Source organism: Haliotis rubra, unplaced genomic scaffold (assembly GCF_003918875.1).
Source record: "Haliotis rubra isolate DU_JTF1 unplaced genomic scaffold, ASM391887v1 Scf54, whole genome shotgun sequence".
Classification (NCBI taxonomy): Eukaryota; Metazoa; Mollusca; class Gastropoda; order Lepetellida; family Haliotidae; genus Haliotis; species Haliotis rubra.
Window position 1 is genome coordinate 1,133,736 of NW_025767235.1, and position 64,252 is coordinate 1,197,987.

Below are 64,252 nucleotides of genomic sequence, written 5' to 3' on the forward strand. Positions count from 1 at the left end.
CCCCACTGGCCGTATACAGGTAGGCCATACAGCTACTACATCAGCAGCAGCAGAGCACCAAAACTATACACTGCCATGTTGGTACCTACACTGCCCCTGTCGGTGCCTACACTGCCCCTGTCGGTGCCTACACTGCCCCTGTCGGTGCCTACATTACCCTTGTCAGTACCTACAATACATCAATGCCTAAACCGCCTATGTCAGTATCTACAATACATCAATGCCTAAACCGCCTATGTCAGTACCTACAATAAATCAATGCCTAAACCACCTATGTCAGTATCTACAATACATCAATGCCTTAAACCGCCTATGTCAGTACCTACAATACATCAATGCCTTAAACCGCCTATGTCAGTATCTACAATACATCAATGCCTAAACCGCCTATGTCAGTACCTACAATAAATCAATGCCTAAACCGCCTATGTCAGTATCTACAATACATCAATGCCTTAAACCGCCCATGTCAGTACCTACAATACATCAATGCCTTAAACCGCCTATGTCAGTACCTACAATACATCAATGCCTAAACCACCTATGTCAGTACTTACAATACATCAATGCCTAAACCGCCTATGTCAGTATCTACAATGGTAATGCCAATACCTACACCGGTTACGTACTCAAAGGAAAAGGAAATTCATATGCTTATGTCCTTACCTGCGTTTGTGAAGACAACACTTACCTATATCATTTTACACTGTTTATTATAACACCTATACTATCTACGTCAGCGTCTACAATGTCTGTGTCAACAATACACTGCCTATGTTAATACGTATACTGCCTATGTTGATACGTATACTGCCTATGTTGATACGTATACTGCCTATGTTAATACGTATACTGCCTATGTTAATACGTATACTGCCTATGTTGATACGTATACTGCCTATGTTGATACGTATACTGCCTATGTTAATACGTATACTGCCTATATGATACGTATACTGCCTATGTTGATACGTATACTGCCTATGTCAATACGTATACTGCCTATGTTGATACGTATACTGCCTATGTTGATACGTATACTGCCTATGTTGATACGTATACTGCCTATATGTTGATACGTATACTGCCTATGTTGATACGTATACTGCCTATGTTAATACGTATACTGCCTAGGTCAATACGTATACTGCCTATGCTGATTGATACGTATGCTGCCTATGATTGATGCGTATATGTTGATACGTATGCCTATGTTGATACGTATACTGCCTATGTTAATACGTATACTGCCTAATGTTGATACGTATGCGCTACCTATGTTAATGCCGCCTATGTTGATACGCTGCCTATGTTAATGCGTGTATACTGCCTATGTTGATACGTATACTGCCTATGTTGATACGCATATACTGCCTATGTTAATACGTATACTGCCCTATGTTGATATGCCGCCTATGTTGATACGTATACTGCCTATGTTAATACGTATACTGCCTATGTTAATGATACGTATGCCTATGTTGATACGTATACTGCCTGTTGATACGTATTGATGCATGTTAATACGCATACTGCCTATATGATTGATACTGCCTATACTGATACGCATACCGCCCAGGTCACGTATACTGCCCATCTATGTATAATGCCTATGTATAATGCTATATGTTGATACGTATATGCCTATACTGCCTATGTTGATACGTATACTGCCATATGATGCATACCGCCCATATGATACGTATATGCCTATGTTGATACGTATATACCGCCCATGTCAATACGTGTATACTGCCTATGTTGATAACGTATACTGCCTATGTTGATACGTATACGCTGCCTATGTTGATACGTATGCCTATGCTGATACGTTATACTGCCTATATGTCAATACTATGTTATTATGCCCTGATACGTATACTGATACGTATACCGCTATGTTCAATGCTATGTTGATATACTGCCTATGTTGATACGTATACTGCCTATGTTGATACGTATACTGCCTATGTTAATACGTATGCTGCCTATGTTAATGCGTATACTGCCTATGTTGATACGTATACTCCCTATGTTGATACGTATACTGCCTATGCCAATATGTATACTGCCTATGTTGATACGTATACTGCCTATGTTGATACGTATACTGCCTATGCCAATACGTATACTGTCTATGTTAATACTTATACTGTCTATGTTGATACGTATACTGCCTATGCCAATACGTATACTGCCTATGTTGACATGTATACTGCCTATGCCAATACGTATACTGCCTATGTCAATACCTACACAGCCAATATAAATACACTCAGTGCTCCTGTAGATCGCGAGACCAGCTTGACCTAGCAGTAACACACACCACCGATTTAGGTGGAGCTAGTGTTGGTGAGAGCCGATTGGTGGTATCAGAGTGTGCGTAAGTATGTCATTTCACGTGTCATTGCATATGTCATTTCACACGTTAGTTCCCGAGGCAATGACTACAGTGGTGTTGCAGTGGCATGTAGCAAACCTGTTACTAGCATAACCTTATTGGATGAGTGATGGATGCAGCACGATAAATTCGAACATTTCCCGGTTTAGTGGGAAATAAATTTCATAACAGACAAAACTATAATAAGTTTAACTTTAATCATAAAGACACGAATACGAATGAAACGTGTTATTTATATATACTAATTGGAAAGCAAGTGAACTAAATCATCTAAAGATCGCCTGCATGCTATGTATTGATCATCTACACCCATTAGAAACCAGGAGAGTCACTTCACAACATGTTCAGGTAATACTGTATGTTTAACATCTCGAAATACAGAACTGTCGATATCACCATTCACTGTCTGTAATGTGATTATTATTGGCAGCTTCTGATTCTACATTCGTTGGGCTGTACATGTTTTATAACGCTAAAGAAGTGATTTGCAGGCCGCTTCGAAAAGTAAAGTACTTATTCAAAAGACCTCGACTGACTGCCTACAGCATTGTAAAGCAGGTCAGGGCCTGGATTTTCGAAGCTCTCTTAGCACTAAGATAGTCGTAAGTACCATGCATTAACATTAACTTACGACTATCTTAGCGCTAAGAGAGCTTCGAAAATCTAGGCCCTGGTGCACAAGGGCAGCTCATGTCTGATGTAGCGGAATATGAGACATTGATATGAATAACTTGTTGTTTCATCGTTAAGGTGCTTAACAGGAATATAACTAAGTTAGCTCTCAAAAGTGTTGTCAAGTTTAAGTGAAAGAAAATATTAAAAATGGACAACACTATGTACAGACGGGTTTTAACATTCACAATACCATGAATGTAAAGATGTGTATTGACAATTCTGTAAGTAGTAACCAGATAATAAAGCGGTCGCAGTGAGACGGTAATCTTTCGCTGGTACTCGGTTGGGATATACACACTTCAATCATATACCTGTTACTTCTGACAATATATCACAATGATACGAGCCACCGAATGAACCATCATTATGGAGGAAAGTTCATGATCACTGCAATCATTGATATAATAACTAACCTATTTGCATATTTGACTTAGTTTGTACCAAAGAACCTGATGACACCTGAATCTGTCAGAGGTTTTTAAATAGCACTTACTTATCTGCTCCAGTCTGTCCAACATATAGAATAATCACAGGTAGTGTAAAAATGTCTAATTGCATTTTTCGTTATTTGTGTTTGATCTAGTAAACCTCGTGAAAGGTTTAACGGAAAAGTACTTGAAGCGACTTTCCTGAAAAGTCGGACCAAGTAGTTCGATTGTTCTAGAATCCGATGACGGAGGCATCAACAGAACAGAGAGCTGTGGACACAGCTGACCAGACCTGAAGCATGCGGAACACGGACCTAACAAAGTAGAACACAGAACTGAGCAAGCACAACACAGAACTGACAGCAACTACAGAACTGATCAAGCAAAACACAAAGCACAACACAGAACTGATCAAGCACAACACAGAACTGAGCAAGCACAACACAGAACTGAGCAAGCACAACACAGAACTGATCAAGCAACTCACAGAACTGATCAAGCAAAACACAGGACTGATCAAGCAACTCACAGAACTGATCAAGCAAAACACAAAACTGATCAAGCAACTCACAGAACCGAGCAAGCAGAACACAGAACTGAACAGACGCAATACAGAAATGGTCAGGCAGAACTCAGCTGAATACGCGACGCTTAGACTTGACCGAACAGAACACGGAACACAGAACAAGCAGAACACGGAAATGACTCAGCAGAACACAAAGGTCACACAACAGAGCAAGCAGAACATAGAAATAAGCAAACAGATGACATAAGAATGAGCAATAGAACAATATTCGCATATTAATGAGTCCGAGCCGCCCGCAAGTTCCAACCCTCCGTGAAGTCCCCACAAGTCCTTCAAGTGCCCGCAGTACATGGAGTCCTACTTCTCCCAGCTAGTCGTGAAGGGAACCAAGTCAGATCACCCTGTGTAGTCCCCGAGTTCCATTCAACAGTTCCAATAATTCATTTAATTCGAGTCATCTTTCAAAGCTAATCCTACGTACAAACCCACGTCCTTAGTGCAAACCGAACACTCCCCTCAAGCATAGCCATCCTGAAGGATTGCGTAGTGTGATGCGAAGTTTAATAGTTACACTTAATATCACTGAAAAACATGCATTGAAAAAGGAGTAACAACTGAACCACCTGGTTTACAGAATGTGGAGACGCACTATCAGTTGCTAAGTTGCTTTCCTATGTCGATTGCACCCTTGATTCTGTTTCGTTCACCTACCAGTACTAGTAAATCATCACATAACATTTCATCTGTTAACAATATATGTGTTCAATCATTTTAATCTTGCTCATGAACCAGCTTAGTGGTTTACGCGCTCACTCGCCACGCCGAAGTCCCGGGTTCGATTCCCCACATGGGTACAATGTGTGAAACCATTTCTGGTGTTCCCCGCCTTGATATTGCTGGAATATTGCTAAAAGTGCCATACAGTTTACTCACTCACTCATCGCTCATGAAACCATAAAGAAACTACAGTTGATCCAGTTCAGTAATTGTTAAACGTCTCAATACATTCATGCTTGATTTAGTATTTAAACGTTCGAGCTGTTTTTACTAACCCGGGTATGGATGCACTATGGGTAGATGCGGGTGATTGCAGGTTTAGTTGGCGGTTATTTACTTAATTCTTTGGATCATAATTTACATGTTTCGTAACTGTTTTACCTTAGGCCCTGATTGAAATTTTTATTAATATTTTAAAGACACAAGATCAAATAAATTAGACGTAAAAACATATTTAAAATTGTGAACTTCCTGGGCAATTAATCATTATGCAAGGTAAAAATGAATTTGGCGAAAAACATATTTTTTGTTTTAGTCAAGTACTTAATCATGACTAACATCAAGAAAGTTAATTTGACATTGAGTCAATATCTGTGATGTCACCAAATATTGAATCAAAGATTTCAGTAAATGTCACGTTTCTCGCTGGAAACAATAATTAGTCTTCGGCAACTCATTCTTGTTGTTAGAGGCGCTTAAAGTAACTCAGTGAGGGAGTGAGTTTGGTTTTACGCCGCTTTTTAGCAATATTCCAGCAATATCACGGCGGGGGACGCCAGAAATGGGCTCCACACACTGTACCCATGTGGGGAATCGAATCCGGGTCTTCGGCTACCCCACCGCCCAAAGAAACTCAGAGATAAGGCTGGCTGACTTGTTTGATACACGTCACTGTATCCAGTTGATGATTGCTCACACAAACACAGAATAACATTTAATACCAACCAACATAGTCATGGCCTCTCCTTACACTTGCCACATTTGGTACAGTTTATCTGTATGTATTATTTTATGCAAAGTGTACTCTTAAATAATTAAATATTTGTTGGGACAGGTGTGTAATTGGCTCTCCCTGTTCACTAATCCCATTCCGGTCGGGAAATAAATATTAAATCAAATAAACATGGATTAAAATTAAACTGTTACCCAACATCAACATACTAACTGTGGTGCTATCAAACCTATGGTAGGGTCAACATACGCTAAGATAGGATAACCTGAACAAACATTATAGAGCGGATGGGGAAGCCTGTGGTACCCTGGGGAAGACGATGCGGAGGTGAGATTAGTTGGAAATCTTCAAAACTTCACTTTACCTATGGAACCGAAACTATCAACATTGTACATACATACGATTACCTTGGAATTAAATTCCACAGGCCTAATGGACGATTTGTCCAAGCAATTAAAGTACTTACGGAAAGCGCTACCAAAACAATGTATTGCCTTTTAAAGAAATCCAGGAACGTTTATTTAACTTTAGATTGCCTTTTAGATGCATTTGATGTTATGGTTGTTCCAATTATCTTGTATGGCTCAGAGATATGGGGAAACGAGAACTGAGAAATAATAGAAAGAATTCCAGTTTCAGAAATAGCACCCCGAATTATATCCTTACGGTGAATATGGAAGAGAGCCTTTGAGTATCAAAATCTATAAGCGATTTATTTCACGTTGGCATAACGTAGATCAGATATTTGAAGCCATCCCAGATTATATATAACTGTTAACCACATCTGTGACAATACAAATAAAATCCCAAGGTTACCATTTGTGAAACATATCCTTGAAAACTGCGGACTATCCTACGTGTTTCTAAATCCGTCTTTATGCTCGACGCCCTGGCTTGTCTCAATGGTCGCGATCGAAAACACCTACAGAGCCCAGTTTCTCAAAAATTGGAGTGAGTGAGTGAATATTTATCGTCGCATCGGCAATATTTCAGCCATATCGTGACGACTCCAAAATTGGAAGTCTAATGTTGATTCAAAAATTGAACCTTGATGTGCTGGGGATTTGTGAAAGTTTCCTTCGAAGTGAATGTGCTCTGAAAGTAGAAGGCCATATGGATTGGTAACAACAGACGTAAAGAACATAAAAAATCAAAACGAGGCTCGGGTGGAGTCGGGACCTTTTTTTAAGAACACTATTTTAGAAGAATGTGATGTTCACTAACGTCTTTTATTTGGTTCAGGATCGCCTGAGGTCGCATCCAGGAAAAATGATTTGGGTGAAGGAGAGAGATGAGGAGAACCGCCAACTCAAGGAGAAGCTCCAGGATGTTCACAACATCTCCATGACGTCATTCGCTGGTGACGTCTGTCACGAGGAATCTCTCGCTAAACGGCCTCGTCTCGACACAACGTTCCAGAGAAACGCGCAGTAGCTTGTGCTACTGTCGTTTGATCCAGAACAATATCTTCTCGATTGCCGGATAATAGCTCTATTTTTACAGCAGAAGCAAATCCAATACTAACAGCTCTTAAATATTAATAGACACCCCAAATATAAACAATATATAATATTTTCAGACTCTCTTTCTTACCTTCAGATCAGATCCTATATCCGTGATCTGATACAGAAGAAGTGGGACACCCAGGTAGGTATAAATAAATTACATGAAATAATACCATATATTGGTTAAACTTACTTGCGTTGTCAGTTCAGATTTGAGGTCATTATACGACGATGTCGTATTGGCCATTCAAGGTATACACAAGAATACTTATTGAAAGGTGAGGATCCTCCGTTTTTCATCCCTTGTGATGAAAGAATCACGTTCAAGCATGTCCTGCTTGACTGCATTGATTTTTCCATCACAAGGGATAAATATTTCAGCGTCAAAACTGTAAAGGATCTTATTAATTAATCTTCATTTTATTATCGAATGTTTAAAAGAAATAGAATTGATTGATAAATGTTGATTGATATGTTTTGTATACAGATGCATATTTTATTATTGGTATTTTAAGTTAGTAACTAAGATTGTAAGTATCTGTACCCACGAAGGGGGTTGAAGTATTGTAAAATTATTGTCCTCCTGAGAGGGTGCGTAAGTCTCAAAAGTTTAAAGTCAATTTAGCTCTACCAACTTTCTTAATTGTAGAATATTTGTTGTTTTATAATGGCTAAATATCAGTCGATCGCCAGTGGCTGAAGGGATGCTGTAAATCCAGCTAGGGTCCATGCAGGTAGCAAGAGTACTGTAAGTTCCAATGGTCCCTAGTATGGTGATCTACCTTCAGTTGTTAGCGATCTGTAGCCTGTTTTTATATTATGCATTGTTCAAATTGTGCTATTAGTTTTAACTTCACATGCTAGTCTTAAATTCGAACTGTGACAGTCTAGTTGTTTTACTGTCCATTGACGACAGGTTTTATAATATTACATATTCTTTATAAACGTCAAAATTGTTCTCACTCACTCACTCCAGAGAAACAGTGTGTCCAGGCGGTGAGTAGGCCTTCACAAGATTTGCACACAAGGCTTCCAAAATATTTACTTCTGTGTCGTCTGCCCACGAACTGAAAACCTACTTGAAGAACGGTCACTAGTTTAGTCTATGCTAGATGCTGAATCCGAGGTCACCAATGCTTGTTATCAGGTGTGTGTATCGGTGTGTTTGAGCGTGCGCGCATCTGTGTCGTATAAATGAACATGAAATGTCGTGTTATAATGATAAATGAATGTAACGTGAATCCCTTTCTTTGTCTTTATTCAGTTCACACGCTGGACTGACTGGCTTCCACTTGCACGTCAGGAACCAGTACGGTAATGAGTAGCGGTGACCATACAGGAGTACGGAATGCCAAGCAGGTTATAACTGTAACAATTCATAAACATTTTACTCTTCCAAGATACAGCTTGTCACACTCGGTGAACATAATAATAACACAGGTCTTCAGCAACCCATGCTTGCCACAAAAGGCGACTATGTTTGTGGTAAGATTGTTTCACCATCAGTCCTTCGACCAGAGTACGGTTTTAAAGAGGAAAGCCATGCTGGTCAGTCTACACCTTGCCATACATATAACAGTATCAAAAATGTGTATGCAACAGGTACATAATACGTGCACTATAAAGAATATAGCATCCATACTATCTAGGGACTGAAAGCACAAAGAAAAGAAATTTGTAGGACATGATCATAATGGTATTTAATGTGGCTCATCGTTGTTTCTTGTGTACAAACATACATAGAGTTACTCCATTTTATGAAAACTTGAGATACGTCGTTACTGATTTAATCATATTATGTGATACATTTGTATCAATTTGCGTTCCTAATTATTTGCCGTACGTCACGGCCCCCGGGGCTGCTATGGCACGTTGAGTGTGTCAGCTGCGCCATGGTCATCTCTGACGTATGCCGTGAGTGGGCGACCCTGGGGCTGAGGGAGGAACCGGGTCAACGCGCCTCACTGGAGGATATATAAGGACCTGTCACAGTTGTCATATCGTCTTTGTACCTGTCGACTCTTCCTATAGAATATTCACAGACTTGGTAAGTGTAATAATGCTATTACCTAGATATCTACATGTTTTCGAACTTTAACAGGTTTCAAAATCTTGAAAACAAATTGCACTGGTCTACTTGCAGCTAGCCATTATGTAATTGCGACATTAAGTCAGATCCAGGTTTGTGTGTAATTTACGACGACCCCGCAATCCCTTCTCTGTAACGACCAGGTGAACAAGAATTGACATATCACGCCTGGGCTGCTCCATGTGACATACACTTCTGACAGACAGATACCCAGAATCACTTTCAGGAAGAATCTGGGATTCGAACCAGTATTAACATAGCAACTCCACACAACGAAGTGTCGTGCCATAACCACGATGCAACCCATGTCCTGCAACGTCTTGCTACACTCATCTACAGTTGGTGCTCCATGGAACAATTCATGTATTCCTCTCGATTCCAGACCTCTACACAATGAAGACCATCACCACGATTATCTGTATGGCTCTCGCTGTAACATCTGAACCTATCAACAATTACAACACGATAGGTGGTCAAGCATTCCCATACAATGCTGGTTATGGAGTCGGTGGCATTCATGGCGGGTTATATGGCGGCACACATGGGGTTGGCAAGTACACAGGAGGCTACAGAGGACATATGCCAATGTTTGGACTGCTGGGTGTTTACACTGGAGGTCAGAAGGGACTCCATACAGGCTACAACGGAGGTCTGTTAAGTGGCAAAGTCGGCGGTTTCTACGGTGGCAAAACAAATGTATTGTATGGAGGCGGTCTTGGTGGTCTCCACGTGGGAAATGTTGGTGGTTTTAATGCAGGGAAGGTGACTGGGGGTGTCTACCCTGGAACTGTTGGTGGTCTCAGCGCAGGGAAGGTGATTGGGGGTGTCTACCCTGGAACTGTTGGTGGTCTCAGCGCAGGGAATGTGATTGGGGGTGTCTACCCTGGAACTGTTGGTGGTCTCAGCGCAGGGAAGGTGACTGGGGGTGTCTACCCTGGAACTGTTGGTGGTCTCAGCGCAGGGAAGGTGATTGGGGGTGTCTACCCTGGAACTGTTGGCGGTTATAATGCAGGAAAGGTGACTGGGGGTGTCTACCCTGGAACTGTTGGTGGTCTCAGCGCAGGGAAGGTGATTGGGGGTGTCTACCCTGGAACTGTTGGTGGTCTCAGCGCAGGGAAGGTGATTGGGGGTGTCTACCCTGGAACTGTTGCCGGTTTAAATGCAGGAAAGATGGCTGGTGGTCTCTACCCTGGAACTGTTGCCGGTTTAAATGCTGGAAATATACCTGGAGGTCTCTACGGAGGACATGTAGGTGGTTACAAGGCAGGCAACATCGGAGGAGGGATCTACGCTGGCACCATGGGCGGTCTGCATGCTGGCGGTGTGCATGCTGGCAGCTTGCTGGGAGTTAGGAACGGTGTGTATTTTATTTTGAAATGAAATATTAGATAGTTGATATACCTACACTAATAACTATTTTTTTCTATCTAGAATTTGATCTCTACTGGCGTTTAATTGTAAGTTTTCTAAAAAATTCCAATCGCTATGAATATTAGATAAATTCAGAATTACAATGCAATTAACAAACCTAAACATTTCCAAACATGATATAGTCACCATATAATTATTATGTACTGTACAACACACTATATTGTTCTATATTGTCCTTGCAGGTATCGGCCTCTACTAGGAGAATTTACGAGGAGCCAATTGTCAATATATCCACACTATTTATACATATTTATCCAACAAAGAGTGTACGGTGCGAAATAAATAGCTTTTGTATTTTCTACAATGATTGTTATGTTTATGTGTTTTCTTTGTGTGTTCTAATGACAGCCATGTAGATGCCTTGCCAATACAAATCGCAGTCGGAGTGTGTAAGTGAGCTGTGTGTGAGTGAGTGAGTGAGTGAGTTTGGTTTTACGCCGCATTTAGCAATATTTCAGCAATATCACGGCGGGGAATACCAGACAAATGGGCTTCACACATTGAACCCATGTGAGGAATCGAACCCGGGTCTTCAGAGTGACGAGCGGACGCTTTAACCACTAGGCTACCCTACAGCCCCCGAGCTATGTATGCGATTACGTAACATAACAGTATTCCACATCAGGACAGGTCAGCTTGATGTCACCTTCAGATTGTTGACATCTATTGGCACGGGTATCATAAACCAATGATCAGAACCACCTTTGTTTGCACGCCTTAGAACATATTGTGATAGATAGGTCTGTTCCTTCGGAAGTCAGACTGCTGCAACCTCTTCATGACATGACGAGGTGAGAGGTTGGGGTGGGGGTGAGGGGTGTGTGTGTGGTGTGGTGTGGTGTGGTGTGGTGGTTTAGCCTAGTGGTTAAAGCGTTCGCTCGTCACGTCGAAGTTTGATTTCTCACATCGGTACAATGTGTGAAGCCGATTTCTGGTGTCCTCCGCCGTGATATTGCTGGAATATTGCTAATTGTGGCGTAAAACGAAACTCACTGACTCGTTCATGATAGGACGCACACAGAGTGCAATAAAATCCAAGTAAGGACACGTAAACTGAACAGAGACCAGGGCAGTCAGATCACGTCGTGCAATCATATGAAATGCAAATGTCACGTGGCGGTGTATATCATATATGGTGAGTTTCACTACATGCCATCTAGGTGCCTCTTCACAGCAACGCTTACTTTGTATGTCATTGGACGTAGAGGGAAGGCTACTAGAATAATCATAGTTTAACATAGTTAATCAACACAATTCAAATAGCATAGTGCTAAATCATAATCTTAGTATCAGCAGAAACATACACTGGTATTTACTACAAATTCGAACCTGAGCCGCAAGATACATGTATTCATTTGGGATTTGAATATCAAGCACTATGCCCTGAATTGGGATATCGATACGCATGACATACACATATTTCCAGATGTAACTTTTTTATTGCAAAACATACTTGATAACATAAATACATCCTGCTGTCGTCATTTAAGGAAGCTGAAGTCCATCTTATGTATGTCTGATCAATCAGTCAAAAATATAATTTTATGCTTATTCGTTTGAAACACAAATAGACAAAACCTCTCAACTACATTTCTGAATGTATACAGACATATTTCAAATACTGACAAAAACAGTTTCGGTGCAAGATATATAAAAGAGTGGATAGCTTGATTTCTCAGTAATTACGACAATACATTAGCCTTCAGTTGTTACACAATCACCGTGCATGGGCTCACCTGTAAACACTCAAATGTCGCCTGTGAACCTTACATGATATGTGACAAACCGCTGCTTCGCGCGAGTGCAACCAGAAAGATAGAGCCGTGTCTTTGCGGTTCTCACCCGGTGTTCTCATGCTACAGTCACCCATGTGTAGATCTCTACAAACGCGCAGCGAGTGGAACATTACGTCGCTTTTATCTATATTCCAGCAATAACAGGAACGGTGATTATATAAAGTGGTGTAAATGTTGTTTTTGAAAATACCAACATCATATTCGTTATTTCAATGATTCATTGACTAAACCTGGCTCCAGACAGAGGGACACGCCCTAAAAGAGGGGTGGTGTAAAACTCAGTTTACAATGTCAAGATCGTGTGACCAGACAGGAGACGACTGGAAGCACCCAGCGGGGCTGTTGTTGCAAATATCAGCCAAAGGCAGAGCCAACTGATCTAGGGTTGCCTTTTGGTACTGTGTTAGGCGTCGGTCCATCTCATCCAAGAATGCTTTGTGGGGGTTGAGGCCTTGAGAAACGGCAGGTCATGGCAGTGTTATGCTGTCTTTCAAATTCCGTTACAACAAGTGTTGTAATGCGGGCGGGCACTATATCTTCTGTGGTGTGACGTTACGTCATTTGCCCAAAGGGAAAACGTTAAGGGTGTAACGATCCATTAATGATCGATACTATCGCTTTAATTTGTTTAATAAATAACGGTAACTTGAAAACATGTTCTGTCCTACAGTCCTACCCCCGATGGGGATTAATCTCTATTTGCTGTAAGCGACAGCATTTTGCCGTCATATAAGGGGGATGTAGAGTCACACACACACACACACACACACACACACACACACACACACACACACACACACACACACACACACACACACACACACACGCACACGCACACACACACGCACACGCACACGCACACACACGCACACACGCACGCGCACACGCGCACACCACCAAAATGGCAGCTCAAGCAGACAGCGGGGATTTTGCGAATTTTGAAATCGTAAAACAATACGACAGCTAAATCAGCTGTATAGGGACACTTTGGTTTGTAAAAACAGTTAAAGTGGACAATAAGCGAGTTGCATGTCGGAAGTGTGAGCTGATATTGAAGTATTGTGGAAATACAACCAATTTGACTGATCGTGTGCTTCGGAGGCACGGTCTTGTCTCTTGATGCGCTTGCCCCAACCAAGGGTAGGCCTAAAAGACAAACAACCCTGACAGTGCTAAATGACAACACTACTCTACTTTCGTCAAAACGAGCAAGAGACATTTCGGCAGCCATTCTTGAATTTATTGTGAAAGATTTGCGGCAATTCAGTGTTGTCCAAAATGATGGGTTTAGGAACATGTTGAGAGTTTTGGAACCACGTTACACAATCCCCTCGCGACGGTATATCTCAGATTCTGCCTTGACCATGTTGTATGAGACTGTTAAAACTGAGGTCAGGAATGACGTTTCCTGTGCTGAGAATGTTTCACTCACAACTGATGGATGGACTAGCAGACTCTTAAATCTGCACATGTGGACAGACTCTTGTTTCTAAAGAAGAATTGGAAAGTTGGAAACCAAAATAAAAAAATTAACTATTATCTGCCTTCATCACACTATTTGAGAACACTAGTTAATGTGAAATATTGCCATTTGTCACCTATCTTTGAACTTGAGTCACCAAGTTATCTGCTGACAGGTTTATTTGTGAGATTTCTTGATACTTTCATAGTGACAAAAGATTATTGTCTTCTTTAAATCTGTTGAGTCTGTTGAATGTTCAGTGCATTGGATATATTTCATCTTCATGTTGGTTAAACTAAAACATATCTACCTGTGAACTGTTTAATTGTCAACCTTTACACACAGTAAGTGTTTTCTATTGAAACTGAAAGGTGACCATTTGTCAAAAATGTGACAGTGCCACACAGCCAGTATTTATTCTTTATTTTGTATGTTATTTTACATACATAGTTGTGGGGATCAAAGAGTCTGCAAACCACAGTTTTGTAATAAATAGTATTAAATCCTGTGTGAATGTGTTGGCTTGTTGTCGAATGTTTTAATACTAAGTCATGTTCATGAAGAAGAAGTCATCATGACAGCTTGACCAATACGGACCTGAAAGTTATAAGGAATAAACAACTGAACACATTTTATGGTTTAAGTAATTTGAATTCTGTCTGAACTATCGCAATAGTTATCGTAATAGTAGCTTGCAATAGACTTTCGACATCGCAATAGTAGCTTGCAATAGACTATCGACATCGCAATAGTAGCATGCAATAGTCTATCGATATCGCAATAGTTCCTTAGACCTCAATAGTCACCCCTAGAAAACATAGTCTCGAACACGTTTGACCTGGTAGCGTAGACCAATCCATTTGATTTAACAGTGGTGAGCTGTGTACTCCTATGAGCTGTGATGTCACCCCATATCATATCATTCCACTTCCACACAAGAACCGACGGCTTTGAGTAAGGCAAGTGTTGTTAAAACCTTCTGCGCGACTGTAGACCCCGGCACGAACATCAGAGCTGACCAGATCTTGTACTCTGCTCATACCAAGCTAGGCGCGCGTGGTGGTCTGCTCTCTCAGCCTGTTTCAAACGATTCAACCTTTATTTGTCTCAAGCCAGAGATTGACCGAGCTGGCAATGTGGCAGGTTTGGTAACGATGCGCGTTCATGCACCAGCCGAATATGTTTTGTCCTGTTGACGTGACGTGAGGCGCACACTAACGGTCCTGGCAAGTACTGAGTGTTGACGTGTGATGTTTTGCTTCAGTCATGTTTGCAGAATACCCACGGCGCGTAGATGTTGATTTCACATGCCATCGCATTGGGCAGGCGTTTATATTGTAAAACAATAAAGTGTCTCATAAGTACAGGGCAGCCAAACAATCAATGTATGATGTTCATATTCAAAACAAAGCGTGTGTAAGTAACATGTCCAAACCAAACAAACACCCAAACATCCCAATTGTGCCCTGTGATTTAACATACATGTGCAAATTGTGAATCGCGGTCTTAATCGAGGAGACGCCGTCAAGAAAGTGCATTCAGTATTTAGTTCCAGAATTAGTATACATGCACGTTTTACGAACACGTTCTCCTATAACTGTCACTGAAAACAGGATGGTGAACCATTTAACCTATCGCTTGATTATTTCTTTGACTGGGTTATACTTTTCATGTTTCCGAGAATCATGTTTGTTGAAACCCAAACCCAGAGTCTCTGGCATTTGCATAAAATAAATAGTTTGATATACCAGTCGCTTGATCTGCAGGTAAAAGAAATATAGTTTTTAGGATTGCGCATGTCTTTTACGGGATTTGTACATTTCCCAAGTATGTAAAAAAGTATCATCAAATAACACGCGGAATTTGTGTTCAGCCTTCCAGTATGAGGGGGTGCCAAGCTTCGAGCTGGTGTCCAGAAAATGTGCCGGTTTCAAAGATTAATCGTAATCCTTTATAAATTTACAGTGACAGAAAGACGTTCTTTATATTCAAGGAGACAAATGGAATTAATACAATGTGGAGTCTCAACAACTCAAAGGATTTGCTTGTTCAATTTTGTCAACTTCGTACACCACTATAACTCGCAGGAAACTTACGGATAGACTTCATGCCTTGATCCGTGGAGAATGTGTCACTGAACTTGATGACCATATGTGTATATACACGTCTATTTTCAGAGGTTAAGGGCAATTTGCACAAAATGCACATGATTCCGAATTTGGCAAAATCAAAATAAGGGAATGTAGCCAAAAAGTTTAACATAAGCTTCAGATTTATTGATGATCCTGTGTCGTTCAGTAGTGGCCAAATAGTCAATTCCCTTCCACTAGGCTTTGGGGCAGCCATTTTTCTTAAGCGGTCACTCGTCACGACTAAGATGGGTACATTTCGATTCCCCATATGGGTACAATATGTGAAACCCATTTCTGGTGACAAAAACGTTCAACAAGACTGGGGCGGTGGGGTAGCCTAGTGGTTAAAGCGTTCGCTCGTCACGCCGAAGACCCGGGTTCGACTCCCCACATGGGCACAATGTGTGAAGTCCATTTCTGGTGTACCCCGCCGCGATATTGCTGGAATATTGCTAACGGCAGCGTTAAACCATACTCACTCACTCACTCAACAAGGCTGTGCGACAAAAGGAATGACTTCAAAATTCCAATAGTTACGTTTCCGTTTTTTGTAGAGCAGTATTCCAGCAGCTCATTTGGGATAGGGATTAAACATACACGTTTCCAGGAATTTTTTACAGTAGATTCCCAAATTTGACGCATCAGTGACAAAAATGATTTTCATTGTCAAGGCCCTGTATTGTTACTGGAGCCATATGTTCCCTCCATATTTCAGGTCAATGCTTGAGTTCGCTAGTGGACTCGGGTTTGTGAGGGTACACATATCCAGATTGTGTCATCACTATACATATATAATCTTGATACAGTCGGGATGGTACATTGGACTTTAGTAGTATATACCTTTTTATGATAATGTATCATTTGTTGGTCGCTTTTTGTTTCCTCGGGACACCTGTTCATCAACAATACTTTGGACACATTTATAGACACATGTGTTTTGATTTGGATCCAGGGGCTGGTCCAGTGATATTAGGCAGTTATTGTTCATAATCTTTTTAGATGTAAGTTATACACTGCCGTTAGAAATAATACCTAAATTTATTTCTATGTGAATGTCCACAGCCTCCAAACTGTGTTATATGGAATACCTCCAGTTACCAACAGTGTCAATAAGAACACAATAAAGTCCCTGCATCAATACATCTTTAAGACTAAACGATTTGATAAAATTATTCCAGACCAATATATGTACACAATGAATGAAACTCAAGTTTCACAATGCACATATATGATTTAATTTGTCGTTTTTGTGTATCCAGTTCCTGTGTATTTTGTTTAGATGATCTGTGTACTGTTGAGGTATTAATAAAAGCAAAGATTTGCTTGTTTACCAAACCAGATTCTTTGAGAATAAAAATATGTTTTAAGCAGATTAGGCACCCTCATTCTGGAAGAGTTGTGTCTGGAAACGGTAATCGTTGACTCGAATAAGAGATTGCGATCTCTGGTCGGTAAGCGCCATCGTTCTCGCGAGTTTCACCCAAAGATGATGACTGTTTATAACACACGGGGCTTCTGGTTTTCTAACTTTTTATGACCTTGTGTACACGAATTAGACTTTTCAGCTTGATCCATGAGAACTGACGTGCGAATGCGTTGGAAGCGTCGTAAAATACTCCGCTTCACTCGTAATAACGGTGGGTTCTTGAAAATAGAAGCGACTAAACCCATTCCATTTCCATAAGAACCTGCCGGATGCATTACAGCCTTATTATATGTAATTTTCATTGGCATGTTCATGCGTTATTCATTGATGACATAAACACTGATCGAGTACTTTCAAAATCACGGGGCTACTCCCTAGGAGTCTGAAACACAAACACTTTACCGCGTATCCACTTTAGTGAACAAAGCCAAGCAATGCCCAGTCAAACATTGTACACGATCCACGTCTGACAATATGCAGCCTTCTAGTGATGAGAACCCGTGAAGATCATGGTTAGAACCGATCTTCAGTAAGAGGCGACTAACGGGATCGGGTGGTCAGGCTCGCTGAATGGGTTGACACATGTCATCGTATCCCAGTTGCGTAGATCGATGTTCATGTTGTTGATCCCTGGATTGTCTGGTCCAGACTCGATTATTTACAGACGCCGCCATACAGCTGGAATATTGCTGAGTGCGGCGTAAAACAAAACTCACTCACTCTAGTGATGAGTACATATTCAACACATCGTTAAAACAACTTTGAATGTTCTGTTAAATGATAAAGTATGATTTACTCTTAATCGCCAGGATCACTGACAACTTCAGAAACCGTCATGTGGATAATTTTGACTGCTCTATTTAAGCTAGGGTACTCTATATAAACGCCTGTTAAACGTAGTTATTCGGCGGACTTACTTAGGAAGTTCAGATAGTATTGTTTCTGTGCGTATGGTGTAACAGACCATGATACTGGAGAAGAGGGACAATTTAATGGATAGACAAAGTCTTTATTGCAAAAGATGCGAATATTCGGTGCAGGTGCTGAGGAAGTGATACACAATATTACACAAGCAGAATATATACACTAAACGCCAAAAGATACGTTACCCTCCTTCCTTAATGAATTTATCAAAATCTACTCAAGTTAGGATGAAACTTTCTGCTGCATTGTGATGCGTGGACGTCCACTTCTTGGTCTGTCTACGGTGACCCCAGTCTGTCTGTAGCGCTGAATAAGTCTTATAACCGTGATATGGTGGCATCCGAGGGCGTTGGCAACAGCATTGCATCTCGATCCCATCTGCAACATCCCAATGGCTCTTTCTCTCTCTTCAGCTGTTAATCGTGACACATTTCTCGTGCTTGTGTATCATATCACGCATTCTATGCTCTCTTAATACCCTATAGAATCATTCTACACCTGAAATTGATGCAATGAATATTGCTAGTACGTTTTGGCGATTGATATTGCTATGTGTAAACAGAAAATGGAAAAATGTTAATTTTAGGTGTTCCTAAACACTTTTTCACAATATCAAAGATAACGTTGTACTTGTTTTCACTAATGCAAATCAGCAGAAAAAGTTTTAAAAGACTGAAATCATAGGAATGATTCTTTTACAATTTTACACACTCTACAACAGTTGTTTCTTGTTTTAATACTACTAGTTGAAAATGCTCACTTTAGTTGGTTTATCTTTGCCTCAAAGCAGAATTTTATTTCTAGCTGTCTTTTGGACATCTAAATAACTGTTATTGGTATATTTCGGCATGGTCGAAAATAGGACAATGTAACTCTTCTGAAAAAGATGCATTTCACCTAAATATGAATACATCTGAGACATTTTTTCCGTGATTTGCATAAAGCTGTGTTGTTAAGCTTTCTTGTAAACTAATGCCTTCTAACATATCTTTGATAGTTTTTAAGTAATTGATAAAGGTAGGAGGGTAATGTTTCCTTGGAGTTTAGTGTACATGAAGGATATTTGAGTTTATGCAATTGAAGAGGTTGATGTACAGTGTGATGACATGATTGTTGTTGTGACAATAGATGATGACTATGAAGTCAGATGGACACAGGGTAGGGAAGGGTTATTCTTGATTGGCCTTGATTAGATTATGGTATGCCGTAGGGATGTAATAACCTTGACATCCGTTGATTGTCGGGTTGAGTCCTTTGATGTTGATTGGCCCTAAGAGTTTTCCTGTAATCTGACCAGTTGGCTTCAAGAATGTTGATGTCGTTCCAAAAGAAGGGATAATTTGGATGGGCTTGATGGTATGTCAGAAATGGCTAATTTGGAGTCTTTACTTCACCGATGCCTGATGTTCCTTGATTCTCGTGTTCATGGGGTGGGAAGCATACCAACCTTTGTATCATTTGCTTGATAACGGTGTTTCATCTACACCGAAACGTAGCATCTATTACAATAAAAGCATCTATTACAATAAAATTGTTCCACCTCATTATACCAGCTTGTAAATGCCACTCAAAGAAGTTGTGATACTGGAGGCCCATGAGAGCTCTCTCGTTTTGAGGGACTATTCCTTCACGAGATTCAAGTGTTGGATAGCTGTGGATAGCTGTGGAGTCCGACGTGACGTCTGAAATTGTAAATATACCAGGCACATAAAGATTATAAGATCTGCAAGGTTTAGAGAATAAAATCTGCAGGACATATGATCATGTTTGGAGTAGGTACACAACAGATGCGTGGAAGAATCCCTAGCAGTATGTTTAATGGACAGTGGATTAGGTTACTAGGTAAAGGGTTCGCTCCCCACGACGGTTCGACGTTCCCCATTGGTGACTTGTCATGGGTGACATAATGGACATCGAACAGAACGCTTCAGTTCGTGGGATGAGGGTGAACACGAGTTGTTTCCCTTGTCCTATCGGCGACTATCACATCATACCACAAAACGTTTCGTAGTAAATAGCTCGAAGTGGGATAGTACGTGTCAGGATAGATATAGAGTTGAGTTTACGTATACACAGTACAACATGTGTTATACTAATGATAAATCTTCATCTTAAGTCCTTGCCCAAGTACTTGCGAATGTCCCTTTCCTAAACCTTGACTCTATGTTCTTTGACAACCAATCCCGCTCGAAAAACTATGGAATCTTACATAGAAGGGACCATGTCTCGTTGTCGCGCCTTAAACGCATTTGAATTGGAGCGATAATCCGACAACACCACATAATTTGACCTTGAAAAATCTCACACTCTGGTAAAAGTGAAAAATAAATATACTTTTCACAGCGTGACAGTGTAGCAAATGAACAATTTTGACAGGTTATAGACATCTTCACGAGTCAGTAAGACATCTGTACGACGACTACTACGAGCCCACAGTTCGACTACAGCCTGACCACATGTTTATGAATCATTGTCCAACAGTACTGATGGGAAGACGAGCAGCTTGGTATCTGATATGAAGATTAACATACTGCTAACATACATAGTATACTTTGCACACAAAGAGGTTTGGGTCTTCCAGAATGTTAATGTTTGGTAAATGTGTACAGTGGGGAATCAACATCAGGTGACAAGTAGATCATAAACTGCAGGAAACATGCTCAACGAAATAATTGTCAACAGTCTCATGGAGCTCATGATAACCATGTCTCACGGTATAAAATTGTTGTTGTTTTTTATGTAAGGAAATACCGTTCCGTATATCTAAGCTTAAACCTGAAGAGGGTGAAATATTGAAGTAAGATCAAACATGAAATTAACATTTGTTGCTGGATTTATCTCAGATGTCCGGAAGTTGCCACCCAGGGCAAACCTCCCACACCGGAGCCTCCCCTCCTCACTGACGGCGGGTCGGACACGCGCTGTTCCTTTCTCCTCCCTCAACAACAAACACAGGCGAACGTGGCGAGCGCATCACATGCCCGTGTTGGGGTGGAGGGTGGACAGGCGAGGTATGTGTATTTACACCAGTCGTGGCGAACGGACTTCTTCTGGAAAGCCCTACTGGCATACTTTGTGGAAGTTCGAGATCATCTAGTTCAATATTTGGAGCCTGTGCTAGGTCTGTTTGCGTCCAGGGTATTCTGAATGTTTTTTCATATTTTATGAGAAGACCTTGCAATGATTTCTCACTGAGTGAGAGTTGCACTCGATTATCTAGAAATTGTCATATCCTTTGCAATGCAATAAATGCTACTCGTGTAACGAAACATGATATCGGGTAATCCAAGGTATAAAAGAAAAATCCTTTTTAAAATCTAAATTGGACATCTCCGCAACAGAAATATCTGCCGATTTCTCATCTCCATTCCAGGTGGAAATCCTTAGAGAAACATTTTGAGACCCGACGTAACACTAAACATTCCCTGATATTTATTTCAAACACATTCTCTTTGCTCGCTTCACCTGTGTGAATCTTGATTACACGAACTCGTCTTACCGTGGTTTAAATGGAATTATCAGAGTCATAGCAGGACTCGAGTCATTCGTGGAAAACACACATAATAAACGTGATCACATCCAAGAAGTAAATAGCGTTGTCCCAGATACAAGCATTTCATATACCGCATGGTAATCATTTGTATAAATTTGTATGATACTCGTGTGATACTCGCAGACACAGACACAGACACAGACACGGTCACGGACACAGGCACAGACACACATACAAACATACATGTATATCTGTTTCACGACGTGTATATCTTGTTATTAAAGAGATTATGATGCCTGCGTCAATTATATCACTCATTTCTAGCCACAATCAAAATGGGTGTATAGCTTACTGATTAAGGTAATACATGTATTGAATCATAATCTTCAGTTCACCCCGCGCGGAACAGACCAAATTAATAGGATAGTCAAACTCGATGACACGGTTGATGGCGTTCCGACTGCGTGGATAGTTGATCAAAATATTAATAACGGAATTGTCGCATCCAGTCTCAAGTGTTTACTGGCTGTCGCCATAGGGCTGAGTGCCGCGTTAAACAAGACTACTTTGTGGAATGTGATTAGTTATCGGGGAGAATATATATATCTCTCTCTCTCTCTCTCTCTCTCTCTCTCTCTCTCTCTCTCTCGCTCTCTCTCTCTCTCTCTCTCTCTCTCTCTCTCTCTCTACACACCAAAATAAAATGGAATTCACAATAAAGTTACACACACACACACACACACCATACTACGTTACAACATTTATTTGACTACATCAATCTGTCCACCTCTCTCTTGTCTTTATGCAGGGTCATTTTAAATATAAACATTCATTGCAGCAAGAGTACACGTCAGCATCAAACTTTTGGAAGTTAATGATTAAAGTAACCGGCTTGTAACGTAGTCCCTTGTCACATCTCAGTGACGTCATTCACGCACTATCCCAACTGTGACGTTGTGCTCTTGTCCCTGCCCGGAAAACACCCACGGCCTCTGTGTATTTGTGTTTGTGTCTACATGTGTGACAGAGGTTTAGCTCACCAACAGTAAACAGGTAGGCAGATGCCTTGCATGTACAGAACACTCTGTGTCAGTCAACAATCAGCCTTACCCTATTAAACTATTAGTACGACTTCAAATCGTGACCAACACATTTAAACCTCGCTGGGAAAGCGGTTCTTATGCACCGGTGCACATAAAGGTGCACTCTGAAGAATGCCAGTGTGATCTTTCTACATCTAATTTTTGTTGAGGCTCCAATCCAATAATAGTTGAGATAGTTTTCTCCAGAAGAAAAAAATCTGAAAATAATTATAGCATGGAAGAAACTATGATGTACTGTTATAATTATGTGTAGGTCTGTTTATACAGGGCTGTATCAAGTGTAGCTGGACATACGTGTACATAAATGTTGAGAACATATAATAAATAAAAATAATAATATGTGTATTTATAATGCACTGAATTCCACACATAAACCATGCTCAAAGTGCTACATGGAGTAAAATACAAGCAAATATTTACAAAGCAAAGCAAAGGTTATGCTAGAACGGGGGTAAAAATATCAGGAAAGTTAAGTTATAGATTGTAATATTTTCTGAAAAGATGTGTTTCAGTGAACTTTCAAATGAGTCAATAGAGGGAGACATTTTGGGTTCAGTGGGGAGTTGATTTCACGACTGTGGACCACCTCAGCTGAAGCAGCGAAGTCCGAATGCCCGGAGTTTCTGCCTGTGATCTGTAAATATTGTAAGCATGTGCAGTGTAGTTTATTCCATATATATTATTTGAAATAGAGATTCTGTTACATTTAAGACTGTGAAATTTTCTATATACATTTACATAAACACTAAAGAATGTTCACTTAAATGAATTGTAATATAGGCTTTATGTGTCTTTTCTATATTCATACAAAGATATCTGTCATAATGTAGAATATGTCCATAAAAACAATCACGTGATCATGTAGACTATGTCAATGCATTTATACCCTGATCATGCAGAATATATCCTGTTCATGTGATAATGTAGGATTCCTTATATTATACACAATATGTCTATGGAACACTGATAATGTGTTAATGTAGAAGATATCCATTCCACCCTGTTCATGTGATAATGTAGGATTCCTGTTATTATACACTGACTATTTGATAATGTAGAATATGTCCTTTATATAATGTTCATATGATAATGTAGGATTCCTTATATTATACACTGACTATTTGATAATGTAGAATACATGTATGTACTTTAAATAATGTTCATATGATAATGTAGGATTCCTGTTATTATACACTGACTATTTGATAATGTAGAATATGTCCTTTATATAATGTTCATATGATAAATTATAATGTAGAATATGTCTATGGAACACTGATAATGTGTTAATGTAGAAGATATCCATTCCACCCTGTTCATGTGATAATGTAGGATTCCTGTTATTATACACTGACTATTTGATAATGTAGAATATGTCCTTTATATAATGTTCATATGATAAATTATAATGTAGAATATGTCTATGGAACACTGATAATGCGTTAATGTAGAAGATATCCATTCCACCCTGTTCATGTGATAAAGCAGTAGGCATCCATTCTATCCTAAACACTTGCAGGATATGTTTATTACATCCAGATCACACCTGAAGTAAAATATGTCTGTTACACCTTGATCATATGATAACGGAGAATACGTTCCTTGTACCTGACCATGTTCTTCTGTATGTCTATTATGCAATGCCCAATACAGTACGTAACAAGCGCCAGTACAATTTTGTCATGTGTGTGACACAAAAGGAATGACTGCATGCTGCCTACGGTTAAGCAAACCCTGTACTCCCTGACCATGCAAGGTTTCAAGCGTCAGTCATGAGCCAAGTTCACCTGGATGCTGACCCTGCAATAACCATGCCCACTGACCAAACCGTCAACAACACTGCACGACAATGTAAAGAAGAACACGCCGATACTCCTGGCACTTACACTGGAAACGTGGTTAATCTCTTGCTGAACAACGACTGTGCTCAGAGTTACTGCGTTCGAGCTGTCTTTTCGTTAAAGTTATTTTTCAGCCGTATGTGATAATAAATCATAAACACGTCTTGAATATATCGTAATTAAAGGTTTTGTTGGCGCAAAGGTTCGATCTCTAGACATGCCACATGGACAAGATAATATATTCTGTAAGAATGTTAACACGGCATCAGTCTATTGTACATTGAAAGACTTACATTGTCTATATTAAGCGCATATCTTGCGCACTATGTACGTCATATATATTAAATAGGTGAGGTGAGGTGAGGTGAGGTGAGGTGAGGTGAAATTGGGTTTAACGACGTGCTTGAGAATATTTCGCTCATATGACGACGTGCATGCGGGTGTATGTGTTTGTGTATGTGCGGCTGCTTGTACTAGCCCAGATTGAAGCTGGTTTTATAGTGCTAGCTCACTGAGATACCATGCCGCAGTGAAGCATGAATACCCCACTCAGACACATTATACTGACACCGAGCCGACCAGTCCTTGATGTACCCATTAATGCCGAGCGCCAGGCAGGGACCAACAAGTACCATATTTTTAACGCCTTTTGGTATGGCGCGGTCGGGGATCGAACCCATGACCTTCCGCTCTCCGGGCGAACGCTCTAACCACTACATCACGGAAGCGGTCTATTAAATATATATTGTGTATTATGTAAATATGATTTGCACGGTATACCAGTAGGTCTTTTAGATACTTTACAGTGTGTAAGTCATTCACATGTGGTATATATTTTGGAAAGTGAAACATGATTTACATTGTTTACCAGTACATATACATTGTATATCATACATGGAATGTAGACTGTGTACGCCATTTTCGTACTATACATTATGCACGCCAAATAAGATTTAGATTGTATATCAGTAAATCTATATAGATTATACAGTGTGTTTATAATTTTCATGTTGTGCATTGTGAACGTCGAATAAGGTTAAAATTGCATACCAGTATGTCATAGATTAAATGTACACTGTACACGTCATTTGTATATTGTATATTATGAACGTCATGTCATTTCCTTTGTGAAGAAAGGTTCGCTGTTCATATTGTATCCGAGAGTAAACAGAATAGCGGAATACTGTTTTGACTGCAGTAAAATAGTGTGTCCATAGAGATATTATACGATGACGTTCCTGTTAGTGTCCCTTTAATGTTGAAATGTAACATGTGGAAAATATAACCCTGTTCAGCTTCCTCTCATTTGTTGCATGGCGACATACTTTACTTACTTTTAACCCAGCGACCCAAATATTAGGATTCTGCCAAACAGTGTAAAGATGGAATATTGTTCTTTGTGAATGTGACATTTTCACCGAGACAACAATCATTGGCCTTTTAATGGATCGGGCATTCGTTCCTCTCCCGGCAACCTCGCCTTTCATACCTCGATCCGGGAATAGTCTCATACAGGATGTACCAGATATGTCTCCTGACACGTCAACTCATTGTGACGTCATCGCGCACAGATGCGCTGCTCGGTTGCTATGTGACAACATCCTCCCGTCATCTGTGATGTTCATATTGTATCCGAGAGTACACAGAATAGCGGAATTCGTTTGCTCTCCAGCTATTTATATCCTGTTTGAATCACGCACGATACCTACGACTTAAAGCACCTAATTGGTCAAAGCAAACACTGAGTTTTTGCGCCAAACCTTCCCTGTGCCCTGAGAGGGTCACATTTTCGTCGTACATTACTTAAAGTGTTTAACCTAAGAAATACACACACGGCAGGTCATTTGTACATAAAGTAGATTGACAATATATGATTAAAACAAGGTGATGATAGTGTGTACATACTGAGATTGCCATAACCCATGTTTGTACAGTCAACACCATCTTGACAACACCGTACAGTGACGTATACCTCGATATGAATCTGTGGACCAGGTGTGTGGTCTTCATTGCTGTCTTACCTGTCATCCTACTGGGTGCGACTGTACCCAGTGAAAGTAACAATGACGACATAAGGCAATATAATGTTTGTTAGACGGATTTTTCATCATTATATTTTGATGTTTTCTCACGCATTAAACGTATATTTAAAGATATGATAAATATAATTCAAATGAAAATAGTAATATAAATTAAAAGTTCTCGTTTGTAAGAAGGTTATGATTCAAACAAGGTGACTGAATTTTTCACTCAACCTGGATGTACTAAATTAGAATACATATTCAGGGTGCCCCTTTGGTGCTAGAGGCAAATGATGAAAAGAGAGAACTCATAACATCGTATGTGGGTTGATTACACTTTTTTGACAACGATTTAGACAGGTAGTCGATGAAACATGTCCGATATAGCCCAACTTTGCGTCATGTGAAGGAGATGCTAAATACAAATCTATGTTTATCTACTACTTTGCAATGCTCCTTATTCCACACCTTCGTAAATAGTCACAAGCATTCTTAAACTTGTACAGGATGAGGAAGGAGTGTACAATGTATCATTCAGAAACATTGCATGTATGTGACCACGCCTTATATTCTGCCATGACTATAGGCACGTGGATGTGTGTCAACAGTGTGGCCATGTCAAGTGTGCCCCAATCAAGCGCCTACAACACGTTACAACACCAGAAGCTGTGCGAGCCTCTAGTGCCTTCTGGACAGTTGGATTTCGCCGAACATTCTACAGGGTTTATCTCGTGACTGCCTTATTCACAGTCATTAGACATACGTGTCACGGGAGATGGCGCCCCAGTAGTACTTGGAATGGAGGTTGTTTCCCTTCCCTGTGATGGTGAACATGGGACAGTGAATACTGATGATAATTTTGACCCACTTGATTTATTTAACTGAAAATCACCCTATAATGAATTAACTGTTTTCATTGTCGCCTGATGATGATTTTGTCATGACAGAATTTTAGTGATCTTTAACTAGAACTTTGTCACAATTTTGTTTTTTTCACGCAAAGTTAGGTAGATGATGAAGAGGTACATATTATTTTCTGTAGATTACAAATGCATTTATGTTTTTCAGATATATACAATTAATGTAACATTGCATAATTATACAATCCACATGAACAGAAAAAGTTTCATTATCTTTTTTATTATCTGACAAACACGATTAATCAATGATGGCAGGGGCAGTAACACATAGCTACACCCTTCCTGTCACTGTTGGTAGTCACGTTGTGATACACAGAGCTACACCCTCCCTGTCACTGTTGGTAGTCACGTGTGTGATACACAGAGCTACACCCACCCTGTCACTGTTGGTTGTCACGTGTGTGATACTCAGAGCTACAGTCAATCACGTGTGTGATACACAGAGCCACCCCCTGTCACTGTTGGTAGTCACGTGTGTGATACACAGAGCTACACCCTCCCTGTCACTGTTGGTTGTCACGTGTGTGATACACAGAGCTACACCCACCCTGTCACTACACCTACACCCTGTCACTGTTGGTAGTCACGTGTGTGATACACAGAGCTACACCCACCCTGTCTGCTGTTGGTTGGTTGTCACGTGTGTGATACACAGAGCTACACCCACCCTGTCACTGGTTGTCACGTGTTGTCACTGTCACTGTGTGATACACAGAGCTACACCCACCCTGTCACTGTCACGTGTGTGTAGTCACGTGTGGTGTCATGACACAGAGCTACACCCACCCTGTCACTGTTGGTTGTCACGTGTGTGATACACAGAGCTACACCCACCCTGTCACTGTTGGTAGTCACGTGTGATGATACAGAGTACACCCTCCTGTCACTGTTGGTTGTCACGTGTGTGATACACAGAGCTACACCAACCCTGTCACTGTTGGTACACCCACCCTGTCACTGTTGGTAGTCACGTGTGTGATACACAGAGCTACACCCACCCTGTCACTGTTGGTAGTCACGTGTGTGATACACATAGCTACACCAACCCTGTCACTGTTGGTTGTCACGTGTGTGATACACAGAGCTACACCCTCCCTGTCACTGTTGGTTGTCACGTGTGTGATACACAGAGCTACACCCACCCTGTCACTATTGGTTGTCACGTGTGTGATACACATAGCTACACCCACCCTGTCACTGTTGGTTGTCACGTGTGTGATACACATAGCTACACCCACCCTGTCATTGTTGGTTGTCACGTGTGTGATACACATAGCTACACCCTCCCTGTCACTGTTGGTTGTCACGTGTGATACACAGAGCTACACCCACCCTGTCACTGTTGGTAGTCACGTTCGTGATACCTATACCTCCAAGTTACTATTGGAACACAACCGGACATTATATGCTACAGAGAATAATCTATCATAACGCTTACCAAATATATGAGTTTGTGTTAAATCTCTTTTAAACGGACCTACAGATGCCTGTTTCCCAGTACGTACTTGTAATAATTCTGTTTCACTTCGCGGACGACACTCAGCGTGAAATAGTCGGTAGTCATTAATGACTTATGTTAGTTAATGTTTGTTAGGGTGAAAAGTAGTAAACCAGTTATGAATGTAAATTTGTTATACCTTTTGCCTGGTGGTGTAACTTCTTAAAACATGGCAAGATATTGAAAAGAAGAGCATGTAATTTTGAATGTAAACATAGTTTGCACATGAGCCTGTCATGAAAATAAATGAGAAAAGATTCAAGTTAGTTTCGTCCTTTATCATTCGCGTAGAAGGGACATCTTCTGTTGTTTATTTTCCTTTCCAGTTGCGAGAATATAAAAAATCTATTTGAAATATGTGTACGTGAAACAAGTTCAATGCGTTAAAAAACAGAGAGACGTGTTTGATTTTAGCACCATCAAACTTGCGCTACCACCGACTCGAGAAACTATTTTCAGACTTAGTTGGGTCTGACACAATCCATACAAAAACTGAAATCAAGTACACGACATTTTTACAGAGTTTTTACCTCGTAGATTCTAATCTCAAAATAACAACACAAAAACCTTCCACCGGAAATTGTAGGATTTCCAGTTTTATAGCCGCCATGGCGGAACGAAGTGCAGGAATGCCCAGAGAACAGCAGTTGTGACTGATCCTGGTCTTGCCAAAACACAGTCAGCACTTGTTAGCAGGCGGTTATGAGTCCTCATTTTTTCATTGTTGACCTACAATTGTCGCACTTAGAGTCACATGTTGTCAGTGGTTATGAGAATCTGCTCGAACCTTTTTTAATATTGGACTTCAACACTGACTGAACTTCCGAAGAGGCCACAGTGTGAAGCCTGACGATGTGATGCGAAATACCCGCGAGACATCTGTACCTTCTACAGGAAACTAACAATCACATCCCTGGGATAAGGTGTTCTACGGGCTCACGTCAGCGGCCAATACAAACCTGTAATTTGTCATCAAGTGCCATCGTAGAGTAACGGTATCGTTGAATTTCCTTTTATTTTTTATACACACAAAATGATTCTTCACAGAATGATCCAATAAATAAAGATTTCGATGTCGTTATGAAGATGAATATAGTGGATCAGAGTGGTCTTAGTATCTGGAAAAAACACTCACAAAATGTTACGAGTCACTAAAACTAAATCAATATGCATATATGCATATGCATATGCCAGCAATAGGTATCGTATACGTACACGTAATTAGTTGACGATATGAAATATATAAAGCAGTATTTCCTTGAGTCCAATGTGTTTCTGATTGATTGTAGAATAGACTTCAAAGCCAGCAGGAAATCAACATAACTGTCTCTAACGTTCACTTCTTATTGAGCCTTACAATAAAGTAAAAATCATAACTTACACCACCCTAAACTTTAACGAAACATTAACGTGATTTTATATCTAATATGCAAATGATCAAACAGAAGGCTTTCGAAGAAAAATTAAAAGAAAGGCCGAGAAATCCCTGCCCGGTAGTAAAACTATTTCTGGCATCACGGACCTCCCAGTATCTAAAGATGAAGACATTAGCGTCTTCCAACATAGGTTGGGCTCATCATGTATTGCGGATTGATTAAGGCTCAAATACCTAAATGCAACCCAATACACGTCCTATATATTTGATAGAGATAAAGGAAAAATGGCAGCTATCGTCTGGTATACCGCCGCCCTACATGTCACATCTAGCCTTCTAAATCTAAAATGCCGAGAGGAGATTTAAAGGAGTCAATGTTTATTTCAGGACAGTGAAATTGATTTGCCTCTAATGTACACGATCATTGTTCCCACGTGGATTCCTCGTGTGTTATTTACAACCTTGCATTTCTTTCAGGTGCACCGTTTTCGTCGGCTTGCTCTTTGAGGGCAAGGTTAAAAATCAGCGGTGTTTGGAATATTCATATTTAGTCTGCATATAGAACAGACAGAAGAGGTTGACATGTGTCATATGCATTGGCGTCAAATTCAATGAACATAAACATGCAAATATGAAGATATGAATATGATTTGTTTTCCGCAACTGGCAAAGGGGTTGTTCAGTGCGGACCTTCATCTTAACCATTCTTTAAACACCGTTTAATATTTATGTTTAATTATTAGCATGTAGAGGCACACTAATAATGTTATGCTTTTGCGCCGGTTGACATTCCCTGGAAAATGTACTTGAACTTGTGTTCGATATGTATGGGAAATATTATTTCACATGAACTGACTCATGTTAAATTGTCAAACACGTTCAAGTCTAAAATGTAATGATTGTTCAGCATCAGATGTAATGTAATATATGATCTAACCCATCTGGAGATGTATGCACTGGCTTGTATTGGAACTGTGTTATTGCTGCTTCAGTATTTAGAAACACGCTGATATGGTTTGAACACACTGCCCGTCCCGTTACTAACAACGGGAAACGTACAAATGACCCGTTGACGTGATTGAAACCATCTTTTAAAGTTGTAGTAAAACGAAATTTCAACATGTGCACTCACAGAATGAATCTGAGTAAAACTCAAATGGGAAATATTCCAGATTTTATATATTATAGGGATAAAAAGTAACACTTTCAACGGAGTTGTTAACAATGACTTATCATGTTTTCCTATGACATGTTGTACATGGTGCCTGTGAGGGTTCCTGTTTCGCTTGTGATGTACATGTATACGTATATGTAGTCGTAATCTTACAATGAACTCTCAGAGGAGGGATGATTTCAACTTTTCAATGGTCAACTTCTCTTTCATGTCGAGCAATATTCCAACAGCTCCACCCTTTGGTGTTTACATTTCACAAGTTTTGAGGTAACATCGAGCGTGCTCTTGTTATCTTTATTGCTCAGTTGTTTGATCAAGGTTACAACATTCAAGGCCTCAGTAAAGCTTTCAAGACGTTTTATGGTAGACATGTGGTGGAAATTTCCAAATTTGATGCATCTGTGACAAAAATGATGTCCGATGCAATTCCCTATTTTGACTTATACCATACGTTCCCAAATTATTTCAGGTTGACAGTTGACTAGAATTAACATATGTTTATGGCGGGTACCACCGGTGGGGCAGGATACGCTCACCTTTTCGCGAACACCTGGTATCATCACTATTTCATAGTGATTCATAAACACATGCTCTATCATCGTATCGCATGGTGACAATCACTGGATTGTCTGGCCCATACTCGATTTGTTTACTGTAATACTGCTGAAACAAAACTATACTCATGATATAGTCACAATTGTACAATCGACACTGCTTTTAGCAGGGATTTCTTATGGACGTGAAAAGGATTTTGTCGCTTCTTTTGAAATAGTAGCCCTAGCTTTTCATTTTGCCTAAATTGTCACACAAATGGCATCTATACCGAAGTCCAGCAATTCAATAGTCTGACAATTAGACGAGTTATGTACATTTGTAATGAAAGTAATGCCAGTTTCATTTTAGATGGTTTTGAGCGCACAATTCATATCGATTGTTGAGTAAAAGTCTACCTTGCTGGTGGGCATGTAGAAACTCGATACAGTAAGGTGAACGCTCTCTTTGAAGTGGTGTTCGGAAATTGCAGAAATGAATAGCCTACTTTCTGGATCATGATTTCAGAATGTTTTCTGGCCCTCCAGGTATACACTAGACGCCAAAAAAACGTTACCCTCCTACCTTTATGAATTACTGAAAAAACATCAAAGATATTTTAGAAGGTTTTAGTTTACTAGAAAGCTTAACAACACAGCTTTATACAAATCACGAAAAAATAATTCTCAAATGCATTCATATTTGGGTGAAATGCATCTTTTTCAGAAGAGTAAAATTGACCTATATTCGCCAATGCCGAAATAAACCAATAATAGTGATTTTGATGTCCAAAAGAAAGGTTGAAATAAAATTCTGCTTTGGGACAATGATAAACCATTTAAAGTCACCATTTTTCAACTATTAAAACAAGAAACAACTGTTGTAGAGTGTGTAAAATTGTAAAATAATCATTGCTATGATTTCAGTCTTTTAAAACATTTTCTGCTGATTTGCATTAGTGAAAACAAGTAAAACGTGTCTTTGATATTGTGAAAAAATGTTTAGGAACATCTAAAATTATCTTTGTTAACATTTTTGCTTGCAAAGTAACATTTTTCCATTTCCATTTTACACATAGCAATATCAATCGCCAAAACGCAGCAATATTCAAACAGTATTTACATCCATTTCACATGTAGAATGATTCTATAGGGTATAAAGAGAGCCTAGAAGACATGATCTGATACACAAGTACGAGAAATATGCCACGATTAACAGCTGAAGGGAGAGAAAGAGCCATTGGGATGGTGCAGATGGGGTCGACATACAATGCTGTTGCCAACGCCCTCGGATGCCACCGTATCACGGTTATAAGACTTATTCAGGGCTTCAGACAGACTGGGATCACCGTAGACAGACCAAGAAGTGGACGTCCACGCATCACAAACGCCAGCTGAAGATAGGTACCTCCGTCATTAAGGAAGGAGGGTAACGTTTCTTTTGGCGTTTAGTGTATGCCCTACCTTTATCATACATGATATCATAGTCACTACTATGTATTAACTACAGCTTCGATTCTTCAATGGGTTGTAACGAAACGGAAAGTCATGCATGTTTCCGACCGACCTTCAAGAACTAGATCAGAGTGAAAATGTTAACATATTGTTGGTAGGTCATACCCCTTAGTTTTAAGACCATCTACCTTTGAATACAGCAATACCCTATACTAGTATTTGGAAATAATTTGTTTAAGGGGTATGAGGGATCGAAATAATATTGGACATAGTGAGTAAGGCAGAATAACGACCACGTCATGTTACAGGGTCATAATTCCCGATAAAATACTTTTCTTCAGAGGAGATATCTGTCACAAAACGATAACTGATTTGACAATGGGAGTATACCTGTTTACACACCTGTCTGTGATGTGCATTCTGACACAGCCTGTAGAGGCCGGGGATAAATGAGCACAAGGTATTTTAATGTACACTAGATAATGACGAGATGACACAAGTATGCACCATGGCTAACTACACTCCCCAGATTCGACATGCTGGCAACTATGCCGACCTTTCTGCATTGCCCCTCCTTCGTTCCATCCCCCTCCATTCCATCCTATTTGGTCATAGTGATACTTATTAAACCACAAAACATGCAGCGTTAGATGATCTCAGCCATTGTGAGCATGGGATACAATGCCTGTTCTTACATTAAAAACATCACCATTACCCCGCGCTAACGTGTGTAGCCTACAAAATAATGGCAGGCATCTCTTTGTTTTGATGTTCTACAAATTAGGCCGAGCGGTGGGCCAGACCGGAGCAGCTAAATAGCGGGATGACAGATGAAAGGGATGACGAATGGCTTTAGAGACTTGATGTGCCTTTGCAAGGTCACTATCTTCTACGCGCATTCAGATGAAGATCGTCCGAGAGTCAATGGATCCGCAGCTGAAAGTTACACTCAGGTAACATCAGTCGTGGAAGTATAACAGACTCTTTGTCAGGCCCACAGTAGACTTCGTGGTTTCAATTTGAAATCAAAGAATGACTAATACCAACAACATTCAGGCTATGTGACGCCTGACTGCGCAATACTACACCACAGAACAAACCAAAGCGGACGGAACATAACAGTGCAGTTTGAATAATACTAGCAATCATTTGAACAGAAGCAGATATGTGGAAAACTTTGAAAATGTTATCTTCTTTAACGTTAAGACATTTCAACTTAGGTGTTAATACAATTGTTATGTTGTATCGAGACAAATGTTGACAGAAACCATCATCAATGCCAGAAAGTCAGTTAACAGAATGGCACAAGAACCATAGGACAAAAGGTATCCAACATATCTCTTTTTTTGAAATATGTTTGCCCCAAACCGGCGATACGATGCTTAATCTGCCACAATGTCTGCTAACCATACTGAAGATTAACAATAATCTATTTGTACTGAAATATATATAGCAGGATAAGTGAGTGAGTGATTGAGTTTAGTTGTATGACGCACTCAGCACTATTCCAGCTATATGGTGGCGGTCTGTAAATAATTAAGTCTGGACCAGACAGTCTAGTGATAAACAGCATGCGCAATTGGGAACCGATGACATGTGTCAGCCAAGTCAGCGAGCCAGACCACCCGATCCCGTTAGTCGCCTCTTACCACGGGCATGGGTTACTGAAGATCAATATTCTAACCCGGATCTTCACGGGTAAGCAGGTTAAGAGAAGGCATACACACAATTGTGAAAGTAGAAATAGGAAATGATTATTCGACGTGTTTGATATGGGCATCATAACTATGTTGGTTGTGTTTTGCGACTCAGTTTAGCCTGTAATGTTTTGATAACGTTTGTGATACACTGGTCAAATCCATTTGTCAAGCGTATTTTGCCTTTAGGTCGATGAAAACGCAAGTGGCATTGTGAAATAAAGGCATGATAAATAACGAAATACCCTTGTAGACTTCGTAGATGTAACATAGCAACAAGTTATCCACTCCATTACTTTTGCAGTCACAAAGCTTGTTTTGTCTTTATTGAAGATAATACGTCTTGCCTATGACCTAAAAAGGTACATGTACATACTGAAAAAACCTGGAAGAGAATCTGACCACAGCCCATGCCTACATGTTGATGGAAGTGTTATGGACATATGCGGTTGGCGCGGCCAGTTAAACTTACACAGTGTATTTACAATCACATTAACCTCATTACTGGACGTACTGATCAGACATATTTGGCAATATGTTAGTTCCGCGTCCACATGAACACTGCAATATTTATTCTTTAACCAATAATGTAATTCTTGCAAGTATATTGTAAATGTGATTACACATTGTACATTATTTGATCTTGGTTATGTTTATGTTTAAAGAGTTACGGTTGCTCAAAATACAGAGTCATAGGTATTCGTGGTTATTTGGGTTTTGATTCTCTGTTTTAAGTGTTTCATTTGGTATAGGAACAAGTATGGTCAATTGTATGCAATGAAAAACATATAACAATAATCTGTGATGAGATTTTACGAAGCTTAAAGTTAGAAACGGTTGCCTGTAAATAATCGAGTATGGACTATCCATATGAGAAACTATCCACGGAGAATGGTAAAATGCACTCAACCAAAACATCCACAATTACATCGCCACTTATGAGAAGCATAGGTTGGTTACTGGTGTTCAAGATCTCACCCGGAATGCCCACGGTTCTCATGATTTAAAATGCTTGATTCCATGGATAAATGAGATTAGATTGCTATGTTATATATTGACGTCAAACTAATCATTGTGAAGACGTCACTGCTACATGAAACATGTATGGTTTATGCACTATTAACCTGATGTATAAAAATAAACGCTGTCAATATAACACAGTTACCCTTACATCTCCCTCCTCTCTCCGCCTTTGGCACAGATGTCTTGTAATAACTGAAAGAGTTTTGTCGCTCATATATATATTATATATTTTCAATTGTTTTGTTTTATTTTATTGTTCCCAATAAGTTGAATACAAGCATACAGAAAATATGTGTACATACCAGCTTGTGGGCTCAATAGAAATATAATACTTGAAATATCAATATCTACAGTAATATGTTTTGGTTAAATAGTTATTCAGGATTAAATACTGGGATGAGAGGGAACCATTTGGTTGGAAAGCTTTCAAAATTATTATTTCTTCTGGGAATGAATTTTTCAGTGGTGAATATATATAATTACTTAAGGATATTGTCCCTCATATTTGCAATGTGTAAAAAACAGATGAGTTCCTACTTTTTCTAATGATTACAGTGTATGCCACAGAAGAAATACAAACTACAGCCATATTAGATTAAAACAATTTAAATTTACCCAGAAATTGGCAATGCGATAGTTTTTATATCACACACAAGTAATATTTGTTATTGTAGGTTTGACTTTCATTCATATGAATATTTGCCAAATATGATTCAGTGCCTGAATGATGCAGTTTTCAGCGAGAACAAAATACACGTCACGCACAACAAATCTTGATCAAAACTTGTTTGAAGTGCAAATTCCCTCAAAACATGAGGAAAAACAACATTGTTTCAATTAACACATGAACACCTCTATGTGTCATGTAATGTACCCAAAAAATAATTCTGTCAAATATGGGAATGAAATGCGACAAGAAAAAAACGAGCAAATTTCCCAACGGCCCTCTCTGGAAACTTGACAGCTGCAAATCCGGAACATCTAGAAAAAGATGTCTCTCCACCTCCATCACGATCCTCAGTTTTTGCATTACAAATATTTTCATCCGGTCGACAAAAGTCAATTAAAGTGCGGCTCTGTCGCGTGTTATATGTGCTTTAAGTCAACTTCAAATGTGTCCATTTTGATCCGTGCGTGCTGGACGGAATTTGCACAAAGGCAAGGTTGTGAATCGCACGAGGCTTCTTTGCCATTACACGTGTACGTGATTATTATTCAAAATATACGTTAAGTATGCTCATACTTTATTTGATGGATTGTTCAGGTTCTGGTGAGTCAGATGCTTATGAGGAGAATCATATATATGGAGATTTTTTTTTTGCATCTGATTTTATTCATTATTCGCAACACATATTCCCATTGCTTTGACTTTTCGGAATGAAAAGGTTTTTAACCATCTGACATTTGAATTTAATGTTAGCGTCAAAAATAATTTTATTGATGAATGTTTGCTAATCATATGATTCCGACTCTTTTACCTGCAAGTGTTTCGGAATCACTGTCACATAGTGATGAGAACGTGTGTTCGCGACAAGGCGCCTCTCTAAGTTTGATATTTAATAATTGTGTGTTTCCATGGATGCAGTCCAAGATGTTGGTTTGGTACGATGACAACCATACTGAAACTAGAACATCAACATTTCAAAATAGTTCTGTACTTTTCCCTGCACGTTGAGCAGGCGATCAAAGAAAGACTCGACAAAACCCTGACTGATGAAATGAATGAAAGGTCCAGTGCAGTGGAGGAAGCATTGTTTGTGGGGTCCAGGGCACGGGGATGTGATATGTTTACCTGCCACGTAGCATGTTAATTGGGTCAGACTGAACAGGTAGCTGAGCAATTGAGGAAACCCATGTTTTCATTCCTGTTGAGTGTACACAGTCTTACCCCAGTGTCTGGTTTGGTGTCCAGTAAATGTATAGAGTTTACCAGAGGAAAGTGTACATGTGCATGACGCGGATGTATTTATACTTTCCTTGTGATAAGGAATAAGGAATTCATACATTCCTAGTAACCGATGGTTTATTTGCCTGGGTCAGGAGAAGGAGAACTAGCATTAATAGAAACATATAATGAGCTGAAATAAAACACGGATTGTCTGCCCTGGACACATAGGAGAATACATTTATAATTCAAGAGTGACAAATTATTTAGCAGAACATATTTGCCCTTTTCGCGAACACCTGGTGTCATCACTGAATATCAGTTACAATTCATATGATTTTAACAGCTATACACAGTGTACACAAAACATATTAGATTCGGATATAGAAACACATACAAAACAAAAAGCTCTATGCATGTGAGCTTTCCCAGAGCCTCACCAGAATTTGAACAATCTATCAAATATTGTATGCAATTATTTATGCTATTTTGTACACAGAAGGGAAGCTTTTCTAAAGGATAGTCAAAATGGAGTATTCCCCTGCACTGACGTTATATATAATGAGGTTTCTTTAAACTTGATTGTTTGATACATTACCTACTGACATTTTGAGAAATGAAAATTGTCATATTAAGATTTATGATGTCAGCAGACGATGCCATTTCGTATTGACGTCAGGCTCATTTTAGTGTAATCGCTTAGATGGGGAATGCTCTGAGAATCTCGTCACATTTGTCAAAATATCTTCAATTACATACTTGACAAAAATAACATGTTAAAGTTAGTATATCTATGTATGTATTTATAACATATCGGGAGTATAACAATTGGTCTCCCTACTGACCCTGTGTACAAGCAAGATACTAATCACGAAAAACAATGCCAGAGTGTTCTTGGGTATTGCACTGTTGGCCTAAAACACCTGGAGAAGTCTCCCCTAATCTTTTAGGCCTTTCCTAGAGCAGAAAGACAACATTCTGTTGATACTGAACTTTTCAAAATATTGAAAAACAACCCGCATGCTTTGATATCAGGCGTCATTAACTTGTTAACCTCAAGATAAACGATGAGCCATGCTGGCTAAATCCTTAGATTTAAATCACTTTAAAGGCTGACCAAAGCACACTCCTTTATCCCAAACCTAATATAAAAAGGGAACAATGTCCAAGTACATTCCCCACTGTGACGCACACGCAATACTGGTCAGCCAAATCAGATCCTGTCCAACACCCTGATCAGAAGAAGTCTCATTCAATTCACACCCGACATCAATACTTCAAGGGAAGTGTCCCCTGACCACGACCAACAATAAATACATCCAAGGGGTGAAACCCTCATCTAAAGTGAAAAAAGACAATCCCAGGGCTGTGGTGTGAGCAGACGAAAACAGGAGCAGACGATAGTTCAGGCAGACGATACCTGTTTGTTAGTGTTGGCGAGCGGCAAACAAACCAGGCAGCCAATGAGCGTCGAGTAGAGGCAAGGGATGACGATGTTCATAGGTGTAACGACCACACGTTGGATGTGTGTGCAGTAACAGCAGCACAGAGATTCAGGCATCGGGCGGAGAAAGAGGAGGACAATTAATCAAGGATGAGTTTCACATAGATACAGAAGATAACGCATACCCTCTGTATCACGGACAGTACCAGATGGTGTCTCACTGAACTCTTGTGACAACTTTCGTTATTTGTGTTGGGTTTCGATATTACGGCATTTAAGCCTGTCATTCATTAATTGTGATTATTGCAAAACTGCTACCGGCGATGCGGCACGTATTGACGATACTTTTCGGTTCTTGGAGTGTTCTATGTTCCATTCTGGCGACCACACCCACAAAGGTAAGTATTTTGTAAATATTTTTGATAATTGGTCTAATATATTTGATCATAATATTTAGATGATATATTGAGACAGATTACGACACATTGGGACAAAAACATAAACAACGCAAATGAATATCTCTTGAATGAATACTGTTCCGTCTCTTAATGTAGATCAGTATTTCAAAGGGATATATTTTATTCAGGACATTTCTTATGAACTTTCGTCTGTTTTGTGTATGGAAGGAGTACATTTGAAGAGACCAAACATCATATAATATAGCCTGAATTTTATTCTATACTATAATGGGGGTGTTTTATCATACATATATCCGTACATTTGAAGAGATCAAACAGCATATAATATAGTCTGAATTTCGTTCTACACTATAACGGGGGTGTTTTATCATACATTTGTCCGTAGCAGGTGTCTGGCATTCTTTAGAAGACATACCACCTTCGCATATAGCTATCGCAATGTGTGTAAACTTAATCTCTTCTGAATTATAGTGTTTGACTCTGTGTATACTACAATATTAGAAACTCAGAAATTTGGTTCACTAGTCCTGAAAGATTAGTTGGAGAACCCGCCCTAACAAATGTAGAACATTGTATCTGATAAAGCCTGAACAATCATGTGTCCTTTGATTGCAACTCTATTTTCGTTATCTGATGCACAGCCTTTGTGTAATAATATGATCTTAAATTACAACGTATTGTCCAGCCATTGGAACATGAGTGCTATGTTAGTTTCATGGATACCCTCAATACACGTCAGATCACTAAAATACCCATATATACCTATTCACGATACAACGTAAAATGACAATAACTAGGTAGCAGTGAAATGTTATTTTTCTAAATTTATTTTTCCTTAGATTGTAAATGGAGATCGAGTAGAGGATTGATCTTAGTAGCCTGTATACATGTATACATATACATTCAATGTTTTCTCCATTGCCGATACAATACCCTTCGGTAACCCATTAGACACATTTTCGATTTAAAAGCAACCTTTACATAGAACCATTTAAAAGTACGTACTTCGTCTACAAATCTGAAGCACAGTTTGCATGTTGTTGTATGTGTGCGTGCGTGCATCCGTGCGTGTTTATGATGTATGCTGGAATTACAAACACAATCATAAATTTGATCTGATGCTTTATGCTATGTTAAGTCTAAGCGTTAAACTATTTTTCTTGCAAGCACACACCTTAAAACCCATTTAATATACACATGAAGACAGATATGACTAATATTGCTTCAAGGATGATGTAAATACGTTATTGTTTCATTCCCTTTGTGTATGGGTGTTGATGGGACATGAAACATTCACTTACATACACAGCCAGTGCAGATAAGACTATTTGTCAACAACAGAAATTTGATATAAAAATTATGCAAACATGAGAGTGCATAAAAATAAAAATGATTTTCCGTTTAAGCATACCTTCACACATTCACATACAGTAGTTCTTCTGAAAGAATTGTTGGGATTCTATGTCAATATGGCTGAGGAGTGATATGTGAGTTAACAAATTTACGCAAAACATTGACTGAAACAATAGGTAGACTTTAAACCTTTATTTGGCACCACCGTAGAGCACATGCTTAAATAAATACGCACAACTCTAGAACAAAGTAAGGGCCAGTGTATCCCCTTGTCGCACTCTTACCCTGGCTCAAAATACTGGTATGTGGTCCCATACTGGTCCTGTCTTGTCTTGATTCCAGTTATGTTTGTTTACAGCAATGTCGTGGTCCAACTATTTGTCTCTGCACGGACAAATTATTTCCACAAAAGGTTAATACGGTGAAATGTGACTTCAGTTTTAAAAGACACAGTGGGCACATTATGAGGCAAAGGATTAATCATATTTCGAGAATGACCCAAGTCAAAAATAGGAACTGGTTTGGAAACATTCACCACATGGCCGCATTATTAACCAATACTGGCTAACACCACCATCACATTATTCGTAAGCGCCATCATAGAGGATAAAGGGAGTAAATGTATCTTTTGTCTCATGCTCTTGACATATTCTTATTTAGTATAACACTAAATCGTGACATCATATTTACAGTTTAGATTTAGAATTGATTACAGTTGAAACATTTAATCATGAAAAAATATATATCCGTACTCATATACTGATGACAATTATGTTCATTTGCAGTCCTTAAATCTTATGTTTAGGAAATAACGTTTCCCCTTTCTTCGGGAGTTTCATTCTTGTTTAAAAATGTCGTCAATACTGATATGATCATGCAAGGTTTCAACTGCATTTATAACCTTTTAATGATATTGTTCCATCAACATGAGAGACAATTAATTGCATCTGTAGTCCCAGACACGTAATTGCAACGTGTATGGAGCAAAGAACAAAGGTGTTGAAAGGGATACACGCACGTAGAGACGTGATGGAATCTACGGCTTGTAGGGTAGGGTAATGGTGAACTAACAATGCATGACGCTTACTGGACGGAGGAAAACAGGAAAACTGGAAAAGGACGTGATGCATAATGAGGATAGAGAAAAAGAAAACCACAGTTCAAGAGCTTTACCTAATGTCTCTGTTCATGACACTTTGTACATCACAAAGGGGCTTAGGTACATTTCGGTCGCTTTAATTGACCCCTCTCCCTACTTATGTGGTCTGGAGTTGTGTACGCGATGTGACCCGAGTATAGTGGTTGTCTATGTTTAGCTATAGGGCTGGACACACATTTGTCCATCCTGTCACCACCCTGATACCACGTACCATCCACCTGTCTAGCTGAAGCTGATGTACATACCCGTCCTCAAGTATTGACAGTCTAGGTAAAAGAAACATCACTTGGTATAACCAGTAAAAGTCATTTGGTATAACCCTTAATAGCGGTACCGGAATTTCAGGCGCGCCGTAATTGTGACGCTGAGTCACTTCTCGTCATTTGATAGTGTATCATGATCTCAATGCGGCTATTACCACCCACAAACACCCACAGCTAAATACAAAGTTAACTGTGGATGATTTACAGTATGTGTAAATATACACTATATATACTGAGCAGTTGCTGAATGGGAATGTTAGTTGACATATGTTCCAAATATAGTGGCTGGCGTGAGTGAGGGTCTACCCCACAGATGAAGTGGCTGGCGTGAGTGAGGGTCATGTACCCATATACTTGGTTGTCAGTTACTATTTTTATTCGAGTCAGTAACAACTGGCGTGAGTGAGGGTCCGCCCCACAGATAGTGGCTGGCGTGAGTGAGGGTCTGCCCACAGATAGATACCCCACAGATAATGGCTGGCGTGAGTGAGGGTCTACCCACAGATGGTGACGGGCGTGAGTGAGGGTCTACCCCACAGATAGTGGCTGGCGTGAGTGAGGGTCGACCCCACAGATAGTGGCTGGCGTGAGTGAGGGTCTCACTTAGAGGTAGCACCTGACTCGGGGGAGGGTCTGCCCTACAAGTAGCACCTGGGGTCTGTGAGGGTCTGTGTTACAGGTAGCACCTGACTCGGGCGAGGGTTTATATGGTTATAACTATTTCACACAGATGCCATGTGTGGGAACGCATCATGTCGTAGAATATAAACTGTCTCGCCATATCTCAGCAATCTCAACAATAAGAATAATGAGGATATGACATACTGAGTCCTCTTCTCCTGAACGTAGTTTCTACTTACGAGCTGTACGTAAACTATAGTATCCATCAGAACATGGAATTATTAGTTCGTGGTGATGATCATTATGATGATGATTTAGAGGTTTAACGTGCACTTTCGTGCGTATTTCGCTCATGGTATTAGTTCGTTATAATTGACGTCATTTAAATGAGCATGATTGTGTTTAATGACGTCAACCATAAGCGGCATAGCCGGAAACTATTGTCCCAATATTTCCCTGGTACATTGCCGCTTCCTGTCGAGACAGTAGTGTAAAGATGGGCCCTGGGTAAATACAAGCTGCTTCATTACCACGGCACTACGCTAGTGTAACCAGCTCTTGTTTAACCATACATCAGCCTAATTAACTGAACAATGCTTTCACGAATTATGTAACGGGACACAGGAATGTTCCAAACAATACAAACATGGAGGCAATGTGCACCTTTAAACATCGCTATTAACTGTAAAGGGAGTGCACCGTTTGTAATAACGGTTTGTTTTCACACGAGCAAGATTCGTGCATGGGATTATTTTGCAGTGTCACCATTCTTGTTTTTCCATAAGAAAGTACTTACCGTTGACAAATGGTTACTTTTGCAACAGGACTGACGTTATTCAAGGTACCCCACCGACCATGTCATCTATAATAACGTTGGGTGCCACAGTGCGACATTTCGTCGCTTATCGGCGTTGGTTTGTGGATGGAACATTAAACGATATTTTCAGTCTCAACTCCCTGGGGATCCTACCAGCTTATCTGTGAATGGAAGTTTGAGCTGACTCTATACACACACTTCATGCCACTTTCTATGTGAATTCTACAGCAAATGTTATAAACGAACAACAACTATATATCCAACCACACAGCTCTACATACAACCACACAAAACTACACATATACGCTGCACCATTTACCTGACAGTTTGCATTCAGTTTATACTGGCAGACACTATCATGTCAAAATTATAGGATTCAAACGTTTAAACTCGTTATGAATACATTATGACAGGATACAAACAGCATATATATTGCATAGATCGATTGGGCTTCCCTATGAACAATATTTTTTGTTTCTTTCCACTAATTTCTATTGAATTGGTTTTAAAGTAGACACATTCCCTTCCTGTGCCCACTTCAGGCGATGCTCATGCATATATGCATTTTGTTGGTCATGGAAAGGGTTTTGTTGCTGTTTTGTGAACTACGATGCAAATGTTGTCAACCTACTTTTGAACAGCAGCGGTCAATTGATGAACTTTGCGATTCTCTCTCGTTCGTTATCCATTAGACTAAGTTGCATTATGGATGATGTGAGGTCTTCAGATGTGATGTCTGCCATCAGCGTCTCAAGACTTATGCCTCCAGTGATGTTGTGTTCTAGTCACAAGTTGTGATCAAGTAAAATTCATTCTGTGGGCGAAATAGAATACATGTAGTGGTTGTTTCTGTAGAAATTAATCCTACGGTCAATTTACCTTTAATTCCTTAAACCACTATAAAATACATTGGTTAGGAGTCCCAGACCAGTACTCTCTGACAACTGATTACATATGGATTTGTATTATGAATGTATGAATGTGTAATTTTTAGAAAATATTTGTACAAGGAAGAAAATGTGTTCACCTGATAATCAACACGCTTTATTAACAAACATAAACGTGTAATAAGATTACAAACGGTTGGGAGCAAATCACGCCTAGGTCTAAACTCGGGGAAGAAAAGTGTTGGTTATTTTCGTTGAATGTCTAACTAAATATTCCTCAGTAAATAGGTCTTCCTTTTCTGTGTTTAATCATTCCATTTCAAACTGTTTGTCATTAAACAACTTTTGGCAAATTATAAACTCGTTTTCTTCATTGTAATCAATAGGATAACCTTCACCTCAGATAAAGACGTCATAAACAGAGGCATTCATTGTCTATTCGAACAACCCTCTAAATCAATACCCTGGCCTTCCTCCTGATGGGTCGTCGTTGATTGTCCTGTAATCTAATGTCCTTGCGTTATACAAAGAGATAAATCTATCCCATTGTTTATAAAATTTGATCAAGCTTTCCAAATGGTCATTTAAATTACCAAGTTTGGCCATTTGACCACTTTGTTGATAAAAGCTTTACTGAAAGATGCGAGGAATGACAACGCAAAACAGACTCTCTTGGACCAACAGCTCCTAGAGTAGACAATGAATGGAACACGGTTGCTGAATCTATATCAAGAAATATCTGAAATAAGCTTTCACAAACATACGCCATGTTTTGAAGAGTAAATGCACACAAACTTGATATAGAAAGGGAAGCGAGAATTCCCAGTTGACACCTTGTGAAGTGACCAGGAAATGCCAGTGTTATGATGGGTCTTTGAAGAAGGGGCTGTAGAGTGAGCTGTAGTAGGGCGGATGTATCCACAACCGAGGTGTGGTGGGTGGTTTGGTCACCAGTCATTCCCAGCATAACATACTGCATCAGGGATTGTTTCATAGATCCCCGAATCCAGACCTAGGTTTGTCTTTGAGGATATACCAACCTTTTATCTTTGACGTCAACAAATATCTGGCTTGGGACCAATATGATGTTTACTTCGGTGCAGTTTGTGCTGCCTAAGCTCTTAGGCAACTGCTAGGAAAATCGGTGATATTCTAATATATCATATTGTGACAGTGTCACAGAGTACACGAAATTTCATAGTTGTCCTAGTGTGGCGTAATTAGCTGTGACGTAATTAGCGGTAAATCACCATAGACGTGTCGGGTAAGGTAACTATGTTGTATTTTTCCAACATAATCCCTTGCTTTGACTTAACACTTTGATACATTTAGATTCGTCAAAGAATGCTTTCGTTAATGATAATGTTCCTGGGTATTATTTAATAACTGCTCATTGATTGAGGTCGGGCTATAACAGGTCCTCATGCTTGTTGTGAGATGTGGTTTTAACGAGGGCTGAATGTTTTCAACGTGACAGAGTGCTCGTCATCTTAACTATACGACAAGGACTGCTCCCTGAGCTATCAACCCTCTGGTCGAAACTTGGTTATTTATAGGCGCCACTGATTGCAAAATCATATGCGGCATCAACCTACCTTCACTACTCTATCCTCATTTAGTTGTATCAGAATGCCTAAATCTTTACTCATATGGGATTCATTGTGACATTTCACACATTCCAGGTAAGCCTTTATCAAATACTGTATTCATGGGGGAAGTGACGATAGCATTAAAACCGACAAAGCCATTTCCATAACCATGAGAAATCTGAACTGAAGTAGTCCATCATAAGTATCTGATGATAAGCACAGGGAGGGTACCAGGTGTTCGAGGACATGTGTAGTTAAATCAGTGCCCATGTGTACTCTAGGCACTCTTTACATCACTGAATATGTCGAGTATCTCATTGTCCCCACCTGTCAACATTCCTGTTCTCCCGAACATGCCTTTATAACTGCGAATGTTCTGTTTGTTCTGAGAATGTTTTTTCATGGCCGAAAGGCGTGGAGAAGAGTGTGTCGAGACCATGGTAATGATGTGCCCTTTGCTGTTCATCTGACTAGTGTTACTTATGGGATCTTAGCATGTCCGTGAGGTTGTGGACATTGGTCAGTAGGTCATCTTAACATGGCAGGGAGGCCATCAGCACGTTACAGAGCCTCAGTTCGTCACGTACGGCCGCGTTACTATATCAACGGGAAGTTAAATTGAAACTGTTGGCTATCTCTATATTAATAAGGCCGATGTTTTTGTTCAGTGATGTTGCGTTGGCAGTGTCCCTTACAACGTTTATTAAGTCGATCCTTTTGTTAAATATGAGAAAGACATGTGTCTTGTTAGCTGTTCCCGGGTCAAGAAAACTCACGTTCTGCTATAGCAGTGTAGTAAGCTATCAGAGAAAGACAAGGGACAAAGACGGACCACCAAGGTCTTGGTGTGATTGAGTACACCTGACGTCGCATTCAACCTTGCCCAATTGCATAATCGAAATTCCTCGACTATTTTGACATTTCCATCATTTGGAGATTTACCGTAGTTTCACAGTGTGTTAAATATTGAAAAATTACAAAAATGATTGAGTCACATTTAGTTTGTTCTTATTGTCTTCAGATCTCTGTGATTATTTATATTATTTGTTCAATTAGTTGATCGATAATGATATATGTTATGTTTCATGACGTCATTGGAACGTGACGAAGGATCACCGATGAGGGCATTATATACAAACTAATGGGACTTGGGACCGATAAATCTATACTTGTCCATATTATACTTGATGATATATCTTGATGATAAATCGTGATGATACATCTTGATGATAAATCTTGATGATATATCTTGATGATAAATCTTGATAATATCAGTGATGGAATGTTCATACTATACGCGTAATGCCATGAAAAACTAGCTTGTATAGTCTGCATGATATCATACTGTTTGATAGTGATTCAGAAACATATACTTGTTCGGAATTGTAAAATAGACCATTCAAGTGAAGGTATTTGTTGCTGTAATTAGCAGCCACTGAGTCAACGTTCCTTGCAATTGGGTCACGGGTTAACGTACATCTGTTAATCCCGTTTTCATACGCTTAGTCAAAAGACGAGAAGCTTCAGAAGAATATATACTGTTAAGTTGAAAAAGCGTCGTGATTACCTTCTCAAAGCACGGCTTTCGTCGTTTTAGAATGGTAATGTCAATGTCAAAGTCAGGTGATTACGTAAACTTTCATTGTCCAACGATAAGAAGCATTTAAGTCAACATCTGGTACAATTCCAAACAGGAGGGAAAAAAATAAGCATGTTTTCTCATGTCATGACCATGGAAGTTTTATTTTCATGATATGTTAAAACCTCAGTATGTACTCTGAGTCTCAGTTAATCGTCTCATTCCCTGGGATATGGTTGTACATAGCCAATAAGCAGGCAGTTCTACGACAGTTCGCTAAGTGTTAAAACCCGATGATAGTGTTATTATTTGTTCCCAGCATTGCGAAACATCTTGCAGGAGAGGGTGTCTTGTCTGTTAACGTGAACGTATAGAGAACCTTGTTGCAGTGAAACCTTGCATAATCTTCACGGACTTTGCGAACTTAAGAATGTTCACAACAAAAGTGTAATTCTTCGAATTAGAGGGATAACGGTAAACACGCAATATGAACTCTCTCCCACGTGATACCCCAGCACAGTATCTGCCCAGGTAAAATCACCAAACAAATACAATATATCACTTTTTCACGTGGCTGCTTGTTCATATAAATACAATGTTCTTTCAAGTAAATCACTTGAGCAGGTCAAGCACATTCTTCTTTGCTGTTTTGTTTGGCACTGTTTTTAACATTTGTGTAGACGATACTAATGTGTAGATGTTTTACTTAACAGAAGTTGCATACCGCTAATCTGGGTAAACATATGTAGATTTCTGCCAAGAAAGATAAGGTGATATATTTTATCTTGTGAAAATAGTGACGTGATTTCCTACTTACAAACATGAGTGACAAAGCCATAATCACAAGAGACTAAAATCCATTGTCACCTATCATGGCGAAGTGTTTGGAATCAGTATCATAGAGCGATGAGTCAAGGCGAGCATAAGCTGACCCACGCAACCAACACCATTGTAACAGATTATTTTAAAACTCACATCTGACAAGATGACAGTCATGTAAAAATGCATAGTAAAATTGTTCATAGGTTAAGAAACACATAACACTTCACAGTGAGATACATAGAACACACAGAATCATCACTGATGGCAGCAACACACACATATACATCACAGTCACAAACAAACAATGGAGTAGAAGCAGAGCGTACAAAAAGGTATAAACTGTCTTGAGAAATTGCAGTTATGTGTCGACGGTGAGCAGTGCCATGACATTAAGTCACAGTTTATTAAGGTATTCACTTTAGGTGTTATATATATGATATTGGAAGGAGGATTTTATGTCGACAGATGATTAACGATAAAACAGACATATTATTGCATTTCATAATCTCAAACCTATTCATATGCGGACATGTGGTGCTTTCAAATAAGCTTACTGGAGGTGCATCCTTTTGAGTTCGTTTTCCTTTAACCTTATTCACGACCCCAGTTTTTCAGTTCATCAAACGTTGCTACTTTTGTGGCCATGTATCTCAGAAATCCCTCCCACATTTGGCATTGCCATGGAAATTAAAAAAAGGAATAGGTTTTATTGTTAGTGAGGCGCTAAGTCAGGCCTGGTGAACTAACATGGTGACATCAAGCACTTACGAAACAGCCACTGAAAGGTCAAGTACTTTGATGTTTAATGGACCTTTTCTCCCAGATTATCACCAGGATACGTTTCGATTAGCACAAACGTCACTACACAGAACTAGTGGGGAATCATTTAACAGTGTAAGGGCTTAGTTTGTGTGATTAGTTACTTGTGACTCCACGGTAAATGTTATGCGGTCTGCCATTTACAGGGATGCTACTTCAGTCATCTATACACCCCATCCTTGTGGTGGCTCATTAATGAATTCCATTCTGGTACCGGGAAAGAAAATGCTTACTGTTTAAATATGTTAGTAAACAAAAGTGATAAAACCCTTTCCACATTCCTAAAAAAGTTCTACTAAAAGCAGTGACGATTGTACAAATCCAGCTATATTATGAGCATGTGTTTGTTTGAATGTTTAACGCCACATTCAGCAATATTACAGCTGTATGGCGGTGGTCCGTACATAAGTGAGTCTAGGCCAGACAATCCAAACATCATGAGATACGATGACACATTATCAAATGGTGATGAGACCAGGTGTTCGCCAAAAGGTGAGGGTACCCTGACCTATAAGCGGATTTTTATAGAGGTCCATTGGCATTCGTTTCTTCAAATTATCGATACTAAACCTACAGAGATATATACATAACCTTTGGTCTGGACACATGTATATCAATATGTATAAAACTCAACCCTTTTGACTACACATTTATACACTTCAGGACTGAATTAATTTCAAAACAGTGATGATCCTGGCGTCAAAGTACTCCTGTTCGCGAAAATGTACGAGACATCTGATGATCTTCATTCATCGACTAGAATCGAGATGACGGACAATTGTTTGACAAATAAAGAACTCAGGTTAATTCCACAGGTTGAAAGTTAACAGTCCCAGTTAAAGGCACGCATTTGTACCAGCGGCTAGTGTGTTTGCTTTATGCCAAAATGGAGCATGATTCATGTTTAATTACCCCACTCGTCTGTTTATTGTGTTCAATCAATTCCAAATGTCCTTGGCAAAGTCTGTTTTCTGGCTGAGCTGGCGCAGTAAATGACGTGCTTTGGGATTTGTTGGTGTTGAATTTTGGCATTAAGCTTGCAGTCCATTGGTGTACACATACACGACACACAATTCAATGGGGATTAGTCAATCTCATGTTTGTCCAGCTCAGTGTGGCCTGTTGCAACGTGTGGATAACATGACTGATCTCATAAGAAAGTACGACAGGAGCTTAGAGTAATCTGATACAGTGCAGCAAAGCCAGGACGGGTGTCATGTGTATTAGGGTACACTGGAAGACTTGGAGGACATCTTCGATACATGGGTCAATTTTTCAACACATATGGTATGTCGGTCGTACAAAACCGTGTGTTAAATCTTCAAGCTTGGCAGACATCATTATTATCAAATTATCTAAATTAGTTTCTAAATAAATAATAAATAAATAAGCAATAATAATGCTACAGCTGCAGTGGTACTGACCCGTGAAGGTCCGGGTTACAATTGATCTCCAGTAGACCATGCTTGTCATAAGAGGCGACGAACGGGATCGGGTCGTCAGGCTTTCGTCATCGTATCCGCATTTCGTAGATCGGCGCCCATGCTGTTGATCACTGGATTGTCTGTTTTAAAGTTATTAAGTATATTTTAAATATCATATGCTCAGTTTCGCTTGGCCAAAGAATGATCACAAAGAAAATAGCGACATGAACCAGGAGATATGTGATGATGGAGCAACATGTCTGTATGATGAAGTAATGTGTTTGTAAGATGGAGTAATATGTTTGCATGATGAAGCAATGTGTTTGTATGATGGAGTAATATGTCTGTATGATAAAGCAACGTGTTTGTATGATAGAGAAATATGTCTGTATGATAGAGAAACATGTTCGTATGATGAAGTAATGTGTTTGTATGATGAAGCAATATGTTTGTATGATGGAGCAATATGTTTTTGTATGTATGATGGAGCAATATGTTTGTGATGGAGATATGTTTGTATGAGTGATATGTTTTTGTATGAGGGAGTAATATGTTTGTATGATGGAGCCATATGTTTGTATGATGGAGCAATGTGTTTGTATAATGAAGTAATATGTTTGTATGATAGGGGAATATGTTTGTATGATGACGCCATATGTTTGTATGATGAAGTAAATATATTTGTATGATGGAACAATATGTTTGTATGATGGAGTAATATGTTTGTATGATGTAGTAATGTGTTTGTATGATGGAGTAATATGTTTGTATGATGGATCGATATGTTTGTATGATGGAGCAATATGTTTGTATGATGGAGTGATATGTTTGTATGAGGGAGCAATGTGTTTGTATGATGGAGCTAAATATTTGTATGATAAGGTAATATGTTTGTATGACGGAGTAATATGTTTGTATGATGGAGCCATATGTTTGTATGATGGAGCAATGTGTTTGTATGATGAAGTAATATGTTTGTATGATGGAGGAATATGTTTGTATGATGGAGCCATATGTTTGTATGATGAAGTAAATATGTTTGTATGATGGAACAATATGTTTGTTTGATGGAGGAATATGTTTGTATGATCGAGTAATATGTTTGTATGATAAAGCCATGTGTTTGTATGATGAAGTAATATGTTTGTATGATGGAGGAATATGTTTGTATGATGGAGTGATATGTTTGTATGATGAAGTAAATATGTTTGTATGATGGAGCAATATGTTTGTATGATGAAGAAATATGTTTGTATGATGAAGTAATATGTTTGTATGATGAAGTAATATGTTTGTGTGATGGAATAATATGCTTGTATGATGGAGTAATATGTTTGTATGATGAAGCCATATGTTTGTATGATGGAGTAATATGTTTGTATGATGGAGCAATATGTTTGTATGATGGAAGAATATGTTTGTATGACGGAGTATTATGTTTGTATGACGGAGTAATGTGTATGTATGATTGAGTAATATGTTTGTATGATGGAGCAATATGTTTGTATGATGGAGCAATATGTTTGTGTGATGGAGTAATATGTTTGTATGATGGAGTAATATGTTTGTATGATGGAGTAATATGTTTGTATGATGGAGGAATATGTTTGTATGATGGAGCAATATGTTTGTATAATGGAGCATGTGTGTGTATGATGGAGCATGTGTGTGTATGATTGAGAACATGTGTGTATGATGGAGGAACATGTGTTTGTATGATGATAATGTTGATGGAATAGTATGTTTGTTTGATGGAGCAATATGTTTGTATGATGAATGTTTGTATGTGAGTTATATGTTTGCATGATGGAATAATATGTTTGTATGATGGAGTAATGATGACATATGTTTGTATGATGGAGCATATGTTTGTATGATGGAGTAATATGTTTGTATGATGGAGTAATATGTTTGTATGATGGAGTAATATGTTTGTATGATGGAGCAATATGTTTGTATGATGGAGAATATGTTTGTATGATGGAGCAATGTGTTTGTATGGAGCATGTGTATATGATGTATGATGAAGCAATGTGTGAACATGTTTGATGATGGAATGTATGTTTGTATGATGATGAGCAATGTGTATTGTACGATGGATGTGTGTTTGATAAAGCAATATGTTTGTATGATGGAGCAATGTGATTGATTGTACGGTGGAGCAATATGTTTGTATGATAGAGCAATGTGTTTGTATGATTGTATGATGAAGCAATGTGTTTGTATGATAGAGCAACGTGTTTGTACGATGAAGCAATATGTTTGTATGATAGAGCAATGTTTGTATGATGAAGCATGTGTTTGTATGATGAAGCAACGTGATTGTACGATGAAGCAATGTGTTTGTATGATAGAGCAATGTGATTGTACGATGAAGCAATAAAGCAATGTGTTTGTATGATAGAGCAACGTGAGTGTACGATGAAGCAATGTGTTTGTATGATGATGCGATGAAGCAATGTGTTTGTATGATAGAGCAACGTGATTGTACGATGAAGCAATGTGTTTGTATGATAGAGCAATGTGTGTGTGTCAGTGGTGTGGTTGGTTCCATGCTGTAGTTATGTCATGACAAGTTAAAGACAACTACAGGCGATTCAATCTTGCTTCCTTTACAGTTCCTCATAATATTTACGAAGATAATCTCTTCATGAAAAGACAAATATAGATTCTAGTGTGTCGTTAAGCGTTTATGGATGTGAAGGATATATTTGCAGCCACACCACGCCCCTTTGTATTTCGAACAATTCTAAAATCTTTCAAATTAGATTTTGTTTAGTTTGTTCAAAACGTTCTGAATGCCACTCAAATCCTTATAAATCTCTTACTAAATTTTTCCTTAACGTAACACTGCAACTTGTGCCTTCCGCTAAAGTAAATCTCCAAATCCTTTGTTTTCTCACACAAAGTCTTCGTTTTGTGGGGCTATTTACTGACTAAATCCCATCAAATACAGAAAATCCAGAGGGCAGTAGCTGTCGCGGGTAAGTCAGTTAAGCAAGGCTCCCGTACCGTTATCTACATTGCGTTTACCAAAGGAGGTAGTGTCATTCCCCGGATTCAGACAGACAGTGTTAGCTTTAGCTTTAACTGGGCAAACTATCCCCGATATGCGTATGTGTTCAGTTGTATTAGTCTGACATCTGAACAATTTCTCCTTTACTTGGAAACATCACATTCTAACCAACTCTACGTTTGTATTATCTGAACTGTTTAATGGAAACAGTTTACTGAAGACGCTCCCACGCACATGATGAATGAGACAACAAGCATGTTCCTAATGACAGCAGATTAGGTTCTTATAAGTTTAATAACCGATCAAATAGATCTGGAATCGAACCATGACTACACCTATCACGTCCTTACCAGACCTGATGACCAGGACGTCACATCTGTGCATTGGCTGATACCAGTGTGTTTCCGATTTTTGTATATTTCAATGTAATTAATTTGCAACCACAGTTTCCTATTTGTAAATACACCTTCTATACTTATCCTCCAGCAGTGTATGAAATAAGCCAAAAACCCAGCCAGACATCAGGGCTGGTAACTTCAAAATGTTACCAGCCCGAAATGGATTTAACCAGACCAGACACCAAGATATTGTGAATTTACTCAGATGTATGAAACTTCTAAATTTTTTACCAGACCATCGGTCTTGCTAGCTGTAAATTTAGACCGTCCGTCAGAAATCTAGCCCGTCTCGGGCGGTCGGACGGGCCTTATTTCATACACTATTTCATCCGTGTTTGAAAGCAAGCAAAGTGCTGTCAATACACCATAATTTCGATATGAGTGAGTAAATATCGGATTACTATGTTTTGAAATATGTATCAGTTAATTCAGGTCATACTGATGCAGGTCTTGAAAGTCATGAACACAGCAAACACAATTGGAAACAGTCAAGGCGAAGCGTCTGTAATGATTCTACCAGTTCCGCAGAGTAGTATCACACCGTAGATCCAGTAATGATGTTTCATTATTCAAAAATTATCAGTACTCGTATCTCAAAGTAGGAATAAAACCTAAATCTGAAGTCATTGGGCTCTAACAGTGAACCGGTGCTCGCGAACTAGTCATGTCCTTTATACCGGTAGAACCTGAGAAATGAGAGCGTATGTAACATCGAACTTGTTGTCGTGATATAGCTCTTGTGATTAGATTTAACTGTATTGCTTTTATAGGGATATAAATATACAGTGTTTAAAGGTTAAACACATTTTTCCGATAGCTTGTGTTCATGTATATACGCTCTACAGTAGCCACTCAATGCATGTTATTTATCCGACCTATCTTCAGTGTTTTGTTAATGTATTATAGGGCGTTCATTTATCAACTTCCATTCACGCCAGCGTTTTAGTTTCTCCAGTGAATCCTACTTTATTCCGAGAAATATGCTTGTCCGTGCACGCGCCGAAAACACGACTTTCTTATAAACGGTACGACAATCGTCACAGCACCGATTAGCTCGGGCGCCTTGCCACAAACACCGATGTGTTTAAGCAGGGGTCTTTGTCTGTTGGCTGGCGGTCAAATTAAAAGACGGAAGTAAATTAACAGCAAACACAAACTATGCCACCTAGGTCTGGACCTAGTTTTCCCCCTCCCTCGTGTGGTTTAATTAGGGCGGATGTTTTTCTGCTGTCTATAGGTTAACAACAGCTTGGTTAGGACACATATCAATTAGAAGTAAAACAAGATCGCGTTTATAACGCACAATATTTGAATTTCGTCTGATGGGTGTAACGAGCAATCTCAAGTATGTTAACTAATACGACAAATCTGGCCACTGGCACTAGCAACTTTCAACTCTACCAAAAGACATGTTTGTTCCTCTTTTCTACCAGATTCCAAAGCCCTGTAAAGATCCTCACAGAAAAGAGATACATTGCTGCATCACGTAAATGTACCATCAATCCCTATCTCAAAGATAGACGTATTCCTTCCCTTATATCCAAGGAACGTATTTAATACAAATGATATTACTACCGCATGGATTCTCAGAGACTGAAGGGATTTGCTGGATGTTTTGCAATTTCGGGAAAGAAGCAATTTATTCAATTGTCTAAAAACATGTATCAACTCTGTACACCACTATACCCCATGAGACACTTCATTGCTTTATTCGTGGCTAGTCGACAACGGATACGTCTCTATTTGCAAACGTTCTGGACAATGAAAGAAAACTATTGTATCAGTTGTGAAAGCAATATGTGAACAATTCTGATAGCACATATGGGGATTTAGATAGGAAGGAGCAATCCCTGTATGCACAAAGTGTGGTCCCCTTCTGGTGGATTTATTTCTTTATGCACATGAATCGGAATTTATGGTCGAACTGGGCTAAATCTAAACAAGGTCATCGGACCAAGAAGCTTACAGTAATCTTCAGGTATATCGATGGTCTTTTGTGTTAAAAAGTATCAAATAGCCAATCCCTTTAAACTGATTAACCGAACTGAACTAAAAACATAAGGGTCAAGTGAACCCCCACACCTGTTTTAGATTTAGATCTATGCATAAAGATTCAGGGTAAGAAGGAACTCTCCGAGGGACGGTGTGACAAGAGGGATGACGTCGACTTTCGGATAGGCAACTTTCCGATTGTCTTGATGTCATTAATATTTAGGTAAATTCGAGCATGCTCACTCTTTGAAGATGTCAAAGCGCATCATCCGATGATTCACTTGTTACAATCTTCTAGGCATCAGTAAACCTACCAAAAAGGGTATATGTAAGGATATATCTGAATTTGATTCAACACTGACAAAATGGAAGTTCGATGTCAACAAGACCAAAATCTGACCATCTACGGTATCAGTCAGAAAACATTCCAGCAAAAACCTTTTTATGTTCTGTCCTTCATACAAATGGTAATTAACCTGAAGGTCACCCAGAGTTAACCTACAGTTAACCTTATCCTGTGGTTATATTGCATTGGCGACATCTACGTGGTTAGGTCTGTTTTAAAAAATACCGTATCTCATTAGGAGATAAACCTGCAGTGTTTTGAAATTTGAGGTTGCCTAAACGATTAGACATCTCTTATCTAATTTGGAACCGAGCGTTGCAATTATGTTCACCATTTACTTGTCGTAAATTGGCTGCTGTCACGTAAATTTTCTGTTCAGTTTTTGACTGATTATTGTATGGTGCTGATTTAGTGAGGTTAGTGAGCGTTTTATTTAAGTGTTCTGTGTTCCAGTGTCCTGAAAAAAAATGTTTCATCATGTTTGTTAAGCTGGTGGTGTGAACGTATGCAGTCTTTCAGTCATTGTGGTTTCGATGCATATGTCCGAGCTATCGACAGAACTATGTTTTTATTTGCATTGCTTTAGGGTGAACAAGTATGTTAATTTTGAGGTATCAAATGAACTTAGATTTCGGATTTTAATCAAATTTTGACCAGATTGTGTCAAGCATTCAATATTCAGTATTACTGTGGAAAGAGTTATGACGAGGGTTGCTGTTCTGTACTGCTATTATCGTAGTTTGATATTATATATTTCCGTCAGTGTGTGGTTGTGAAAAGCCACTTTCTGCGTGTGGGGGTCTGATGAGAAAAGGTAAGGAAATGTAATATATGTGTAAACAATTTGTATAAAACACTTTAATATGAAAATATTAGGGATATAAATAGTTCATGTCAGGAAAAATCTATTGTGAATTGTACTGAAATGCCATACATGAGACATCTTCCCACTTCATCAGGGACTTTCAAGGACACCAATTCCTGTTTTCTTATAAACTGTATAAATATAACCCAGTAATAAAGATATGTCCATTGGGGTAAGTGCTATATTCGGTACCTATCTACCGGGCGAGGTAACGGCGTGTCTGAGAAGGCAAGAAGAATGGAGTGAGAAATATCCTAAACAGAAACCAATAACGGATCATTTAGCAAAGATATTTGTCAAAACTGGCAATAGTTAGTTCATAATCCAGAATCCTGCTGCCACAGACTGACGTCTTACAATGATGCACTAATCAGTATAGCATTTATAAACACGACCAGGTATCTGCAAATGTGGAGGTTTAATTTCAGCGGACTCGTTTCCGTTGTCAAATCCCACATGTTTAGCACTCTTTGCTGAGGTCCTGCCTTTTTCTGCTCGAATCACCAGAGAGGTGAGTCTGTAAACAGACTAGTCATGCATTACATGAATACCAAGCGGAGGCATGTTCCCACTGGGCAGAAATACGTCGCTGTGTATGTCTGTAATACCGTTGTGTGAAATGTTGAGCTTGTGTAAGCCGTGTTTGAATCAAATCACAATGCCTGTTCACGTGTACCCAAATGAGCCAGCATTGCGTTCATTACCGAGCTGTGGGAGACATAAATATACGACAAGGATGAATGACCGGTTGAAGCTCGGGTGGTTTGCATTAATTTAAAGAAGAGCTCTACTTTGGGGCAGTCGTTTCAGCTACATCCCATACTTTAGAAAGAAGTGTCGTTATTTGTTAACAGGAAATCATTAATGTTAAAGTGATACTACAAGAACGTAGAGACTTTTTTAACGTTTCAGGGCTTTTCTGGCCTCATCATCAGGTAGAACTAAAGAACAGTTTAATCACTGTTTTTTAGTTCTACCTGATAATGGGGCCAGAAAAAGCCCTGAAACGTTGTACCAAACAATAAAAAGAAGATGATACCCAGAAAAGTCTCTATGTTAATCAAATATAATAGCATCTTCTAAAATGCCAATCAAACATCTAATTCAACTACATGTATAACTTAGTAAGTGCTGAGGAGCAATGGTTTCAACGTCATTGTCAGATGGTGTTTGAGCATCATTTTCACATAACGTTTGAGTGTCATTGTCAGATAACGTGCTGGCGTCATTGCCATTTAGTGTTTAAGCAACTAGTATTTGAGCATCATATAGTGTTTAAGCATCATTTTAGTGTTATTGCCTCTTAGTATTTGAGCATCACACTTTGTTTTAGCATCAATGTCAGATAGTGAACATTAGAGTCAACATGTCAGATATTGAGGAAGTGTAAAAGCCAGAGAGGGTTTCAATATCATATATATTTCATTTTGATATATTAGGCACTGTGCAATAGCCATACTTTGAAAACCTCGGCTACTGTTCCTGCACATGGCTGTAAGGCGTGTGAAATGCAATAATGTGCATAATATACAAATACTTTAAGGTAGAGTTGTGAGGAATGTTTGTTCACACAAACTATGAGCTAACGCGTCCAATGGTTGGGAAACACTCACGACAGGTACAATTGATGTTTTACACGGCTTCGTGAGCATTCAAATCTTGTAGACGTGACCTCCCAACCTTTTCTTTGTTTGAATCTATAATATATCCACGTTAGGATTTCGATCTTGACAGCAGTAATAGGCATCAAAACCTATTATACCTCATTTCATTGTGAGAACTACGAACCAAAGAACACTGCAAAAATGTTTGAACATTTCATGTCAGGTCAGAGGTGTCTATGTTATAGAAGTATTTCTATAGTGAAGGATGACATCTGAAATATACCGTGATGTCAGCTCAAAAACGAAAGCAGTGACTCTTACACGATTAGCATTCTTTGTAATACGACATCATTAGTTGGCCACTCAACACAGACCCCAGTGTTGATCTGCGCTGCGGGCTTCACACAATGGAAGGTGTTAAGACAAAACGTAAATGATGAGAGCAGAACTCCACACCTTTCTCTCGCTGTCACCTGCTCCTGGATGCGGGGTCAACTGAGGTTAGCAAATCGAAACCTGTCCATGTGAAATTTCAGCAAGTGTAGCTCTGAGTAACCTCTGCGTGAACGTGACACTGTCACCATAACCCGGTAACCATTCCTCTCCCAGAGCCAGGCCCATGTGACAACCAATCACATATCTCGAACACGTGTTACCTCTCAGTTATGCCATGTTTCAAAACATTGCTTGCTACGCCGGCGTCGTTTGCTGGCATAGTCCACTGACCGAACATTTGCTGAATGTTACGAAATTATCCCAGAGGTTTGGTTTGTCATTGCGATTTCCCTTGAACTTGACACTATCACGCCATTTGACCACATGAACCTTGTGGTTCCATGATGAACCTAAGTGACCCTCACAGCACTAGTGATTTTTCTGTTGCATGGACTTATAGTATTGATAAATGACATTAAGAAGAAGTAGTATTGTCTGACTTAAACAAATACGTAGCTCAGAATTTAATCAGGTGTCCGTCCTTACTGGGTTATGAGCACGGGTATATATAACCAACTGTTACCATTACTTTATGCAATCATACCTCGGTCTACTATAAAAATAAATTACTTTTGGTAGTCTTCTGGCAGATATAGTCTATGTGCTGACGTTTGAATTAACGCTGATACTGACCTTACTTACACAGATGAAGCTTAAGTATATACAGACAAGCACTCTCTGTTTGCATCACAAATCTGGATTATGTAAATACATGTGAGCTTGACACTAATCAAATGTCACTGTATGTTTCAGGGTGCAGGTGAATGCAAGACAGAGCTCTCAGTTGACGGAATACAAGGGAACGTCCTCCATGACCTCTGTTCCCTGACCTCGACCCCCGGGGTCAGCCTCGTTCTCACGTGCAAAGACCAAGAGAGGTGAGAGTGTTGGCATAACCACCATGCTTTAGCAGGCAGATATTTTACAGCCCATATCACACATTCAGTGACAGTTTGGAAAGAAACTGAAAAGTAGCCTCTGTACACAACCGAAGATACCTGAGGTTCAGAGTGACATTCAGCTTGTTATTATTTTCTTTTGTGGATTAGGTCGACCGTGTGCAAGATCCACTTTACCCAAACTCTATCCTTTCTTTCTTGACGAAATAACCCAGAATGTGATGCGTTTAGTTCAAAGACTAACTGGCTTATCAAAACCTTGTAGTCCCCGCGTTAATATATGCAGTCATGTTCAGAGGCTGATGAAATGGGGTTTAGTATCGAATTCTAAGATTTTTTTAAATTGTGAAGTTCATGCACGAATGTGTGTCAAGACTAAAGCTGGTCTTTCTAAATGCTGGCATACTGAGATACCATGGCGTTTCACATAGATAAATCTGTCAGACACAACATACTGACTCCGTACCGACCAGCGCCTGTTGTATCTTGTTCATCCCGAGCGCCAGGCAGGGTGAACATCTTGTTGGTGAGAGCGATATGGGTTTTACCCAATATTCCAGTAATTTCACGGAGGGGAAACCAGCAATGGGCTTCGCACATCGGGCAAAATGTGAGTTATCAAACCCTGGCCCTCGACTACCCGACTGCCATATCACACCTTCAGTAACGTCTGTTAGTGTGACGCGGTCATGGAACCACCAAAACTCCGCTCGCCGGGTGTCTTGCTAAGAAAATTAATATTTAAAAGTCCACAGAAATGGAAAAGTAAATGCTTTCGAAGTAGATCCCATTGAAAGCTAGTTTATAGAAGTAGGTGAAAAGCGAAACGCTGTTTCGTTAAAGGGAATTTGAAAAACTCCAGTGATATTAAGAAATCAGTTGATGCAGAATGAAGGAAGGTCAAACGTCAGGTAAATATCCATTGCGTACGCCGCTGCAGCAATTGGCCAATTACGGCATTTTAATGCAGACCACATGTCAACTTCTGTCCTCCTATTTTACCGAATACGTTGAGAAAATGTTATCTTTCTTTAGCTTTCATCTTTTGTGACCGAGGGTTAAGAAAAAACCCATCTGGGCAAATAGTGTCTATTACCTGACACCGACAATCCGAAGTGAAAGCGCAAATTCGAGGGATTCGTTCAAACAGACATCACACCAATGCTCCTTGTTGTTCGGTGTGGACGGGTAGCCGTTGTCTTTACATGGTGTTTGGATTATGACAGGTAGTTTCTTGGCTGACGTTGTTTAAACAGAACATACAGTCTAAATATGGTCTGTGTTCTCCTCGTCCCAGCATTGATGTTACATGTTTCGGGAGTTTATATAATTGTTACAATATGTGTGTATGTGATTACGGCTCTTTCAAATATAACATGAAGCACAAAATTATTGACGATGAAAATATTTAGGTACTGGTGATTCACAGCGGCATTCAACATTAATATTGACTCAAATTGAGAAACATATCGACCGTCGTTGTCTGACTCGGTGTGCACGTAGCTCTTTTTGATGGTATCGTCATGTATCACAGCAATATAAACATTGACGTAAGCAGTTAATTGCAAAATATGTTGGCGAGACATAGCTCCTCAATTTGATCGTGGTTCCATTGCACCAAGATGTCAAACTGTCAGGAACTCAAGCTAAATATAGTAACATCAGATCTTGGTGAAGTTTTCTCTTTTTATTTCTCTTTTTTTATTCCATTACAAATTGCATATACAGGCAGAAGAGTGACATGTCTTGGCAGTTACATCATCAAGTTAATATACAATATTGTACACACATGTGAGTGTACATATATAGATAGACAGGAGCTAGATGAAAGTGTTATAGATGTAATGGCCACATTAGTTTGCGAAAGTCAAATTGTATGTGTGCTAAATTAAAATGTCAAAGTATGGTATCTAAGTGATGTCATTTCCTAGCTAAATATATTATTTTTCATTGCAATAAACCTTTCAATATAGCATATGTCCTTAAGCAACATAAGAAATCCTGCAAAAGATATATCTTGCTGTTTAAGGCTTGAGGTCTTGGTGAAGGTAATACATAAGTACAACTGGTTGAATAGGCAGCGTAAATAGTGTGTGTACCTAGCACCGTGATATTGCTGGATTATTATTAAGAACGGCGTAAAACAAAACACACTCACTCACTTTAACTCACATGAGCCAGTCACAGTAACGACACTATTGCTTACGCGCCTTTGAATATTCTTCAAGGTTGTTCACTGACTGAGTTTGGTTTTACGCCGCTTTTAGCAATATTCCAGCAATATCACGGCGGGGGACACCAGAATTCGGCTTCACACATTGTGCCCATGTGTGGATTCGAACCCGGGTCTTCGGCGTGACGAGCCAACGCTTTAACCATTAGGCTACCCCACCGCCCCCTCAAGGTTGTTCATTTGTTGAAAGTAACTGCACTATTGCACGCTCCTGTTTAGTCCCCTGTTTACCGCAGTTGTTTATCGATTATTACCTTAAGGTGCAAGATCATACCAGAATATGTACATGTGCTACCGAAATACGGATTTTCAGATTTAATGCTGATAAATGTCTGTACAATAATTCCGCACGTGTGTTGGTGTTGTCTGGCTCCCTCCAGTCCTTGTCGCTGAACGCTGTAACCCTTCACAGGCTTTCAGGCAGTTTGCATGGGGCCGGTTTTTAACACTTTTCGTTGTCCTGTTATTATATGATTTTCTCTATTGATAACAAGAGCCGATTTGAATCCATTGTGTAGTGCAGTTAACATAATTAGCCGATATTATCTATATCTGGCTTTTCTAAAGCAATCTACCACGTCCACGACTCCACGCTGCAATCCCAGCCGTTTGACGTTTTTTTGTGTGCAGGTTCAACGTTTAATGTTGAAATGATGCATGTCGTGAAAT

At 39.4% G+C, this 64,252-nt stretch overlaps 1 protein-coding gene across 1 annotated transcript; it reads left to right on the forward strand.

The window, feature by feature from the left end:
* Positions 1–3,279: 3,279 nt before the first annotated feature.
* Positions 3,280–11,071, forward strand: LOC124253348 (glycine-rich cell wall structural protein-like). The gene is made up of 6 exons (XM_046687099.1): positions 3,280–3,297; positions 3,831–4,226; positions 7,002–7,189; positions 8,529–8,578; positions 9,736–10,710; positions 10,967–11,071. The coding sequence occupies exons 1-6, from the start codon at positions 3,280–3,282 to the stop codon at positions 10,981–10,983; spliced, it is 1,644 nt and encodes a 547-aa protein (XP_046543055.1). The 3' UTR covers positions 10,984–11,071.
* Positions 11,072–64,252: the final 53,181 nt, after the last annotated feature.

What these genes read in the sequence shown, in the direction of transcription:
- LOC124253348 (XM_046687099.1), top strand. An exon ending in TGACTCAGCAGAACACAAAG is followed by an intron (nt 4,227 to 7,001) that starts GTCACACAACAG and finishes TATTTGGTTCAG; the next exon opens with GATCGCCTGAGGTCGCATCC. An exon ending in ACGTTCCAGAGAAACGCGCA is followed by an intron (nt 7,190 to 8,528) that starts GTAGCTTGTGCT and finishes GTCTTTATTCAG; the next exon opens with TTCACACGCTGGACTGACTG.